Here is a 72,089-nt window from a genome sequence, read left to right as displayed (position 1 = left end):
GAGAGGAGAGTGAGCCTCTTTGCAAGCACCAGGCTCCCAGCCATGATTTAAAATGTGTCCTTAAACTCTAACGCTTTTTTCTATCTAAAAGTAGCATTGGGTTGTCCTTTCCCGTGTGGCACTTTTAACAAACATCATTAGGCCGGTCATCGTGTGACTTTTCAGACTAGGGTGAGAAAGACAACACCCAACATTTGCCAGAGAGCCTTCTCTCTCTGTCTTAGTCATGCGTGTTGGAGGCATGGGGAAAATGGCAGGAATTCAGCTACTCCAAAGCCATCCGTACAGGAAAGATCTTAGGGAAGGCGAATCGACAACGAGAAGAAGGCTTGGGGATTTGCTCTCGGTGCACGCAGCTGTTGGAGCCTCTGGTCCACCCACAAGCAGGTGATGGTGGGGCCTTGAGACGGTTCCAGACTTTAGTTACTTCAGTCCTATGCATTTTCAGGACAAGTGGGGCCCTAAACGGCTGCCCTGCCGAGGAGTTCTGCCCCATTTAGACTCCCGAGAAAAGAAAGCATTGCTGTTATTAAGCCATTCACTTTGGGGTGGTTTGTTAGGTAGTCCCTAGCAAGTGGTTGGATTCCTCCCTCTTGCTTAGCTGAGAAAATGAGGAAGAAGCAGGTGAAGGGAGAAAGCAGAATCACAGTGTTTTAAAAGAAAGGATGTAGAACTATAGAAACAGAATTACTTTCACAGATATTATTTGCAGTATGTGTGTGAACAGAACCTCATAAGTTTTCAATTAGGATCTTGGATACCATCACACAAACATCATTTTTTTTAAATTAAAAAAAAAAAAAAGAATTCAAAGAGTTAACTCTTGGGCAAGACTCCAGAAGCAGTACGCAGCTCAAGTGTCTAAAAGTCATTAACTATAGTATTTCTTTTCTTGAGGTATGTACAAGAAAACTCATTAATTTGCCAATTTTTCAAAAAGCAGCAGCAGCAGTAAATGCTACCTAACCTACTTGGCGATTTCTTAAAGCAGCATCCTTGCGATGCCTGGTTCTGCTTCCTGTCTGCTTTCTTCAGCTCCTTGATAGTAAAGGAACAGGAAAACAGGGAAGTTGCTCTCTAGTTCTCTCGGCAGGGTGAGCTCAGACAGCTTTACCTGTGTTCAAGCTGACTGCAGTCCACCTGTGGAGGGCAGTTCCCTGCAGTCAAATCTGTTGGCACCTGTCTGTAATCTGAGCCGCTTAGCAAGATTGCAAGAGTGCGTTCAAGGCTAGCATGGATCCATTAGGGAGACTGAGCCCCAAAATAATAAGAAGTAATTTTTTAAAAGAAAGACTAGGGACATAGCTCTGTGGGGGAACAGCCACCTAACATGTGTGAGGCCTTAGATTCAAACCCTAGTATTTTAAAAGTTCGATGAGTTTTGACAGAAGTTTAGACCTTTAAGAGCACTATTATAATCACCATGTTTTAATCCCTTCCTCCTAGAGAAAAGTTTCTTTGTGTTTTGTTAATAAACCCCTTTCTCCTTGTGGCCAAGCAACATCCAACAGCTTTTTAATCAACTGTAGGTAGGTTTTGTTGTTGTTGTTTGTTTGTTTTTGTTTTACAGTTTCATAGAAATAGAACCACCCACTATGGTTTAAATTGGTTTTGTTTGTTTGTTTGTTTGTTTTGGTTTTTTTTTTGGGGGGGTGGCTTTTTAAAAAAAAAATGTCTGACTTACTTTTGTTTTGTTTCAGAGTATTTCAGATCTGTCCTAATATGTTCAAGTAGTATGTTGAGAAATATTTCCTTGGATAGATTTATGACAATTTGCTTTCTCATTCTCTAAGTGATGATCCAATTTGGGGGTCGTCAGGAGCTACCCACCCTGCTATGAGTGTTCTTGGATAAGTCTTTGTGTTGGCAGATGTGTTATTTCCCAGGCTGGCATCTGGGGTCAGAAACCGCCCAGATGTTTTCCAACATGGCTGTGACCATTTGCATTCACACTAGTGACACGTGAGAAGTCGAGTTACTCCAGATCTGCCAGTCTAAGGAGTGTGCTTTCTATCTCACAGTGTTAATTTGTATTTTTTTCTGATGAACTACTGGTATCAAAACAAATTTTTGTGTATTTATTTGCTTGGCTCATACTTTCATGGTTGAGCTGCTTTTCAAATGCATTCTTCATTTTAAAACAGAATTATTTACCCCTTTATTACTGAGTGAGATGTTCTTTATATATCCTGGGTCCAAGTGTTTTGTTAGATGTATATTTGGTAAACTACATCAACTGCCTTATAAAATTCTGTCACTTGTCTTTTTTGTTGTTGTTGTTGGTTGGTTGGTTGGTTGGTTTTCAAGACAGGCTCTCTCTGTGTAGCCTTGGCTGTCCTGGACTCATTTTGTAGACCAAGCTGGCCTCGAACTCACAGTGATCGGCCTTCCTCTGCCTCCTGAGTGCCGGGATTGAAGGCGTGTGCCACCACGCCCAGCTGTCTTTTTACTTTCTTAGCACCAGTTTTCAAAAGGCCAGAGGTGTTTATTTTTATCTTTCTATAAAAAGACCTAATTGAGGTTTTTTTTTTTTTTAAGTGGATTGTGCTCTCTATTTTATTTTAGTTTCAAGTTTTAAAACTGAACTGTAGACAGTGAAAACAAACTGAAAAGAGAATCCCGGGCATTAGTAAGAGTGTCTGACTTGAATTCTGGGCGTGCATCAGAATCACCAGGTGAAGCTGGACGCTCTACTTGTTGGGCACGTCAACAGATCTCTGAGCGTGTCTGTGAGGAAACTGTCTAAGACTGAGTTGCTTAAGGTAGGAAGACCCACTTTGAAGGAGGATCCTACTGTTTCGTGGGCTGAGGTCTCAGGCTGCATAAAGGGAAGAAAGTGATCTGAGCACAGGCACTCATCGCTTTCTGCATCCTGATTTTGGATGAAATCCAACCACTGACCTTCCCTACCATTGTGGGGTGGACTGTATCTGCTGCAACTGTGAGCCTAAGAGACCCTGCTTCCTTAAGTTGCTCTTGTTAGATATTTTTGTTACAGGATTGAGCCGTCTAATACACAGGGATAGGAGCCAGCTACAGAAACTCTTATATGGACCACGTAGGGTAGACTCTAACTGCTGGTAGCTCTTAGAAGATACCTTAGTGTTTCTGAAATGCACGCAAGTGTGAGAAATTTTTTTAAAAAAGATCTTTATTTGATAGATTTGCAGTTTAAACAAAATCAGGTATTGAAGTTATAACTGCAATGGCACCTGGTAGTTGTTATATTCATAGCGTTTGGGGACAACAAAGGTGGTCGAATGACTGCATTCTGGACCCCATGGCACTACAGTGTATTTTATGTGACCATAGAAATGCAAGGAAAAGCCCTGTGAAGGGGAGCTGGGCACGCAGCTCAGTGCGCAGTGCTTGTCCCATAGCATGTGAGAGGCCCTGGATCTAACCCACAAATATAAGAAGAAAAAAAAAAAAGGAATCTCTGGAAGAGACACAGAACTTGCTAGCCAGCATGCTTTCATGATCGCCTTAGGAGGCCTCACTGATCATTAGAGTCAAGAAGGAATGAGAAGGCAAAGCAGACACAAATCTTTTCATCAGGGAGCGTATAGAAACCATCGCAGGGAGTACTAAACAGGGCAAATAAACAGAAAGTGCTAATGCATGCTAAGCCATTGACTTAAAAGGCTTATCTGCAGGCGGTGCTCTGTGTTATAGCAGAGGACAGAGTTTAGCAAACTTTCTTCCCTTAAAAAGTCTTGCAAAAAAAAAAAATTTGGGGGAAAATCTGTTAAAAATAATCACTACAGGGCTCCAAAAATCAACCAGAATCAAACAAGTTGAGAAATGTTTACTCATAAAAAAAAAATGACTGGAACATTGGGTAAAAAATAGCAGGACCTCTTCTTGCCTGGGAATGACTCTTCCCAACCTCTGGGAGCACAGTGCCCATATACTGACTTTACTAAGGCAGGGCAGACCTTTAACAGTGGCTGTGGGAGCGACAGCTCGGCGGGGAAGTGTTCTTGCTGGTCTTCCAGAAGGTCCTAATTTTTGTTTCCCACACTCACGTCAAAGCAGCTCACAACCACCTCTAACTCCAGTTCCAAGGGTTCCAGCACTCTTTTCTGAGGCACTAGTGAACACACACACACACACACACACACACACACACACACACACACACACACACACACACACATCAGCAGCAGCCTCACAGTTAGAGGGAGCTGACCGGCTTTTGACCGGATAATCAAAACCCAATCATGGAAACATTATCAGTGAAAACATCAGCATAGGTATGATGAGTGGGGATTCCTATCAAGTAAAGCCCTGTGGGTTCTGGAGTAAAATTTACAGGCTGTACCCATGCAACCTCATCCTCTCCTCTGGCTTTGCTAGCTTGGAACTTTAGTACCGGTTTTAGCGACTGTCCGAGCAGTCAAAAACCCAGGAAGAATTTCCTGGAGTGCTGGAGAGGCTACGTCTGAAGGAAACTAGGATGACAACTGAGCTCCTGAAATGTCATCTGCCTGGAAAGTGAAGTGTGAAAGGACGTCGAATGGTTTCTTCCTAAATGCCTTGTCCTGAAGATTAAATGGAGGTGTCTAGAGGCAGGAAGAGAGTGGTTTTTTGTTTCTTTTTTAACCCTGAACCCTGGCATCAGCAGTGTTGCAGGTCCTCAAAGGTTCCTCAGAAAGCAGATAGAGACTGAGCGCCCAAAATAGCCAGCTGCCACCAAGAATAAATGACAGCAAATCTCAGCTTTCTGGAGCTGGATTAACTCTGTCCCCGGAACAGACTGCATGAACTTTTTATGGAATTTAACTGGTTCCAGGGCACTGCAAGGACTTTAAATGCTGTGAATAAAGTGCTTGTCTGTACTGGATAGTGGTGCCAGGGTTTTTCCACTTGGGTCTTCATTTGGGTTTTACATTCTTGGAGACAAAGGCCCGTGAGGAACTGTAGCTGACACCACGTTCTGGTTTAATGTAGGCCTCCTGTCTCTGCTTTCATTGTGCAGGATAACCAGCAATAAACGCCTCCAAATAGCTCTTCTCTCCTGCCACCAGGCCCCTGATTTCCTTTGAAAACAGAGATGCTTTCTAAGGGTTTTTGTTCCTGAAATAGACACCTAGCAGGAGGCCGAGCAAGGGCTATCTCTGGGTTTTCTCCCCTGGTTCCATGGCTCTTTCTTTCCTCTGCCCTACTTGATATTCTTAGCTGTGCCCTAGGCTACACTACTTTGCATTTCTATGGCTTATCTGTACTGACAAGATTCAGTTTCTCCTGCCCCCCTCCCCATCACTTCTGATACCTTTTTCTCCTTTCCTGGACTATCTTTGCTTTGACACAGCTGACCTACAAAGGTCCCTCAGGTTATTCTAGGGATGAGCCAAAAGGCAGAGGAAGTTGAGTTGCTGTCTGGGGTAAAAAGACAGGCTATGGGACAGCACACGAGGAAGCTTTTTGTAGGTCGAACCCAGCTTCAGAGTGGACACAGGGGTGAAGGACTGTTGATGTAATGCCCCACCTATGTGTCTACCAACATACTGTTGGTTGCTCCTTTTCTTCTTCTTCTTCTTCTTCTTCTTCTTCTTCTTCTTCTTCTTCTTCTTCTTCTTCTTCTTCTTTTCTCTCTCTCTCTCTCTCTCTCTCTCTCTCTCTCTCTCTCTCTCTCTCTCTCTCTCTCTCATCTTCTTGGACACTCTTGAAAATCCATTGGGTCCTGAAGGGAGAAAGAAGAGGATTCCTTAACAAGAGATCAGCAAAGCAGATGGTCATTAGTAAACAGGTGGGTCATGAGTCACGTGGGTTAGAGAGCATGAAGATGAGAGTCCTGCAAAGCATGTATGAGTAGGGAAAGGTCTCAGGTGTCAAAGGCACACGGGTACAAGTGACACATGGACAATCCAGAGCCAGAGCTCAGAAGCCACACAGAATGCACTTTGAGCATCAGGCTAAGGTGAAAGGCTGGAAGAGCCCTTTCATCTGGTATCAAATATGTACAATAGCAAGGACATTGTGGCTTAGGGGCCTGAATACACAGTCCCTCTCTCCAGTCCCCACAAAGGGGCCCATCATGCTCAGGTGCTGGAAGAAGGGCAGATAACCATGGTCTGAAGATGCTAGGCCAGCCCATGAGGGGGTCAGCCCCACTGTTGGTAAGGCCCATTTGACCTCCAATAGGGAACTGGATTTGAGGTATTGAAATGAGTGAGAAGATGGAAGATGCTCGGCCATTGTGTTATGGTTGATGGAATTCTATAGCTTTTATTGTTTAAAGTGTTGTCTTATACTTTATTTCAAAGCTTTTATTTTCAGTCAGGCTCTTAGGCAGTCAAAGATGATCTTGAACTTCTGAGTTTCCTGTCCCCACCTCTTTTGATCTCAGGATCAGAATATTGTGCTGCCATATCTGGCTAGTGGGGGTGCCGGGGACCCAACCTAAGGCTTTGTGGGTGTTAGTTAAACACTCTATCACATGAGCTGCATCTTCAGCTTCCAACCACATCTTTTTTTTTTATAGACTTTACAGCTGGGAGAGATGGCTGGTTGCTTTTCTTCCATGCCAGTTCCCATAGTCTCTTCATGAACTGGGAAATCTAGGCCTCACAGAGGCTGCTTCCACCTCAGTTCCAGTTTGATTCCTTTGATTCCTGTATTCAAAATCTGTGGCATCTTTGGCAATAGAGTCTTCCCTTCACATACCAGGTCAACAACCAAAGTTTCTTGGGATTCCCTGACCAAGAATTCAGAGGGAGGCTTCCGATGCCTCCATCTGATAGCCGATGCCCCCTTCAATAATCTACAGCTTTTAGGGGGAGTGTTATCAACCCAAGTAGTAAATAGATAGATAGATAGGTAGATAGATAAATAGATAGATAGATAGATAGATGTGTGAACACATGTACATTATAGTGCATTTTAAGTAAACATAAAATAGCATGCTTCCACACAGCTTTTTCAAGTGTCCCCAGTGTTACTTGCTCCTCTTCCCTCCCCAGTTGAAGTCTCCCCACTATTTTCCCTGTATGCCCCTTGATAACATTCTATCCTACTGTCCCCATCAGTAGAGCTTCTTTCCTCTGTCCCCACAATGCTCCTTTTTTACTGTCCCACCTTCTGCCATTTCTCCAGTCATCCCTGTACTCATATCTGAGGACCCGAAGTTCATAATATCAAAAATTAAGAGACAACACACAGTATTTGGGTCTCTGGGTCTGGGTAACTTCACTCAGTATAATATTTTCTAGTCCCATCCGCTTATCTCCAACTTGCTTTTTTACAGCTGAGTAGAAAGAATTCCATATAGTACCACATTTTTCATTACCCACCTATCAGTTGGAAGATATTTAGGTTGTTTCCACTTCCCAGCTATTGTGAATAGAGCAGCAGTGAACATGGCTGAGCAAGTGTCTGTGGAGTAGAATGCCAAGCCCTCTACGTGTCAGCCAAAGTGCAGTATGGCTGGGCCACAGGGTAGATTTACTTTTAGCTTCTTGAAAACTTTCCACAGTGATATCCCAAGTGGCTGGACCGATCTGCTATCCCCAATACAGTAAATGAGAGTTCCATCTCCCCCACACCACTGTCAGCATTTGCTGTTGGTTGTTTCCTTGAACTGAGCCTTTCTGACTGTGGTAAGATGAATCTCAAAGTAATTTCAATTTGCATTTTCCTGATGCCTAAAGGTGGTTTCCAGTATCACGACTAACAACTAACCACAGTAGTTTTCAGACTTCCCAGAAACTGACCAATCAGGGTACACTAACACTAAAACTGTCAATAACAATAATGTAACAGTATAGTTTTATTTAAATAAAACAACATTGAAGAAATGGTAAGCAATAGAAAAGGCAAGGTAAAGGAAATGGGTTTAAAAAGAGACAATGGAGAGCAATTACAGGAAGGAAAAAAGATTATGGTGTGGGATTTTTAAAACAATGAACAGTGATTTTTAAAAAAGATTTAATTTTTATTTTTTAAAGTTTTTATTTCTAATTGCTTGTATGTGAGTATGTGCATGTGAGTGCAAGTGCCCACAGAGGCCAGGAGAGGGCGTCAGATACCCTGGAGTTAAAGTTACAGTTGGTTGCAGAGCTGCCAGATGTGGTACTGGAAACCACACTTGGGTCCTCTGTAAGAGCAATATATGCTTTTAGCTACCGTGGCATCTTTGCAGTCTCTAACTCAGTTCTTGACACACATCAGCAGCAGAGAACATAAAACAGAGCTGTGATCTGAGGGGACAAAAATTGTCCATGTACACGTCAGCAGTCTAAAATGCACACAGGGCATTACTTGAATGCTATAGCTGGTATGTTTGTACTGCTACTAAGGCTCTCCAAAGGCATTAGACTATGGGGGGGGCAGGACCCAAATGCAGTGCTGAATACAAATTCTGGGAAGCTGTTATTTCAGTGTAGATTCCTGTCCTATACCTACCCCAGCAAACCAGGCTCAAAATCAAAACGGAGTCACTTATGCTAAATTTCCATGTAAGTAATCTGGAACTAACTATTGATTTGACTTTCATAAAAATTAGAGAGAAGACAGGCCCAATTCTCAAACAGGCTGGTTTTAATTGAAATCATATGACGTCTTTCTTAGTCCTCTCTTTCAAAGGTAGCTTTAAAACCAAGAACCTGATTAACAAATCAGTTCTTTTCCTATTGTTCTAGCTCCCTGCTAGTCAACTTTACTTGTTGTTTTTGGCATCTGAGTTCTTCAATCATCTTCTCCTTTAGAAACCCAAACTTTTGTGCTTGGCTCAGCAGAAGGCTTTATTTTATTTTATGGAATGAAGCATTTCGCAATTCTAGAATTAAAAATAAAGTCAATTAAGATGTTGAAATTAAATTGTGATAGTTTTGTCCTCTGACAACAATTTTCCTTGCCAAAGAAAGTCATCAAAAACACTCCATGCACCAGGCACGTGCGTGATTAGCAGGAAGCCGTCGAACCATCCGGAGAGATCTGAATGGGCAGGTTTGTCTTGGCAAAGTGTGCATGCACAAAAATCACATGCTTGGGTTCTGGTTTGCCTGCTGTCCTCGCTCTCAAACCCCATCCTAAGATTCTGGAGGAGTTCTGGCTGGTGGAATCATCCAGATGGGTGATCAAAGAAAACATAAGCAGGAGGAAGCCAGGCTAAGTCCACCACATCTGTTCCCGTTACCCCTACCACACACCTCCTCTCTGCCCTCTGGTCTCCCGAACAGCAAATGTTGCCTGTACTCCCTGCCGCATAAGTCCACAGAGTTGAAATAACAACTGAATAAGTTTTACAAGTGTCACCCTCTGTAGCAGAGGAGATAGCTCAGTCAATAAATTGCTTGCTGTGCAAGCAGAGGACCCAAATTTGGTTCCCAGAACCCATGTAAAGTATCCGAGCATGGCTCAGATATGCTGTAACCCTGTGCTGTGATGACTGAGAAAGTTGGATCTTTGGGGCTCACTGATGAGGAAGCCAGCCTAGCTGACTCAGTGAGCCCAGGTCAGTGCAAGAACCTGTCTCCAACAGATGTACTGCAGAGCGCTTGAAGAATAATACCAAAGGTCAACTTAACACATATGCATACACACATGCACACACACACACACACACACACACACACACACACACACTTGCACATGCTCACTCACATGCATGCATGTGTGTATGGTGTGGGGAGAAGTTTGGTACACACATTTTGAGGAATTGTACTCATTTATAAATAGGGTTAGTAGATAGCCCCATCTAGGCCCTGGGGATAATCAATGGAAAGGTTGAATTAAAGGGTGAAGAAGTATCAAAGGACATGTCTCCCTGATGTCCCATGACTTATGGAGAACCTGAGGCCAATCAAGAATCTTAGCTGGTCTTCTGTTTGTCCCAGCACAGTGGCAATTAACAGCCCCCCTCCCCCCCCCCCATACTCCGGGACCACCTGACTCTTCAGGAACAAGCTCACTAAAGAGCCCTGACAGAATTTCTATTTTCTTTCCTCTGAGCTCTTTCCTCTCCAGGGCAACAGCTCACACAATGTCATTTTGCAATTTATTTTCACTTTACAGAGAAGACCCTACCCTCTTCTCTCTGGCTTGGCTCCCATGCCCTGGCTGTATTAGTCTTGGATGGCTACGGGCTGTTTCGGCATCAGCCCTGGCATGGCCTTGTTATGCCAGCTGGGGAAGGACAACACACCTGTGGGTGTGCTAGGCCGGGCCTGGGAGGTGGCTGGGCAAGGGTCCTAATTACTGGAGAGTGACACAAAACTTGCCAGCATGACTTCATCCGTTTCCCTTTTCCGGGCTTTCTGAGCTCTGGGAATAGCTTGGGGGTGTTTGCGCAGCTGCCCCAGCCTCCATGGGGAGGACCACTCTTACCTGAGGACCACCACCTCCAGCCGGACATCTGTGCTCCTCTAGCTCAGGCCACTCTTGGTTATCAGATTTGAAGGATATTCACATTGTTTTCTTTTCTTCTTGATGTTTGTAAAAAGATGCTATTTTTTTTTTAAATTAGAAACCTCAAAACCAAAACGCACGCACACAAAAAAAAAAACCAAAACCAAAACCAAAAACCACATGGAGTGTGATTTGCAGGCGTCACATCTCCAAGACCATGATAGGAACCAGGAGTCAGTCCATGTGAGTCTTCAGGACACGATTTGCCATTTTTTTTAAATTGGCGAGGCTGCACTAAAGATGGAAGTACAGAAGCTGCCAAGTGGGGGACAGCCGCAGCTTCCTGCTAGAAGCGTGCCTCCCTGCTCCTGCTATTGTCCCCACAGCGGAGGTTTGGAGATGCAAGCTGACTAAGCCTCATGTGCTGTCTGTCCTGAGAGGATGCTGACCCGCTGTCTGGAATATGTCCTTGGTTGTTTTTCTAGGGGTGCTAAGTCAGCAGGCTTTTTTTTTTTTGCTCAGCACCCTAGAAGGGAGTGCAGGCCCTTTGGAATTCTGGGGGAGATTCCAGCCATCTGGGGCATAAAAGCACATTCTTCCCTGAGAAAAGTGGCCTTTCCAGGGCCTGGATCCATGTCTCAAACCCTTTCGCTTCCCTTGGAGAAGGATGAAGTGTTCCCCAACAGGCTCATCAGGTAAAAGTGATGTAAAGCAACATGCTGACCACCAGCAGCAGGACAGAACCCCCCAAAACTCTGCTTCTTTGTCATGCCCAAACATGAGACTGGGTAGAAAGTTAAGTCTTGTGATCACAAGAAAAAATATTTGTAGAAAACATAATGAATATTAGTCATAGGCATTTCCATCATAAAAAAAAAACTTTTCAAAGTAGTGGGATTGCCAAGGGCTGGGACTGTCTGGAATTGCTCTCTCTCTGAAGCACTCTCTCCTTACAGCTGCATGAAGCATGCAGGAAAGTGAATTCTGGAGTAAAGGGGGTTCCCATGATGGTGTTCCCCCAAAGTGTGCTCCATGAATACTAGTGCCTTGGAAGTTATTTTTATATAGAAAGACTCAATTATCAAGTAAGGTTAGGAACCCTGCATTTTCTGATTGCAGAGTCACACTGGACATTAGAATCTGAGAATGTATGTCCAAGAAAGCATTCACCTCAGGTTACTCCTGTGTTCCCAATCTGCTCAGCTTTGCATTGCTATAACAAAACACCTGAGGCAGCCAATGCACATAGACAAAATTTGGTGTGTTTAGTTACTAGTTTTGGAAGTTCACACATGATGCCTGCATGGGCTCGGCTCTTAACTGTGTCACATCCACAAAGGCAGGTGCAAACAATAACAGCTCAAGTTAGGAATGAAGATAAAGAGAGGATGGGTGGACCTAGGCTTGCTCCTTCTACAATTCTCTCGGGAGAACTGTGGAATGGGTCATCCCTCATACTTTTCTCATGGGTCTTCCTTCCTCCCTTGTCAGCGGCACCACCTTGGCGAACAACTCTTCAAGCCATAAAAGATCATATTGATGCCATTGGCTTCCCAAACTTATTTGAAAATGGAACATGCGAACTGCATAGGAAACCAGTTTTGGGAAAGGCACTTTAATAGAAGGCATTGTTTGCACTATGTTTTCAGCTTACGGTGTCCTCCTCAGGCCCAGGCTGGGAGGTGATAGCTTCTCTGGGATGACCATCTTGGTTCAGTTAAATGGCTGCCTGGCTCATGCACTCACGGCTGTGGTTGCAGCCTTCTTCTGTAGAACTTTAATATTACAGAAGCCTTGAGAAGGATGAAGGGGGAGTAAATATCCATAAAAATTAACTCTCATGTTGACGGTAAAAACTTCAAAAAGAATTAAGGCTTTACTTTTATGTATGAGTGCCTATATACAGGTGCTCAGAGAGACCAGGAGAGGACATTGCCCAAGACAAATACTCATGCTCTGAGATCATCGTGGGCAATGGAGCATAGGCTGGAGACTCGATTCGCGTTGTTGCCTGCAGCAGCCTGGGGAGTTTCCTCGGAAACCTCCACTCAAGCAAAGAAATCTCTCTCTCTCTCTCTCTCTCTCTCTCTCTCTCTCTCTCTCTCTCTCTCTCTCTCTCTCTCTCCCTCCCTCCCTCCCTCCCTCCCTCTCTCTTTGATTTTTAAGTGTGCATATGTCTGCGTGTGCACATGCCCTCAGAGACAAAGGTGTTGAAGCTCCCTGGAGCTAGTGTTCCAGCAGGCAGATGTGAGCCACTCTGGCTGGATGCTGGGAACAGAACTCAGGGCTTGGAGAGACAAATACATCTTCTTAACCAAGGAGTCATTCATTGCTCCCACTTGAAGTGAGGACTACTGATTCAGGCACAGGAGAGAAACTTAGGATGAGCTGGGATATGAAGCAGGCTGGATGTATTAAGAAGAGAGTGTACCATTGGATTATGAAGTTATGGGGGGGGGGGAAGAACACTATGGGAAAGGGTAAGGTACACTCAAGGGTGGGGGTGGCCTTCTCAAAGATTTCCATTGAAGTTGTTAACAGTAGGCAGGAATACAGCTGCTGATTATTGTGGCTCTGAAGTTCCATCTCAAAGGGTTGCTAGGGAACTTTTTTCTTCATCCTTTTTTTTTTGATGAATGAGATTATAAGGTGGCGCCTGAGATAGGATGAAACAAAACCTTGGATCGCAAAGGGCTGCACAGGGAGATGAAGATGCATCCTTTACTGAGCTTTCTCATGAGAGTCCTAGAAAACGTCAAGGTACAGCTGTGGCAGGAGAATGCCTGGCACTCAAGCACAATTCACTGCTGTTTTAACATTCTTCTTTGAGATACCTCTATAGAACAGGAGTATTGTCTCTGTGTACGCAACCGTCTCAGCAAGGGCTGTTAACTGCGCTGGGATTCCCGACTCTTCGCTGGTGAGAAGCTACAGCCAGCGTGCCTTACCATTTTGTTTCTGCATCTTGTTTTAGGATTAGAGTGTCAATTCTCTCCTGCAATTTTCCACCAGAATCTGGATGGAGAAAGGGTTTTAACCATTTGGATGTGAAGTCTTTCTCCCTATTGGTCCTGCAGGGACCCAGGCTTGTGCATATACATCAGGCACTTGATTCTGGGCTTGCTGAATACCATCCATCAGGCTTAGTTTTATATATATGGTCTGGGTCTTTGAACAGAGTGAATATGTAGTGTTTAGTCTGTATCGTTTGGACTTATTTTTCATGTTCTGTGTTATTTACGCACAAAAATTATGACCTGAGGTTTGCGAACGGTATCAGAAACCCAGGCCTCTGTGGACTTTGTCTGGGCAGCTCAGGCCTGGACTAAAATTCTCTCCCCTGCTCTTCTCATGTGGTCTTGTGGACACTGATGTTGACGACATCTGCCTCACTCTTCTTGCCCCACCTAGTTGCCTTTTGACCCCCTGTCCTGTGAGAACTTTCAACTCTATTGCTCTGTGCTTTCTCTCTTGGCCAGATTTTGCTGGGGCCATATTCGCTTACATCCCAAGCAGAGATCCAAACCCCAATTTAAATTCTCATCAGATATTTTGTCCCCTGAGATGTACAATTGAGAAGTCTCCCAGTTAGTGTTACTGTTGGCTGAGGAACCCTTATCGTAACCTGTATGAGGTGTAACTAACCCATCCTTTCCCGTCTCCAATCTACTCTCCCTCTGTCATATCTGGTATTGATTTAATTTTAAAGAGAAGCCAGTGAAAGCAAAACTCAGAAGGCCACATTCGGGTCTATGGTTGTTTCAGGCTCTACGGTCTGGATACATTTACCAAGTAGGAAAACATCTCTCCACCCCCAGGCCACCTCTGCTGACCCTCCCGTGCCACCTCTGGGATTTGACAGAAAATCAATGATACCCAAGGTCAAAAAAGTTCTAGTTTCAAAGGGAACAAGTTCATAGTCGGTATAGGCACTGAGGGGTGTCACCTCTCTTGTTACTTTGCTTGATTCTTATACACAAGGAGACAGAAGGGGCCTAGTTCCCCAAGTCACCCCCAACACACGCTTGTAATTACAGCGCAATCATTTGCTGTCTGTGAGGCCGGCTTGTGCATGGTTGCAGCTGCTTCTTTAAAACCTCTTCCTTGAAGGCAGGTGCAGGGTTACAAGGCTTGGAGTAACTCAATAAAAGCCATTTTGTAGTGTCTACAGTAGATCTTTTTCTTCCGGAAGTCTCTAGCTGATCTGTGCAGTGGAAGTCCAAAATGAATGTACAGGAATTGGTCAGTGTATGAAAACGGCCCCTGTACTTGACCTCTTAAATGAAAAATTTATAATATGCCATTCATCCAGCATAGAAGTATCTCTAAACATTACTTTTCAAGGGCTGATCTGGGATGGGCTGAGGTAGTACTTAAAAGCAACTACCCCAAAGGAACTGTGCAGAAACCACAAAATGATTTGCAAGGCACACAGAGAAACAGTTGTTTCCACATGCATACTCGCCACTTAACACACGTACACTCAGCTTGGGGAGTTTTGCATCTTCTGTGATGAACTCCATATGTCTGTGGCTTTCTAGTTTGCATGGACCACTTTGTTCCCGGGACCCATCCTCTCTTCCTTTGTCTGCTGTTTTCATCTGCAGGTCACACATGTGCCTGGATTCTCTGCACGGCACCCGGAGAAACAAACAGAAACCCTGCCCAGAAATAACAGGGCAATGGTGAAACCAGGGGAAGTGAGTGGCAAAGCAGTGCCAGGGGGAGCCTGGGAGGCATTTCTCAAGTTCTGAAAGCCCAGCTTGCAAATTTAGAAACAAACAGGAAATGTTACCCTGGGTTTCACACCTTCTTGTTAAAATTTTCTTTTCTTTCACCTGACACTTCCAACTTCAACATTGCTCTGGGCAACAAGAGCGTGAACAGGATTTGAAAAATAATTGTGTAATCGACCACCTGGCTTTTATAACAATATCTGGCCCTGGACTTTGAGTAGGACCTCCGGCAACTCTTTTAACCTGGGAGGTATCTACTTGATACCTCCCAATTAGAATAAGGTGTTAGCTAAGCCATTGCGAATGGATTCTGACTCCGTTTTTTCGGGTGGCAGTCCTGGGAGGCCAGTATCTTGCAACACTGTATCATTGGACCTGAAGGTCCATATGGAATTTGATGCTGTAGGAATGGTTCCGGATGTAGGTAGACTGTAGGAATAACAGCTTTAAAAAAAAAGGTCCTTGTTATAGGATAACAGAATTATGATAAAGGATAGTGTCAGCAAAGGTCCTAACTTCCTGCAAGGAACTGGTGATGAACGGAAAGGCATATGGTGTCCTAGGTTGTGCTGCTAGGAAGATGGGGAGCTGCAACTGACCCAAAACGCCCTCCCTTAAACTCTCTACTGACTGAATGCAGCATAGGTCAAAGTAGGAGTCGACCATCTGAGGTTCTCTCCTCTGAGCTGGGATGGAGAATAAGGCACAGGGTCAGGCACTTACTGGCTTGGGTCCTGGTTCAGTCTGCTAAGGCGGAGGCTGGGTGAATGTGCGGTCTTAGAAGGTTAGGCCAACCTCGTAGTGCTGTTGTGGTTAAGTAAGTAATGTTTACACTAAAATAAGAGCTTCTACATGGATGATTTCCTCGTCTATAAAACCAGAAACTGGAAAATTTCAAAGCATTTCGCAGTGCTCCGTGCTTCCCGTTTCTTCTCCCTTCACCGTCCCCAAATCACTGCAACTCCAGGTGTGCAGCGTCAGCCTTGCATGTTACAAAGGAGCCAATTTACTGGCTTCCGATGCGTTCCTCAATAAGACTATGACTTTTTAAAATATGAAAGCAGTTATTTTTACACCTCTGAGTGTTTGTGAAGGTAACTCTAAGAATTTAAGAGGGAGATGGTTATTATAATAATAATTTTCTCTTAACATTTAGTACATGCTAAACGTTTGACATGCGTTTTTTTACTTACTCTAGAACAACTCTACGGATATCATTTTACACACTTCAAAGATTCGCATTGCCACCCACTTTCTCTAAGAAGTCGGTCTCTGTTTTCCCTTGGTCACAGATTACTCCTTGAATTGGTCAAGGCTCTCTGGAGGAACAGAACTGATAGATAGAAAGATTATATAAATGGAGCATATTAGAGTCACTTGTAGGCTGTGGTCTACCTATTCCAACAATGGCTGCCTCCCAGTGGAAAGTCCAAGAACCCAGGAGCTGGTCAGTCCATGAGGCGGGATATTTCGGCAGGTTTTCAGTATACACTGGCCTCCTGAAGAGGCAAGCTCGAATGCCAGCAATAGCAGGGACAAGCAGGCAAAGAGCAAGTATCCTTTCTATAGGCTGCTAGCAGAAGGTGTAGTCCAGATTTAGGGTGCAGCTTCCCACTGCAAAAGGCATGGATTTAGGGTAGATCTTCCTACTTCAAATAATTCAGTGAGGAGAAATCCTTCACGGGTGTACCCATCCACTTGGGTGTTAGCAATTCCTGATGCAATCAGGTTGACAAGCCAGAGTAGCCGTCACACTGGGTCTATACCGCAAGTCAGTGGACGCCACGGCCCCTTCCCCTTCTCTTTTGGAAAGCACGGTGTATTTTCTGGCAAGCCCTTCCCAAGTCCAGTATCTGCTGACCACGGGACGCCTCCTTACTTATCACCATGTGGTAGCACTCTCTAAATCTGTGTCCTTACACTCCCTTGACTCTCTGTTCTTCAAGAGAGAAAAAAAAAAAAAGTCCTGGCTGTCCTTCCCTCCGCACTTCCTGCCGGCTGGGACTGTCTGATCATGACCTCTCACACTCAAGAGGCCTGTTCCGAAACAGGGGGCCGGAAGAGCCACAATGCTGTGGCACATGTTTTCGGAAAGCCACTTTTACTCCGTAGTTAGGTTAGCAAAAGTGAAAATAATTTCAGCTAGTCGTTTAACGCTTAAGGAAGTTATAGCAAAACACAGGCTAGAGGGCAATGTTTATATCTATATCTATATATCTATATATCTATATATATCTTTTTGTTTGGTTTTCAGTGTGCGACATAGAACTAGAGCTTGTTATAAACTAGCCAAAAATACTTTACCACTGCAACAATCCACACATCTTCTAAATGCAATTCCGCCTTGGAGGAGAATGCGTTTCAAGACCCCACCAAACACATATGATCACATGTCTCAAGTAGCTCCTTTTATGGCAAATGCCGAGCTGCCTGATGCAGGGTAAAGAAAAAAGAGAATCTCTGAGCCTTACGTGAGGAGACCTGCCGGAGACTACGTGGTTAAGGTGAAAAACCAGAATGGGGTGATGCGGTGGCCATCCAGATTGGGTACACCAGAGCAAAATGCCACAAAGTGACCTCAACAACAGTATTTATACTCCCTGGGTCCTGAGGCCTGAAAATTAGCAGGTTCTGTCTTTCCTAGGCTTATTTCTCTTGCTTCCAGAATGTTGCTGTTCCCCCAGGTCGGCACGTGGCCTTGCTTTTCTCTAGTCAGGTTTGCTTCCATGCTGTTCTCCTGTAATACTTTTCCATTTATAATGAGATTGGATTAGGGTCCACCCAACAGGCCTCATTTTTAACTTGATTGCTCTGAAAGGCTTTTTTTTTTTTTTAACTGCAGCTACACTCTGGGCTACTGAGGTTAGGCCTCAGCATGTGAATTTGGGGGATTCAGTGGAGAGCCTAGCAGGAGGAGTGTGGACCAGGTGGAGAGGAGCCATTCCACACAGCAGAAACAATAACAAGCACGGGGCACTAGACAGCACTGCATGTCGGGAGAAGCCAGTGACTCTGGGTCCTGGTGGAGGGAATGGAAGAGAGCCGAGGGTGAGCCTGGAGTCGAGACAGGACCAAAGCAGGTGGGGAGGGTCACACGCCATGCTAGGAGCTGAGAATGTGTCATGCTAGGAGTGAAATAGTGGGAGAAGCCTGAGGGACCAGCAGCACAGGCAGACCCGCAGCTTAGAGAGATCCTGGAGATTTGGGGATGTGCACTGGGGAGAGCAAAGCCAGAGAGAAGGAGAGCTGTTAGAGAATGACAAGGAAGCGGGGGAGTGGTGGCGCACGCCTTTAATCCCAGCACTGGAGGCAGAGGCAGGTGGATCGCTGTGAGTTCAAGGCCAGCCTGGTCTACAAAGCAAGTCCAGGACAGCCAAGGCTACACAGAGAAACCCCGTCTCAAAAAACAAAAAATAAAAAAAAGAATGACAGCAGGTTTAACTGGAGAGCTCACCCTTACATCTGCCCTAGTTTTTTTTGCCATGGTAGATGATGTCACCTTTTTCACTCAGCAAAGAACTCTGGCTAATATTTCTGAAAACACAGTTGGTATCAAGCAACGGTCTAAAGACTTTCCTTGTAGAACCTCACTTCCTGCCCCACTTCCAGGCCAGGAAATGGAGGCACACTGGAATTCTGCGATTTCGGTAAGGCTGTAGCACTAATGAGGCTAGAGTGCAATCAAGAGCCTATGCTTTCAACCACTACCTTACTTAGTGTTGTACAATGACAAAGGCTTGTGACAACCTTTTCTTCTCCATCTCTCATGGGATGCAGTCTCTTCCAGAGGGATCCTGAGGTTTTGTAATAAATGTCATTGATTTGACCTGCCAATCCTACTGCTCTTGCAATATGTTCATTGCAAACTGTGTATACTAATGCTCTCGGTGTGCTGAGGTGAGGTGGGAGGGTCTGTCTGAAGATGCTGATAAGCTAGGTTGTCACCTGTGTAGAAAGAGACCAGGGACCACTGTAGCCGTGTCGAGACGCTGTTCTTGAGCCCTCCGCATCAGAAAGCTGCATCGATATGGTGCTGGGGTGACGTCGTAGTGACGTAGAACTTGCCTGGAAAGCCGTGTTCAGAGGAATGGGGCTGGGTGAGGTTACTTTAGGAAAGTCTTTTCTATGGGAATTTCCATCACATGCTCCCAGAGACAGTACCTAAGTGGATCAGGTAGAGGTGAGGGGCAGTCCTCGTGGAATTTCCTCTTGGGAAATATGGTGGCCACGGGAAGAAGAGGAATATGCAAACGTGTAAGAAATCCATCACGTCATTGGATGGATAGGGCTTAAGTAACTCATTCGTTGGTGGTTTCCTAAGCTGATCATGCTTTGGCAGTTCATTCCTCCCACACTACTTGTTCTACGGAGGAAACAACTCTTGTCGATCAGTGTCAGGTGACCCATCATCTGCTTCTAGTGCTTAGTTCCCGCTTATAAGAAAGAAACCTTTAAAAAGACCAGGATTTCGCTTTTTATCTCCAGTCAGCCAATGAGCCCACTTAGAACTAAATTCAATATTAGCTCCTGGAATAGGGCTAGTTCTGCTATGGTACCTTATTACTCACATTTAAACAATGCGGAGACAAAGTGCATAAAAGCAATGAAAAAGCATGCTTTGTACAATGCATTGCTCTTATGGACCCTAAGAGTTCGCTGCTAGAGTGCTTTATTTAGAATCTCCCACCATTGACATCCTCGCCGAAGGCACTGCCAGATGACTTATTTTCTGGGAATCTTATACTCACTGTTGACAAGAGATTGTCTCCTTCCTCTTTGTGTTTGCAAGGTAAAGGAGGAAACCACGGGGAGATGGAGGCCAAAAGGAAATGGAGACAACCAATGAGCAAACACTGGATAAACACAAGTAGATAAGGATAAACATTGGCTTTGTATACAAGCCAAGAGAGTAGTGCTGCTGTCACATCTTACAGAATGGAACATTGTTCCCATAGACAGAAAGCCATGGATTGCCACGGCCTCCTGGATCCTGTAGAGAATAGAGCTCCCTGAGGAAGTTAAGAGGTGATATGGGATGCGTCGTGCAACAAAGGTTAGCAGGCATGGAGCCCATCCGGACCTTTGTTGAAAAGCTGTGGAAAAAAAAATGGGCAGGTAAGTGGGGAGGCATCAGGGAGGACTGTCGGTGTCTCTTCCACTTGGAAAACTGTTTCCTTTTGAGGTGGGGGCCTAGAGCAGTTTTGTATGAATCCCTTTAGGTCCCAGCTTCCCTGAATTAGTGCTTTAGATTCACCTTTTGCAGTGGTGACCGAGGTCATCGACCTTTCTTTCCCCACTACGCTGCCTTGGAGGAAGGCATGACTAGGAATAGCTGATTCACACATCCCCAGAGAGAATAGCTCGCCTCTGCCAAATATTCAGATGGCCACAAAGCAAAACATGCAGATATTTGGAAATATCTAAATAATCAGTGGACTTGTTCCAGTTTTAATTCTCATGCCACAAGTGTCTTTTGTGCAGAACACATTAGGGTTGTATTTAGGGTCAAAGATACTTGGCTAGAGACAAGTGTGTGTGTGTGTGTGTGTGTGTGTGTGTGTGTGTTACACTCATAAGAGTCCAAGATTTTGTGAATGCACACATCAATGTGTGTGTGAGCGTATGTGTGTACATGAGGCAGCTAACGGCTGAATGATTGTGTACATGTAAATTTGCATGTCGAAGTGTGAATATGTGTTTATATGGTGTATCAGGTTACGTGTTAAGCTTTCGCATGAGAGTAGGTCGGCAAGTCTGTGTGAATGTATGCGAGGGCTCTTGGAAAACAGCATCTTGGGATCCATCTGGTGACATGGGCAGCATCTTTTGAAACTGTTTCTGACTCCCCAGCCAATTAAAAACAAAGCAAAGCAGTTCAGTTCTGCCAAGACTTGGGGTTGCTGACCTGCTTACTTTACATAAGAGAAACTGCTGAAGAGGAGGTTTATTCCAAGGTCTCTTGAAGAGAAGAGATGTGAAGCCTCTGTCCTGACTTGATGTGACCTTTTGCTTCCCCTGCTCCTGGGCTGCATCAGGCTGTGTTTGTCAGCTGCAGTCGTAACTAATTTTGCTCAGAGTTCCGGGTTATGGAGCCATCTGCTTGACCTCACTGTGGTTTTCATGCCATGGCATGAACTTCTAATGGAAACCACACCGGGCGGGAAGTCAGAAGTATTCCTGTGATGTTGGAGAGGTCTGTGGAACAGTCAAAGCCTCGGCCCAATCCCTGGTCAACCTGGGATCAGCACCATTAGCCTTCCTGCCTTGCAGACTGGTGGAGAAAGACGAGACGAGGGTAGGAGGGAATTGGAAGAAAGAAGGGACTAGTCCTGCTATTTGGTGTCACTCTTTGATCCTAAGCAAAGAAGCCAAGGGACTTTAAACGTCAGCACCTGTGGGCTCTGCTGTCAAGTCCAAATCGCTTAATATTTATATTATTCCTTCTACTGAAGTCAAGAGAGAGAGAGAGAGAGAAAAAAAAAGGGATACTTTTATTGACTGTGCCCATTGATAAATTTAATATAAACTTTTGTGCTCAAAGACCCTAAGCCAAATCTGATTTTACAAATCTTAGAACTCCCCTCCTAGCCCGTTGACTCTTCCCCCAGCTTCCTGCCCTTCCTATGGGGACTATATTGTGACCAGCAGCCCACGCTGGAGAGTAAAGTCTGCATCCCAGTCCATTCTGGGCAGATAGGGACTCTACAGGAAAAGCCAACTTAGATTTCCTTCCTCCAAAAAGTGCATCTGTGGGCACAGAAAATCTCTTTGGAAAGTTTAGATCAAAGAAATAAAGGCCAACGATAAGAGCTGTTCCCGCATGTCCGTGAGAGCCAGCAGAATCCCATGACAACTTGCTCCGTCCTTTCTGTCTCAGCTATGTCCCCTTGCCCTCGTGGGTTTCAGTGCAACAGGAAGAGAAGACAAGCTACTCATAATAGCAAAACACATCGTGTTACAAAAGGATGTGCAGGTGGCTTTGGCTAAGGAACACAGGAACTCAGCATTTCTGGTGGTTTAGGTTTTGGTCACCGGGATAAACACCCGTGAGAAGAACCTAAAGGAGGAATTATCTCGGCCCGTGTTCCCAGACCCTGTTGGCTGTCTCTGTTGTTTTGGGGTTTGTGGTGAGAGGAAGCATCATGAGGGAAGGGTGGAGTAGAGCTGCTCTCAGCACAGCATCCAGAAAAAAAGAAAAAGAAAAAGAAACAAGAGTTCTAGGAAGGGACCAGGGTCGGGTATACCTGGCACACCTTACAGTAACCCAGTTCCTCCAACCACATCCCCTTCCATGATTCTACCACCGCCCAATAGTCAATTGAAAATTTGAATCCATCAGTGGACTAAATTATGAATTGGGTCACAGCCCTCGTGACCAAACAGACACATCATCACACACATATCTGGATGGGTGCTCTACTCATCCTCTACACACACACATAGCTAGATGGGTTCTTTACTTTTCCTCTTGTGACCCAGTCAAGGTGACAATAAAGATGAAACATTTGATCTGGACTCAGAAAAAGCATCCTTGGTGAGATGGCTTTACACTGAGGGGTGTGTGTGTGTGTGTGTGTATGTGTGTGTGTGTGAGAGAGAGACAGAGAGAGAGAGAGACAGAGAGAGAGAGAGAGAGAGAGAGAGAGAGGATAAGTTCCCTGAGGACCATCCTAGAAAAGCATCTGGAATAGAAATTGAGCCTTAAGTATTTGTTTAAGGACTAAGAGAAGGCTCAATAAAAGGGAGGGGAGTGGTCCTGTGGAGATTATCCCAAGTCAAGAGAGTTTCATGTCTGATGGGCATGTGACCTAGTCAGTTCAGCACGAAAAGTCTTCATGACTGCATTCAAAAGGCTGGAGTAACAACCCCAGTAGATGAAGCCAGGGAGGGAAGCACAGAGGAGATGGCGTGGCCCTGAAATCTTGCTAAGGAGTTTGGACTTGTTCTGGGATCAAGAGGAGTCAGTGAAGGTTGTACTACAACACTCGAGTGTGCCCTGTGGCCTCTTGCACATCTTGCTAAGAAGGCAGATCCTGACTCAGTGTGTGGAGCCTGAGCCTAGGCACCAGCAATGCTGCTGGCTCTAGAAATTATTCTTTGAACAATAAAGGCACAAAATGTGTAGGAAGCACTTCCTGGCCCCATAATGGCACATATGACTTTATGACGGTTCACCTATCAAGTTTTCTTTATTCTAATAAATAACAATTAATTCTCAGAACAGCAATGGATCTTGAACCTGAGGTAAGTAATCTAAGGAACCCATACCTCTGGCAGTGTCAGTTGCCTGCCCATGGTATCCCAAGTTAGTAGCTGTGTAGGTCTAGTTACCAGCTTTCCCTGGCTGTCAGCTCACAACTCATCCATTGTACTAACCCATCTTTTTTACATGGCCTTTCCCCTACTGTGTCCCATCAGGATATGAGTGGACGCCAGCTGTGCCTAAAAACAGGCATTTGGCCCATACCAGAGAGGATTCTGGACTTGGTCCTGGAGGCTTAACTGAAATGCTCTGTCAGTTTGGAGCCAGGCCAGCGCAGAAAGTTTCCCAAGCTCAGATTAGCCCACAGCCTGTGATGTGCTCAGGGTAACAAAACTACGACCTTTCTCTCTTCTGGACTTTTGTTAAGTCCTTTCAATTTGCCTCTCTGGCTAGGTCCCCTTTATATACCCACATGTATGCATGTGCCCATTCAGCGGTTCTCAACCGGTGGGTCTCAGCCCCTTTGGGGTTCACATATCAGATGCTTACATTATGACTCATAACAACAGCAAAATTATAGTTATAAAGTAGCAGTGAAATACTTTCATGGTTGGGAAGGTCACTATAACATTAGGAACTGTGTTAAGGCATCAGAGCATCAGGAAGGCTGAGAACCACTGGTCTATATGCTGTGTCAGGTTAGTCACCCATAACAACTGCTTCTAACCACCAGGGCTCATCCTAGGAAGACTTGTAGTAGCTGGCGCCCGCCTGTGTGCAACCATTGGCGGGGATCTAGAAAATCCCACAACTAAAACTTTAACTACAAATGGCCCCTATTTGCCCATCATTGTTGCTCACAATCCCGTGACTCATTCTTCGTTCTTTGGGTTGTAACCACAAACTCTAAATAAAATCAGCAGAGGTAGGCTAATAGGTTGGCAATATTCACTACCCTTTCCTTAGGCCAGGGAAGGTGTCTTGCCTAAAGAAGACCCTCAAAATGATAAGGAGGCATAGGGAAAAAGAAAACAGAGGCAGGACGAACCACACAAAATCCCCTCACTCTACCGTCACCCAAGGCTAACTGTAGTCTTGACCTCCAGATGCTTCCTGTTTTCCATGGCCCCTAATCAAAACTGGTGATGATGTCAGGCATTGGAGTAACACCAGGCTTGCGCATTCAGGGTGGAGGTTACCGTAAAGATATGAGTAATACCTGAGGCTCACATGTGCTTCTCCATCCCATAGACAGCATGAACCCCCCAAAACCTTTTGGCATTCTGAAGGGTTGAGAGAAGTGAGCTTAAGGTCAAGTACAAAAGATATGGAGTTTCTGCACATGGGCAGTGCACTTTGGTGGAATAATAATACAGCCCTTTCAAAGCACAGTCTTGTGATGTCTCCACTTTATGTGAATCATCTGTTAGGACAAAAGGCAGACATTTAATTGGGGCCATAAGGAGCACTGAGGGACATGTTTAGAAGCCCTTATTTTGGAGCCCCACACTAGAGACTCCTGTGGTGGATTCTGGGTGTAGTCTGGAATCTGCATTTTTAAAATTATAAAGAAATGGGTGGGCCAATATTTGAGAATATAGATTCTTTCCTAATGGAGTTAATGAGATACGCAAGATTGCTGGAGTCTGAGGTCTGAGCGTGGGAACCAAGTCTCATTCATAAAAGCGTTCTCTGAAATGCCTAGGACAGAGTTTTGCACATTATGATCTTGACAAATGGTAGCAAATGTTGTCTGGTCGTGGAGGTTATTTATAGAAGTGGTATCTGAACAGAGAGATTAACAGGGGACAAGATAATCCAAAGAAACACCCTCAAAAGCCAGGTGAAGGACTTCGGGGCTCTCTGTTTACTGTAAAGACACCTACTGCTTGATTAGAGCATAAAGTGGTTTGGGGAGGTTTTGGGAAAAAATAATTACAAAGATAGGCTCTTATGGTGGAGGATGATGAGGTTTAAAAATTTGAACAGGGCAGAAACAGAGAAAAAGCACTGATCTTCTCTACCTATATGCCAGCAAACGGGACAGGCTAGTGCAGTGTCAAATGTCATTTATTTCCATACTGCATAAGGCATCTTCTTTGTGCCAGCACAAGGCAATTTGGAAGGGGGTGGGGCAAACTCAAAACAGCAGCTAAAAGTTGTCATTTTTCAGTCTCCTCTTGGTGAACTCTCTAAGGCCACTTCCGTCACCACCTAAAGGGTACCAGGTCCGAAATCTCCCCAGCCCATCCTCTTTGGAGTTCTGGTTCTGAGTATCATCCATCCTGCTGCACAGACAACGAGTTCTATCAGTCTACTGTAGCAGTGCAGACCAGATCCTGCCCCACCCTCTGTGTGCTTTCCAACCCCGGGGTCTAATGGTTTTCTACTGTCCAGAATCAGAGACCAGAGGCCATTTCCACTCGCCATTATCCCTGAGCATCTGAGCAAAGCTTCGAGCACCCCATTTGTCTCACAGTTTCCTCTGTTTCATCCTTGGGAAGTTTGCAACTAAAGGGATTTTTTTTTCTTTTTTCTTTTGTTTTTTCGTTTCTAACACATAATTTCTCCAAAATTTGCATCTTAAGTGATAATTGTGGGGATTCTTTTAAAAATATTTTAACAGGAGAATGAGAAAAGGGCATTCGAATTTTATAATTTGACTACTACTTAAAAGTTTCACAGTTACATTATTTGAGTGTGTGTGTGTGTGTGTGTGTGTGTGTGTGTGTGTGTGTGTGTGTAACTTTCTATCTTGTGGGTCCTGAGGGCAGAACTCAGGTAAGTCAGCCCAGGCAGCAAGTGCCTTTGCTGAGTCATCTCACTGATGCGTTTTCTGGGTTCTTAATGAGATTAGTCTTGGCAGGAGGATTTAATTGAGAGCATTTTCCCCCAGATTCCTTAGTGTACCGAGATCATAACAAGAGCCAAGCCTTTTCTAGCTTAAATATTGACTTTCCCCCACTATTTTTTTTTTTTTTTTGATAATTGAGACACAAGACTTGTGAGGCACACTACTTGCTGTTTGGAAGTACGCATACACTCAGTAATGAACACAAGAATCTAGCTAATTAGCATATCCACTATTACACAGCTGCTTTTTTTTTTTTTTAAAACCCTGATGTTACTTCCTGACTTTTGAAGTGGAATCCAAGTTCCTCTGACAGGCACAGATAGCTCTTCTGCCCTGGACCTTAGGGTTTTTTTTTTTCCTGTTTCAACTCCCCAGCTCTGACACTCACCAAGCTCCTTCTTATCCCCTGCACCTTCCCTCCGTACTTGTTCGTTTATTGATTGATTGATATTGAAGTGCTGGGGACAGAATGCAGGGCTTTGTGAGTGCCAGGTAGGCACCCAGTCTCTGATACGCATCCTCAGCCATGTGCACACCGGGTAAGCGTCCCATTCTGTGATGTGTCATCCTCAGCCATTCCGTTAGTCTTTGAATTTTCTTTGTCTTGCTCTTCCTGAGGAAAACTTGTTTGTTTAGAGCCGGAACCTCTGTGGACTTTGTTCTCCTAGACCGCTGTGGCATTAACTTGGTTGTACAATGATTGTCATCCTGTCCTCAGTGGCTCCTTGGGTAGGACTGCTGCGCTGGTCTTTGTGTCACTGATCCTTAGCAGCTCCTGGCTGATAGAGTTAGAAGAAGGTGGGATTATAAACAACCGGCCGAAACAGGCTTCCTTCAGTGTGGCTCCAGGAGCACACTGTGTCAAGCTAGGACGTGCCAGGTGAGGGGAAATTTGGTCTTAGGGAGGTAGTCACATCTGCTAAGTGTCACTTCCGCATATGCCTGAAGAAAGAAACCCACCTCCTGGGCCTGGAGCCTGAGCATGGGCAAATCATACAGAAGCTGCAGCTGGGTGGAACACAGACCCCAGGCTAAGAGATAAGGCAGTCAGAAGTGATGCTGCAAAGTGTCTAGAGACCAAAGATATGAGTGCTACCCGGTGCTCACACAGCGACACCAGCTGGAGTGACCAGTGGGTCCCACTGGTGGATCTGCTGCTACTGCTACACCCAGAAACCAGAGCTTGTGGGGGCTCTCTCTCTCTCTCTGCCATCCTGCAACATGCTGCTCTGCCCATGGTGCCTCGCTCTTCTTGAAATAAGTGAGGGAAAAGCTCCACATCCTAGACATGGATCACATGGACAGGTGGGAAGTGGACCGCACCGCCCACGGTGAGAGTCTTTCAACACACTCAGGGGATCTATCTAGGCCATCGGTAGTAGAAGGCTAAATTCCCATTGCCAGGGGGAAAAATGATTCTTGCAATACTTTGAAGTGTGCTAACAATTTTCTTAGGTTTCCACCACAGAATATGGCTGTGTTCACTTGGCCAGTCCTTTACAGTTTGCTAATGTTCTCACAGATAGTCACATCGGAGTGTTTGCAGCTTACAAGGCTTTCTCGGTGCATTCTTCCAATCACTTTGTGAGTCCAAATCACAGATGAGAAATGTACGGGAAAGCGGGGTAAAAGTGACTCGCCTAAGTCCCCAGAGCTTTTAAGCGGAGGCCTCAAGATCCAAACTAGAGACTCTGTCACTTCTCCTGCAAAGCCACCAAACTCTTAGTAATGACCTTTAGCCTGTTTCATCTTTTATTCTTATCCCAACCCAATGAAGACAGTTGCCCTCCTTCGCTAACTTTTCTGGATAGTTTTTCTCAACCCCTTGATAATTGCCCTAGGCAGACTCAAGGACACCCAAAAAAAAAATCTGCAACCAGTTAGTTTATAGATTCAAGAAGAGTTGCAATTGTATCCTAGGACTCTAAGGTAACACAGGGTATGAAGTTCAAGTCTGATGTGGACAAAACCAAGGGTGGCTCCACAGAAGAGTGGTGAGTTGATTGTCAAAGACTTCAAAATATGAAGTACAGTGACAAGGCAGAGGTTGAGAAGGTTGGGAGGAGGTTGAAAAGTGTGGTCCTGTAATACACTGTTGCTTTTTCTTTTTATTCTTTGAAGAAAATAATAATAATAATAATAATAATAATAATAATAATAATAATAATAACAATAACAATAATAGTGTGTGAGTGTGTGCATTCCACAGCATATATGCTGCAGTTTATGTGTAGTGGTCGGAGGAGGATGACTTTTTGGCTCTCTCTTTCCACTTTGGTATACAGGGATCAAACTCAGATCATCAAGCTTGTATGGCAAATACTTTTACCCACCTAGCCATCTCGCCAGCTTCTCAGTGCAGTGTGAAGCAGTGTTTTACTTATTTTTAAATTATTTTTTTTAAGGCTATAATCCAAGATGATAGCCTGGGTCTCCTTGCTGTATCTCCAAGAAGTGTTTATACAAAGGCACCTGGAAAAGGGTGCAGATCTGCAAAGTGTCAGGGAGGAGTAGCTGCCCTGGATGCAAATAACTGGCCTCAGCACATTCCAAGGGCGAAAGTGGGAAAAGTGTGATGCTATGTCAAAAGAGGGCCTGGGTCCAGTAAGCTCTCCCCTGCTGCTTAATACAGGAAACATCCCCCAAACATCCCCACTAATCCCCCACCAATACAATGAGAAATGAGTGCCTCTGGCAGCCAAGCAGTTATTAAGCCAGGACCAAACATGTTCCCGCCCATAGCAACGGGAGCCAACGATAACAGCAGGGACCAGCCAAGCTACAGAGAAATAGCAGATACAGAACATTCAACCCTGGGAGTCCCCCACCTCCCAGCCCTAGCCCCCCCCCCCCCCCCCCCGCCATGCAACTCAAGTGTGAGAAAAAGAAAGGGGCTTGTTCAGCAACGCTTTGTGAACCTCAGGATGCAGGGTAGAGCTGGATCAGCCCCACCCCCGTCCCCCGCCGGCCCCGCAACGCCCCCCCCTCCCGCAACAACTTTAGGTTATGGAAGTGGCAGGCAAGACTGAGCCAAGGCAGCATCATGAGGACCCCTGATCCAATGCTGGCCTGTTGAGGAAGGGTACATGGGAGACAGTGGGAACCTGGACTCTGCGCTTGGCCGACTTCACGTGTTCAGATGCGGACTTGTTTCTCACACATACTTCTCCAACATGACCCCTCTCTAGTGCCCACCCACTCAGGGTTTGCCTAAGGTTTCTTTGTGCTAGGAGAGAGCTCTTCCCAGGCAGACAGGCTCTCACCAGCACCCTGTAACTGTTGATGCTCTGCATTCAAGAGGGACCACTCACCCTTCAGTGAGGATGGTAGATTCCTACTTTGAGCTTTTGTAGGAAGCAACAGCCAGTAAGTAGAGCTGGAAGCCGTGCTCCAGGGCAAAGATTAACTCCAGTGCTTTCTCTATAACTTTGTGCTCCTTGTTTTATATATTCTTTGCGATAAACTTGTTAGAGTCATGGAATGTTGCCACTAACAAGACTTCAGAGATAACCCAGCAGGTTATTTTACAGAGAAGAAAATGAAGCTGAAAGTATTTGAGAACGGCCTCCCCCTGTGCTCCTGTCTTTTGGTCAGGGAGCTCTTCTTTCATTATGTCATCTTACCCAGGGCCCAACTTGAGCTGGGGGATCTGTAAGCCAGACTGCTTTTAGTTCAGAAAGAAAAAACATTGTACTCCCCATTTTGGCAAATGGCCCCACTTTGATAGCTTCATTTGTCTATAGCAAAATTGTTCAGGCCCCTTCAGTTCACCCATGCAAGATTTACATTTTTTTATTAGTTTTGGTTAATAAAGATAAAGCCACCGTAATTCCAGATGAAGTGGCCAACTAGCCACATGATTTGAAACCCACCCACCTCTGTTCCCATGCGAACGTGTTTCCATCCCACCATTCTTTTCTTCGTGTTCCTCAGAAAGGAACTATCCACATGATGGCAAAGCCACAAAGCGTTATCAAGCGATGATGAGCTGACATACTCTCAAGACTTCCCTAAATCAACCTGACTGTACTCCCTATGCTTAAATGAAACAGAGCTTACTGACTCTGGCACCATGGGACATGTTGACAAATGAAGGTTCTGGGATCAGATGGCTTTCAATCACGAGCTACTTAGGGAGTCTCTCTGGCACTCAGGGTTTTTTTTTTATGTGTAAAACAGCACCTAAAAGATGCTAAAAAGCTAAGTGAAGAATTAATGAGATAATTTATTTAAATAGTTTTAGAAGACTGACACATAATATTTTTTTCTTTCACTGTTTATTGAACCTGGACTGGTGTGTGTGTGTGTGTGTGTGTGTGTGTGTGTGTGTGTGTGTGTAACAGCAATTAAAGAAAAAGGAGACATAAGTTTAAAAGAGAATAGGAGGAAAAGAAATGGGAGAATAGGATGCAATTATATTATAATCTCAAAAAATTCGTAATTAAACCATTCCCCTCAAATGGAGATATGTCACTTCTGCCTCTTTAACAATGTTGGTTTGGATTGGCAAGACAGCACAGGACCTAAGGATTCCTGCCTCTAAGCTTGAAGACCTGAGTTCAATTCTTGCCACCCACAAAGCAGAAGTACTGAAAGTTGCCATTCGACTTCCAAACATGCTGTGGCATGTGCCCCACCCACACCTATCCACAAAAACCAATAAATAAATGCATGTGGAAAAAAAAAAAGAGAAAGCAGGCTGTCTTCTCTCTGGATTCCAAATTGCTTGTAACACATTTACAAACTTTTAATCACTTGCTTTCCCCCAAATGCAGACATGTATTCTGGGACTATTCCTCTTTCACACCCAAGAGCTGTGAATGCCCGGTTTCTCCTCCGATCCCTATCAATGTGCAGAGAAACTCAGGGCCTTTAGCACTCAGTTTAGCCATGGTCTCCATCAATCTCTCAAAAAGAAGCCATGAGCACAGAGATGATGGAGCAAAACCAGTTCCATTTTCTCATCAGTCACCCGTCACTGGTTGCCACAGCTTAGAAAGTACCAGGCTTTTCAACTTTTATCCTTGATAAAACCTGTAAAATGACAATCAAAGGCTTCTACCCACGACAGGTCTGGTTTGGCCCAGCCACTTAAGTTGTGTAAGAATTCCACCCAGAAGGCAACTTCTCCTCAGCCCTTTCTTCTGCTGAGACCTGGCTTTCATCATCAACACACCCCCACCCCAACCCCACCCTCCACACCCCCCACTATCCACCTGGACCACCACATCCACACTTTTGACTCCCAGACCTGTGTGACACCCTCTGGCAAGGCTTTGGAAGAACCTCTCTTTTTACCTCTTTTCTGCAGTTTCTTTGCCTTTCCTATCTTCTCTGCCTGTTTCGTTTCTGCACGGATATTGTTGGCTGTAGCATATACACCAGCCGGAAGTGAACTCTGTTTCTATCCTTTCATGTGGCTCCTATCTTCCTCTGTCAGGCTAACACGGCAGCTGGGGTTGGCCTCTAAGACAGCCACATCTCTCTCTAAGGTGCCCTGCCTTACATCATCTCTTTTGAAACCTTGAGTTTCCTTCAGGCCTATCTTATAGGTTCTTCTTTCCTGTGATCTAATTTGTTGAGAGCCAACTTGCTGCAAGCCGGTTTGCTGAGAAGAAATGATTGGCAGATTTTTCATTTAATCATTGATCAAGTCTCTGTTTCAGTACACGCACACACACACACACACACACACACACACACACACACACACACACACACACACCAGCTCAACCCTTTTCATCAAATACTCTTTGTTGACTCGTTTCTCTGGAGACCATAAGGACCATCTATTATTCTGACATCAGTTTTACAACCAAACGTATTATGCATATGCTGTTTTCCGCATACAGATGAAAATGTGCACCATCTAAATATGGATCAATAGGTATCAGCTAAGGAACAATGTTCACTGTGGCTTGGGAAGCACTTGGTGAAAAAGAATGGAGTTATTTACTCCTTCTGTGGTTTCTGAGGTAACGGGTAGGAAGTCGTGTCTCAGGCAATCCCTTTCACGCATTGGCTGTAACTATAGCATATAGAAAGTCATAACTATATAATGGCCACCAGAGAGGCACATGTATTAACCCCCGGGGGCTCTGCCAGACCCAACACAATCATGTCTGAGATATTTACATTCTGAGCTGTCTTTGCTTCACAGGCCTGGCTCAGGCCCAGGGCTGGGAAAGCATTGCCCAAGGTTCTGGAGGAAGTTCTTAATGCATAATCTGTGTTACCGCCCTACATGTCTTCTAGTCAATCTCATTTTCCAGGCTGGAAGAAGACTCCGCAGTGTCTCGTGCTTTCTAGGTACTCTCCGGCACTTCATTCTTTTCCATCTAATTCTAGAAAATGCAATCAGCTGTCCATTTCAAGGGTTCTTCTCATTCCAACCTTGTGGAGAAACCTGGCATGTTCTTCTGTTGGTTTCTTGTGCATAGACAACAACCTAATGCCAGCAGCGCTCTTGTCTCTGGAGCTACACTACATCTCATACAGCCTGTTGTGCTTAGGCCAAACCTGCTCCCTTTCGCATGGACATTGCCATCAAGCCAGCGGAGAAGATAGTTGTGTTGCCTTGCCATTGGCAGACATGGAAAGCACTCGACAGCTTTCTGTCATAGGCAACATGGATCTTGGGACATAGGATAGGCTTACCCAAAATCATCCAGATCCTCAAATAGCATTGAAGTCATGTGTTTTCCATCTACAGACACCCCCAAGCTGACTTGCAGCCCATCTCATAGGTGTCGGGATAAAGAAGAGGAGAAAGTGGGCCTCTCTGGAAGTGGATCATTCACAAGGCTCCATGAGAGTTTGATGTGTGTGTGTGTGTGTGTGTGTGTGTGTGTGTGTGTGTGTGTGTGTGTATTTGTGTGTGTGTACATGCATGTGCACATGTGTCTTTTTTTTAAGGATTAAAACCAAACTTTTAATTTCTTAGCTGTTGGCAATATTTGTTGAGAGGCTGCAATTAATATTCATTGAAGCCTATGCTAAAAGTATTGTGTTGCTACCTTTGACATCACTTTCCAAGTCTGCTCAGAATCCAGTGCATCTCTCCATGATGTTTTGGGAATACCAATGACTATCTCCTATGTCAAACCTTTCTCAGAGTCTAGGAAAGGCCTCTTGCTATGTGTGCTCTGGATGCTGTGGCCTGTCTTATAACACATCATTAGACTCCCCTGAGAATCTCAGATGATTACGTTTCAAATGAGAGAAGTCTAATGCCTTCCAGGAAAACGTAACTGTTTTTCTTAGACACACTCAGCAAATTCTAGGCACTCTCCTGAATGATCTGCATCAAGGTTGGGGTGGTGCACTTCCTCTAAGGGCAGCCTGCCACATTCTTTACCTATGAGCAGAGCTTTCTAGGTAGCAGAGAGAGGTAATGTGAAGCCTTCAGCCTCTGAGGCCAAGTTTTCTCCTGTTGATCCTTTGCTCACAGCTGCTTGGAGCTTGTGGAATGGGCACCCTACTGCCACCAAGGCAGAACTTGTTCTGATGCTCAGAACCTGCATCCAGAAGCCACCGATGTGGGACCACTTTGACAATGTTGCAGAACTAGCTTCCCGATGTCTAAAGAAGTGTGAAAAATATAGAGCAGCAAATAAAAATAACACCCTCCCTCAAATGCACCCACCCATATTACCATAAGTAGGGGCAGATCCCTTTGCTAAGCTCTGTATTGAATGATGTCATAGTGGAGTGCTCTACCAGAGGCTATTAAAAGCATTTAGAATGTCAGAGGATCGGCAGACAGACACAGTATGTAGTCTTATGAGACAGGCTTCCTTCATTCACTGTAATTGAGATTCATTTGAGTTGGTGAGTGTATTAGTGTGTGTTCCTTATTTCTGAGTAATGGTCAAATACATGGTATGGATGTATCACTGTTTTTCCACTCACACACTGAAGAGCATTAAGGATAACTGCAGTTTTTGACAACTCTAAACAGAGTTGCCCTAAACATTATTGCACAGTTTCCATGCAGTGTAGGTTTTCATTTCTTTGGAGAATGGCTTTTAGCCTTAGCAGTGTGGCTACTGTGGTTGAGTAATTCTTTGATAAAGAGAAGGGGTTTCCTGTGCCTTGGTGGGTAATTGGTGGCATCACTGGCCTCTGCCCACTAGACTCTAGTAGCATTCCCTCTCCCCTTTGTGATAAAGAAGAATGTTTCCAGAAATAGTCTTGTGAAGAAAAAATCACTTCCAACTGAGATGCACCCCTCTGTGGGAAACACCCAAGAGTGGAATTATGGATTCATAAAGGTATGTGCTTAATTTCATTAAAAAATTAGCAATCTATCCAAATGCCTGCCACTTTGCATCATATCAGAAATGAGATTTCCAGTGTCAACCTCTCCATCAGTTGACAGTGCTTCATAGAGATTCCTCTGGACCCTCAGCATGGAGGGAGAGGGTTATTTACTCTTTGGCAATCCGCATCAGTTAACATATTAAAGAAACCTTCAGTGTTTTAGTTAGGTTTCCATGCTGTAATAAGACACCATGACCAAAAGCAACTTGGGGAGAGAAGGGTTTATTACAGTTTAAAATTCTTAGGTCAGCCCCATCATTGAGGGAGGTCAGGGCAAGAACTCAAGGCAGGAATCTAGAGATAGAAACTGAAGAAGAGACCATGGGGGGCATTCTGCTGACTGATGTGCTTGCCATGGCTTGCTCATCCAGCTTTCTTTTATACCGCAGGACCACCTGCCCGTTACCAACAATGACCACGGCCCTCCCATACCAATCATTATTCAAGAAAATAGCCTTCTTATTTACCTATATAGGACAATCTTAAGGATGCATTTTCTCAATTAAGATGCCCTCTTTCAGATGTGTCTAGGTTTATATCAAGTTGAAAAACAAAACAAAACAAAACAACAGCCAGCATACATAGACATCCCTAAAATGTGCCGATGTCACATCAAGGAATGAAAACAGAACACATCTTAAATTAAATTGACCAAGAGTTACCCCAAATTTGAATTCTCTACTTCTTCTGCATCTTCTGCCATCTGTAGTTTGTGGTTGCTGGCCTTTACACAGTTTGTCTGTTGTATCTGTTTTCCTGATGTCTAACTGTCCCTCGCACAGAGATTTGCTCTCTGTTTACTGAACAGCACAGACAACGTGGAATGAGAAGAGGATACAGTATTTTTCCCCCCGGAAATCCTTATGGAGTTTTGCAAGGGAAGACGTTCACTTTCCTGACCTCAAATTACTACAAACTGACATTATCAAGCTCTGCCCACAGGCTTCTAAGTTAAAAGATTGGCCACAAAGCTGCAGCAATCAAGTGAAAACACTGGCAAATGTTGAAATACTGGCAAAAAGATGGAAAATTGTGTTAATAGGACAGGTATGAGAGTTCTAATTTCAGATCCATACATTGCAAATAGCCAAAGTAATTCTGCAATGAAAATTTCATCTTCCCAACAAATGGTTCTGTGAGAAAATGGTCATCTCTGGTAGGCTACCTGACGTAGACAAGGACGGAGGGAGGGCCAGCCACAGACATGCTAAGAACCTCAGGCGCCAGGAGGTTCCTGTGGTAAAGGGTTCTATGGTCCATGGATCCATCTCTTCGGTGAAGAGTAGGACAAATTTGGGGAGTGATAGACCCCAAAGGGGTGAGAGGGTGTCTCGAACCCTCGAGTCACTTCTCGATTGTGTGGTTTTTCTGAGGGCGACAAGTAGAGTAAGTGGAGATTGACAGCACAGAGTCAGAGGTCAGCAGATCTCCTGACCTCGGCAGCGGCGTCGCTGCCATGAGGTTTCCAATCTGCAGGACTGAAAATGCTCAGCTTGGTTCCATCGGATTCTATCTTCAGCCTCCTCTTCCTCCTTCAGCAGGGTGCTGAATAGTGAGAGGGCTAGGAGGCACTGCACTGAGATGGCCAGAGTGGTCAGTGTTCCAGCAGCCTCCTCCCCGCATGTCGGCGCCGCATCGTCCAGCGGAAATAAGACACCAACAAACAGACTTCTTCTCGAGATCTTTATTCAGGATTAAGCTCAGTGGGAATGGCCCTGAAGAAAGGAAGGGCCAAGCTTAAGTACAACTCAAGGGCCAATCAGCTCATGCCAGGTGCCACCTCCTCATAAGTCCTCATCAGAGCAGGACTGCGAGTCATCAGATCACCAGTTACCCTTGCATAGCCTTTTGCCATATAAGGACTTGTATATCTCAGAGACCACTCGCTGTCGGGATGGCGGAAGGCGGAAGCCTGCGCCATGTTAAGGCGCGGCACCTCGCAGCTCTCCACAGTTCCCCCTGTTTTATTTTGTAAGAGCAGGACAAAACGGGTGAGAGTAGAGGTCTGATCTCCAGAAGGCACTGATGTATGACTGCCCATAACCTAGGTTATCCACCTTGATCATGTACGGAACGCGCCCTGAAGTTTGGCCACTGATGTACAACAGAACTCAGCTAGGGGCTCGGCCCCAGCCTAGCTCTGGACCCGACCGACACCTTTTTCTGGAGGTGGGATTTTGGGTGTCAGCCCACATGCAATCAGACGTGCTCTCCAGGAAACCATTAACTGCAAATAATGTACCTCCTGTGCAGTGCTTTGCCTTGCACCCCGAACGTGACAAGGATCAGGACTTAAAGGCTGCCAGCCAAGCCTGAGGGGACTGTCCAGCCTCAATAGCATAGAAGGCTTGTGCAATTAGGGCTCTGTTTCGGGATATGACCAAGCGCCAAAGGAACACAAGGCAGAGGAAGCTGATAATCAGAAGGGCCATAGCTAAAGCCCCAATACCCGCCCACTCCTTAAGATGATGCATCGCTTGTTGAATCCAAGAGGTGAGGCCTTCAGTGGTGGTAATGTCCACTCGAGTGGAATTCACAGTGACGATAGCAGTACGCAGCTCTGTCATTAAGGAGTCAAAGTTTTTGGACCAATTTCCTGTAAGATAACTTGACATTTGTAAGCAGGACTGATTGGTACAGGATAATGAGGAGAGCCTATTGAGAAAGTCATTAAACACAAGCCAAATAAAGGGTGGCCACACACATACAGGTGTGGAGGAGAAACCAATATTCCTGCCTCCAGCAGAGAGCCTTGTGGAATTTTCAAATACTTCTATATTGCTCCAAGTAAAGGAGGCATTGCCTTGCTGCCTGGAAGAAAGATTTCTAATCTAAATATTGTCCCATGGACAGGCAAGCCTTGACAGTGCTGAACCAGTCCAATGGTGTCATAGCCTTATTTGCTAGTCTCTCTAACTGAGCCTGTGTAAAGGATGCCTGGAGGCCATATGCTCGAACCGATTCTGCCAGGCTTTTAAGCTCCTTAAAATCCAAGGGCTCATGGTATCTTTGATTATTGGCATCCTCAAACACTGGGAAGATGGCACGAGCCTGCTTCCAAACCTCTGGGCACAGAGAATGAGAATTCCCCTGTGGTGCTGATAAAGGGGAAGTGTCCACATAAGGTGGCGGTGCCAGTTCCGAGGCGCGCCAAGATGGCAGATTATCTTGTTTGGGCGCGGCCTCTTCCGCCTTCTTCTTCCTCCTACCCTCCTTGTGCTGTTTCTGTGCAAGCGACTCCATTTTTAGCAGGAGTCTCTCAAGCCTTTTTTCCATTTACTCCATATTTTCACCATCCTCTGAGCTAGTCTCCCTATCAGAATCCCCGTCTGTCAATAAATCATTTAAGTCAGGATACAGACGTCCCTCTTTCTTTTCTCCTCTCTCACTGGAGGCCTTTTCGGACCTGCTCTCTTTTAATTGCTTTCCAAGCCTTTAGTTTTCAGCAGCCCTTCCAGAGCCGCCTTGATCGGACATGACGAAGAATTTCCCATTTTTAAAGGGTCTCCGAATGTCCCCCGCTTTACCGCGGACTGAAAAACTTGTCTCAACCTGAGAACCTTCCCCCGCTTTACTGCGGACTGAAAAACTTGTCTCAACCTGAGAACCTTTACACTCGGGTCCTAATTTACTGGACACTTACCGATTGATCGCCCTGTAGATCAGGAGTTCTGAAGTCTGACGTACCGAGGACTTTAAGCTCCCCGTACAGGCCACCATTTGTCGGCGCCGCACCGTGCAGCGGAAATAAGACACCAACAACCAGACTTCTTCTCGAGATCTTTACTCAGGATTAAGCTCAGTGGGAATGGCCCCGAAGAAAGGAAGGGCCAAGCTTAAGTACAATTCAAGGGCCAATCAGCTCATGCCAGGTGCCACCTCCTCATAGGTCCGTGTCAGAGCAGGACTGCAAGTCAACAGATCACCAGTTACCCTTGCATAGCCTTTTGCCATATAAGGACCTGTTTATCTTAGAGAGTGCTCACCGTCAGGATGGCGGATGGCGGAAGGCGAAAGCCTGCGCCATGTTAAGGGGCAGCACCTCGCAGCTCTCCACACCCGCAGGTAGAGATTAGCCACTCCGAGAACAGGTGAAGAGTCTGTAGAGTAAGAGAGAGCCTGTCTGGCCTCCAGGCTGCAAAAGTAAAGATGGTGGCAAGTGGTTCCAGGTGCACAGCATGGGTCCCCCTGGAGTCACTGCAGCACAGGAGAGCAACCGATTCTGAGACAAAGCAATGGATCCTTGCTGCCACTCAGCTTCCACTCTCCATTTGTATAGTGCAGGATCCAAGTCAGGGAATGGTACCATCCACCATAGCTGGCTCTTCCCGCCATCATCAGCGTAGTCAAGCCAACCCTTCAGGAGCAAGCACAAAAGCCCAGTGGCAAGACATTCTACATTCTGTCAAGTTGGTAATTAACGTAACTACGATACTGTAGTCTTACCATTATCTTAATCAAATTTCAAAAGAAACCAATCAGATTTTATTCATCTTTTTGTGGTTATATAATTTTTACACTTTTTTTTATCGTATAGATATATATATATACATCAGGTGTCTTACTTAATCATTCTCTGCATTAGTATTTTGAGCTTCTCACTAACCTTGACACTAACCAATTTGCTAGGATTGCTTGACTAGCAAACTCCAGACACCCACCTACACCCCTGCTCTATGATGGAGTTACAGATGTGCACAACCATGCCTGGATTCCTTCCCCCCCTTTTATGAGTGATAGGGATTCAAACTTAGCTCTTCATCCTTCATATGAGGCACTTTACTGTGAGTGTATCTCTATGATCTACTTGAATATAAGTATTACTATATCTACTTTTACCTTTTAAAAACTTTGTAAACCTTCACTGTGTTTTTACCCCAGTGGTAATCAGATGCATAGTAGCTGGCATTAGTACATTTAAAGTTCATTTCTATATCTGATTTGGTTTGGTGTTGTTGCTGTGGTAGTAATGGTTTATTCTGCCCCCCCCCCCCCGCCAGCTGGTTCTGGGGACTAAGCCCTCAATGAAGGCTGCTCAATAAGAAGATTTGAAAATAACATTAAAAAAGATACCCATCCCAAAAGATGTACAAATCGCACCACAGAAAACACAAGGAATGTGGAAAGCCAAAGCAATTACGAGATCCAAAGATACTAAGCTGAGAAAAATGATAGGTGAAGATTTCAAACATTTACATGTAAAAATGTTCAATTAAGTCCTGATCCTCTGGCTTTTACAATCTTTCCAGCCCCTCTTCTAAGATGCTCCCTGTGCCTTAGGTATAGGGATGTACATTGAGCTAGCTGGGCACCTCAATAATATTATTGCCCAAACATGACTTACCTTTTAAAGGCAAATTGCATTTAAAAATAAATACAGCAAAGGATCTGAGTTTCCAACAATGTTCTACGTTCTGCATTCAGAATTACTCATATTAAATATCTACATTTCAAAAGGCTCAATTAAGAAAAACATCAGTGACTTCCAAGGGACACAGATCAATAATGTAAGGTGATTAATTCAGGACCTAGAGAAGAATGTCAACAACGTGGATAAGAATGTTATTAGCATGGATTCAGCAAGAAAATAGAAAATTTGGAAAACTGGAACTTTTAGAAAAGAAAATCTGTTAGTCAAATAAAAGCCATAGAAGAAAACATCACCAATAACTTAGACCAAACAGACTAAAGAACATTAGAGATACATGATATTTGAATATCAATAAAGATGAATATGACCCACCCATACCTTCCAAGAATTTTAAGATAAGAATGAGAGACTAAGACTAATAGTCCACAAGCAGCAGATGGAGTTGAAAATCTATTTGATGAAAGTACAGCTGGAATTTTCATCAATGTAGGAAATGAAATAGTATAAGCACAGGCAAAACTGAGAGCCATATATATCCAGAGAAGACCTCTCTGTGGCAGATTATAATCAACATACAAAAGTATAAAACAAAAAAGTAATTTTAAAACTATAAATAAAAAACATCAACTACACACATGCAAACACACCAGAACTCAACAAAGATACTAAGGGCAGGGAAGCATTGAAGGATGTATTCCAAAGGCAATTAACTGCCAACCAAGATTGCTGCACCCAGCAAGTTATCTCTTTAAACTGATGGACAATAAGAGACATATTAAGGCATGCATGCACAGGCAGGGGTAGTTTATGAATGCCAATTTAGAATTTCTAGTGCTACCTAGAAGGAATTCTAAACACCAGCAAAAAAAAAATGAAGACCCTGGTAATCATGCGAGCACAATAAAGAGTAAATTTCCTGAGATCAATGAGCAAAGGAGAACTAGGAAAAGCTCAAGCATATCCAACTCACTAAACCAGCATCCTCCTAATGTGAGCAGAGGAGAAGAACAACTGATACACATTAACAACAAAAAAAAAAAACCCCAGAAATTAGCATAGTAATAATACTAAATATAAACAGTGTTAACTATCCACCTAAAAGATGCAAAATATCTGTCTAGATTAAAATACTAGGCTCAGCTGATTTCTCTAAGAAACACAACTCATTGGCAAAGACAAAACCTGAACAAAAAAAAGGCTAGAAGTTAATATACTAAACAAACGAAACCCAAAAAAGCTGGCATGGCTATCGTGATGCATGATAGGTTGGCCTGCAGACAGAATTAGCCAGAAGAGATGAAGAAAATAACTACACATTGACAAATGGAACAGAGCGTTCAATAAGTATAAAAATTATATATATAAGTATATATAAATATAAAGGCTCAATAAACATGAGAATAAAATACAAAGTGACAGGATACAACATGAACATACAAAATCAGTAAATTTTTGTTTGTTTTGTTTTGTTTTTCGAGACAGGATTTCTCTGTGTAGCCTTGGGCTGTCCTAGACTCACTTTGTAGACCAGGCTGGCCTCAAACTCACAGCGATCTGCCTGCCTCTGCCTCCCAAGTGTCGGGACTGAAGGCATGCGCCACCACACCCGGCACCCAAATCAATAACTTTTGTATATACCAATAAGGAGCTTGCCGAAAAAGAAAGCAGTGTGTATTTTCAATAGCCCCTTTCTTCAAAGGGCTAAAAAAATGTCCAGTTTGTCTTCCAACTTATGCTTGCAAGCCTTCAGTTGTGCTCATCTTCATGGCTACTGTGTAACTTTGTGTGTCTGGTTCTATTATACAGTTCTCTAATGTTTATAGATGCTGATCTAGTCAATAATTATTGAACTCTGATATATATCTTACATAAATTGCCTATTTATGTTTGGAGTGCTTTTCTTCTTGGTCCTCTGGATTTTTTTCTTTCTTACTAAAAGCATTTGGACAAATGAAAAGAATAAGTAATCAAGATATATAGCCATGATCCTTGGGAAGCTAGAGAGATGGCTTAGCAGTTTAGAGCATGTGTTGCTCTTGAAGAGGCCCGAGTTTCATTACCAGCACCTTCATGGTTGCTCACAACCATCTGTAACTTGGTCCTAGGGGTTAAGACACTGAAGAAAGAAACTGAAGACAGTAGATGGAGGAAAGACCTCCTATACTTACTGATTAGCAGAGATAGCATTGTGAAAATGCTTATATTACTAAAAACTGATTATAGTTAGATTCAGTTTAATGACATAAAAATTCCAATGACATTCTTCAAAAAAAATTCAAGAGAAAATCTTAAAATTCACAAAGAAACACAGAGTCCCCCCCAAAGAATCAAAGCAATCCGTAATGTTCAGTTTTAATTGCCAACTTGACACAATCTAGAATCCCCTAGGAAAAAAAGACTCAGGGAAGGACTATCTGCACTAGGTTGAGCTGTAAGCATATTTGTGGGGAGCAGTCATCTTAGTTCAGCTGATTGGTGTGGGATGATCCAGCCCACTGTATATGGCATTTTTTTCTAGAGTAGGGGCCCAGAATCAAATGAGAGGCAAGAAACTCAACTGTGTATAAGAAAGCAAGCGAGTGCATATCTATCTACTTCTCTCTGTTCTTGGCTATGGATGTAACTAGCTTTCTTGACTATTGTGCTAACATAGAATATAACCTAAAATTGTTAGCCAAATAAACCTTTTGTCTCCTACAGTTTTTGTTAGCATGAGTGCTGTATTTTCTTTAAAGGTTTGGTAGAATTTAACAATAAGTCTTTTCAGTCCTGATGTTTGTACCCATTTATTAGTACTTCAGTCTTATTATATATCTGTGTAAGTAAGTGGCTTATGTGTTCTTGACCTAATTTTGGTAGATCATATATGTCAAGATATTTTACCATAGCAACAGAAATGAAAATAGGACACAATCTTAGGCAGGAAGAACAAAGATGGAAGTATAATATCTGACCTCAAATTATACTGCAGAACCATAGTAAAAAATCTAGACCAATGACATATACTAGCAGACCCAGAAATAAACACACGCAGCTTTAGTTATCTAATTTTTGAGCAAATTGTCAAAAAATGAATTCATTTGAAAAAAGAAACTCTCTGATCTCAAGTCTCTAGCCAGAGATTTGAGTCTGATTTCAAATGACTTCTTATATAGGATTTAATATAAGGAGAGAGCAAAGTGTGGGGGAGGTCAGGGACATAAATGAAGGGGAGAGAATCAGAGCTTCTCACCTCATGGTCATGAGCAACCTTTCATCTTGCACATCTATAGGTTTGTCACGAGTGGCCACCCATCAGTCAGATAAGACAGGAACCACAAAAAACTGATTAAGATAAAAGAAAGATGAAAGAATTGGTCTAAGAAAAGGATGAAAAGTGAGGAGAAGAAGGACCCATTTCTATTTTCATGGACTGTAAGTGGTGGGTTAAACAGAAGAATACATAGCTCTGGGTAAACTGAGGCAGACAGAGCAGCTCAAGCCCTGGATGGATTGAGGCTGCTAAGAAACACTTTCAGTACAGAAATGTACTTACAATTTGTAGTAGTCAAAATTGCTGTGATTGGGATAGTTCTATTTCACCTTTCTATGACCAGCTTCCTTGTGGGTCTCTGGAATTACCCACTGTGGATAAGCAGGGTAACCCGGGTGATGACTACGTTACAACCACAGAGCCCAAAGGTTGTTTCCAAGGCATCATTCAGTATTTCCAGGGACGTTCCAAGGAATATGACCTGGCTTCCCTTATATTATTCTGTTCTACCATCACCTCTAGTGTGAGAAGCTGTTCCTGACTCAGTGTGGAATTTAAGCAAAATTTCCCAACTGTCCTTTACACATGGAAACTACAAAACACTAACTACTAAGTAAGAGGCTTATAAGCATGAGATTCAGCCACCTAAGCATTTTTTATCAGTCCCACGACAACAAAAGTATCTGATGTTTTCACACATAAGGTCTTACCATCACATTCTGATGTGCAGCTTTTATTTGTAAACAGATTTAGGAAGCATATGAAATAATAGGTTTTTGTATGTACTCATAATTTGTAGCAGTCAAAACTGCTGTGATTTGGATATTTCTATTTCTTTTCTCTATGACCAGTGTCCCTCTGGGTCTCTGGAATTACCCATTGTGGATAAGCAGTGGTAATTAGAGTGATGACTGTTACAACCACAGAGTCCAAAGGTTTTTTTCCAAGTATCACTCAGTATTCCCAAGGAAGTTCCAAGGAACACGAACTGGTTTCCTAAAAGTAACTAACACTTTAGATGCTTGGAAAAGCCATATGAAAACCTACTAGCCTATCGGCTTCCTAAATATGTATATACATAACAGTTTAATTAGAGTTAACATACACAGGGGATAATCCATAGGTTTCCAACTTAAAAGTTCCAGATATGGAATACCTAACTAATGTCAGGTCAGAGGTGTCCCAGAGAGCTCCCAAACAATACACACCAAGGCCGTTGCTCTCAGTTTTCCATCAGAATTTAAGGGTAAGGTCTTATTTGTGAAGACACCAGACATTTTGCTGAAGAGACTTGGAGAAACCAAGCTGGTACTGATGAGGACGCTTTCTCCCTCCAGCTATCTTTCACAGTACAGCAAGGTGCTGGGTAGGTTGCCTAGGGAAAGCCCAGCAGTTTTACCTAGCTGAGAACACTGCAAACCACAATAACAATTTGTTTGGCAATGTATGCTTATTTATGCAATAGTGGCATGAATCTTATGGGGTTAAGCAATGCTTTCTCATTGAATTTAAGGTCATCTCCACAGGACAGAACTCATGCCTGATTGTGTAACACTAGCCAAGAACCAATGCCTGGGGAGCTCACAGGCCACTGGGTTTAATCTATTACTATAATGTTGCTAAATGCACACAGTATCAAACTGCCTCTAAATTTGTATTCGTATGTGTATAGATTAGTGCATCTCTCAGGCCTCATTTGGAAAGCTTCATTTTCAGTGGTCAGCTGTTAACACAGAGACTCACAACTGGTAAAACTGTAGAGAATAAATGCCTGGGGAGTGCTCAGCCATAAATGGGACATCCATAGCACATTCTCTGCAAGGCTCAGGGACTATTATGGAAGATGGTGGGGCAGAAAGATTATAAAATCTAGAGGTCACAGAGGATCAAGACAAAAGAATGTATTCTGGGCATGTCAGGATGGCTGCACTCTCAGCAGCTGAGGTTGCCCATACAAAACCGGAATAAGAGCAAGCCAATCAGCATTCAAACATGGAACGGAGGAGGGACTCATGAGCTCCCAACCCTGAGAAGCAATTGACAGTTGATGGTTTCTGGGAGAAAGAAAGAGAGAGAGAGAGAGAGAGAGAGAGAGAGAGAGAGAGAGAGAGAGAGAGAGAGAGAGAAAGTAAATTTTCTTTAAAGGTGTGCTCCTCGGTAGGTGGACCAATACTCAGGTGGATGGTCCTGTGTATATGGGCAGCACTAATTGAATACAGTTTTAGTGGCTTATTATTAAAAAGAGAGGGAGGAGGCACGGGAGATGGATAAGCAGTTTAGAGCACATCTTGAATTTCCAAAAGATCAGAATTCAGTTCTCAGCACCCATATCAGGTGACTTACAGATTCCTGAAACTCCAGTTCCAGAGCATTCAATGCCCTCTTCTGGCCTTTGTGGATACCTGCCCTCATGCACACACACACACACACACACACACACACACACCCCACAATTGGAGTTCTCAAAGAATTAATTAAAACATTGTATTTTTGCAAGAATTTTTTCACTTTTATAAAGATAAACATGATTGGGTTCTTTTTGGAAAAGAGCAAAGTATGCGCTATGTCATTGAGTTAAGGCAGAAAGTTATGACTTGGATGTTTTTGTTTTCACAAAACTCATAATTAAGGTCTTAACCTGCAATGAGATAGGGCCTTTGGGAAACTGGACCATGAGGTGGAGCCTCATTAGTACCCTCGTCAGATGACACACCAGATGGCTTGCTTATTCTCTTCACGATGTGAGCGCACGGTGAGATACCCTCTCCAAGAGCAGAGTTACTTTTGAACTATGGGAATAAATGTCTAAGCCACTCAGTCTGTGGCACTTTATAATGACAATATGAGCAGATGAAACACAGGACTACTGCAAATAGTTCTGGACAGACTATAGAGTTACCCTCAAATGTGACATCCCAATGAAGCAGCGAAGGCAGTAAATTCAAGACTAAGACAATGTGACCTCAGGTGAAGTTTCTTTTTCTGGTCTTTGTGTTCCTCAGCTGAAAAATGCAGGATTCAACTAGGCTATCAAGACTCACCTTCCTTTTATTGTTGGTTGTGATTGTATGAACTCCATGGCTACCCAGTCAGCACAGGGGACAAGGACTGACGTTATCGTTTGCTATCTCTGGAGACTTCTGCAAGGCTTGTGATCTGATGTCAAAAATGGGTTTTCCTAAACTTGGAGCTGACTGGAGGACATTCTCAAGGCTTTGAGACAAAGATGAGTGGGTCACAGCCTAAGCCCCTCAGGGCACGTTTTGGTGCACATGGCTAGTTTCCAGTGGTTGAGGAGCCTACACACTAGGGCTAGTTTGGTGATGCCAGCCACCTCTCCTAGGATTTGGAGATGTTCATGGCAAGCTGGTACCAGAAACACATTTAGGCCTCAGCTGTCCTTAGAGATACATGGGAAGGATTAATTAAACAGTTCAAGCCCATTTGTATGGTATGTGCGTGTGTGCGTGCATGCGTGTGTGTGTGTGTGTGTGTGTGTGTCCATGTAGTGTTTGGCCAGCCTGCAGGGAGGAGCAATGGACACTGAGGGTCTGGCTGTCTGGGTGGGTACAGGAAGAAGCGGGTGTTTCGTTGAATTTCATAGTCCTGTTGGCAAGTGTAACAGAGCCGTTAGGCTGACCTCATCTATTCTGATGTTATTTTTCTCAGCAAGCAATAACCTCAGATTTCCTTGGCTGGTGGTTTCTGAAGCTGGGAATGAATTCCCTCACTAGGAGTGACAGTGTCCAATTGGAAGCAGGAAGAAAAGACTTTAGTCCATAAAGGCATTTTGTCATCAGGGAGGGGCCAATATTTGGAAGAGTAGCAAGGATAAAAAAGTCCCTTTGGACAGCAACGTGAGTCCGAGGAGCCATGAGTCAGGCAATCACGCATTCCTATAACCAACAGTTATTAAGCATCTGCTGTCTACCAGCCCTGTGCTGAGTGTTTCAAATATTGAAGATGAACGGCCATTTTGTTTATTTTCAAAGAATCCATGTATTAGCTGGAGAGATGAATAAAAAAAGTGTGAGACTTAGTCACATGACATTGCAGAAAATCAGCCACTCTGGCTTGTAAAAAAATGAAAGGACAACAATCAATATAAATGTCAGATAGTCGAACGACATGTTTTACTGAGGAAACAACTTTTAACTCTGGCCTAAAAGGGAGATTTTTTTTTTAAAGTTGAGATGGAAATGAATATAATTGTATTTGTTTTACAAATGTTTACTGAGAACGTAGGGTACTCAGGGTGGTGCAGTATCCCTGCGATGCAACACTCAGCTTGTACTGCTGGCGTTTTCTGTCTGGGATGTTCCATGCCAAAGAAGAGTAATAGATTCTTAAGTATAAATAGGTGCTCATTAGTCACCTAATTAACATACTGAGGGATTCTCCAGAGAATAATATCTAGAGTGTGTAACTAGGAGCAGGACTTGGTCTAAGGAGCCAGGACAAGCTTGAGTTGAATCTTCTAGGATAAGAGGGACTTAGCAGTTGCAGAGAGCATTCAAGACAGGGAATTGGGCGTGGTCACAGAACCTAAAGGAGGCCACAAGAGTGACATTTTGCCTGTCTTCAATTTGGAGTCCCAAGAATGTGTTCTCTCTGATAGGATCCCATTTCTAATCTGTCTAACGTCACTCTCCTATGAAGGGTTGGCCTCTAAGATTTGGCTAAATCTCTAATTCGGCAATGGTTGAAGATACGTAACCAGAGCTGTCTGGGTTTCTTTTCTGTTGCTGTGATAAAGGACTCTGACACATGCAGGCCATTGTGAAGAAGACAAGGCATCAGGAGCTTGACTCAGGAAACAGAGCCATCAACAACGCAAGTTCGCCTGGCTTTCTCCATTTGACACTGTTCAGAAATAATGCTGCCCACAGGCAAGATGGTCTTCCCACCTTAGTTAACCAACCAAGATGATTTCCAAGTAGCTTGCTTTAAAAAAAAAATGAAAACACAAAAGGAGTGGGTATTTAACAACATTGTTTTCTTCTCTTATTAAAAATATTTATTTTTATTTTTATGTGTATGTATGTTTTGCCAGTATGTGTGTCTATGCACCTTTTGTGTGCCCAGTGCTCACAAGGCCAGACATGGTTATGGAATCTGCTGCAAACAGAGCTATAGATGGTTGTGAGCCCCCATGTGAGTGCCAGGGAAGGAAACTGAGCCTTCTGTAGGAGCAGCAGGAGCTCTTAACCTATTGAGCCATCTCTTCAGCCTCACTCATGTCTTTCGTTTGGGTTTCTATCCCATCTTTGTTTACATAACCTTAAGTCTACAGCGTTTCTTTGGCTTTAAAGTCTTTTACTGATCGTTCTTTCATATATCTCTACAGCAAAGTACGTCAATTAAATTTTGCTTTTGAAGTTTTCTGATTCTGTGAGATGCATTTTTTCAAAATCTTGAGCCATTGTTTCAGCTAATCGTACCAGTACAATTGATCCAAACAGCCTAAATCTACTAAAGCAAACTGTTAATTGGAATAAGCTTTATAATGTTATCGTCCTCTGTAACTGTATGACAATGTTGATTACACACGTTTTGGAACTATCCCTGTGTGCTGTGTTTGAGGGGTTTCCTGTTGGAAATGGGTACCTCAATGGGACTGAGAGTAAGGTATTAGGCAAACAAGTTCTGTTTATTGTTTTTGGTTTTGTTTTTTTTTTAAGACAGAAGAAAGTTGAGGAGAAAAGAATTAGAGAGTATGAATCACAGAAATATGTACGTGCTTACAAATAATGTGTATCCAAGTTACAATCTGAGGAATTCTCTCTCCTAAAACTCTCTCTCCTAAAATTTTCCTTGGGGAAAATGTTCATGTACTTTTACTTTAGAAAAAAAATATTGATTTGAAATAACTTTTGCTTGTAAGCTGAGTCAGTGAGCCCAGGATGATTTGTTCTGTGGTTTGTGGAACTCCTTCATCTGTGCAGCTTGTGGACCTCATTTCTCTTTTCAGAAGAGTTCGTTCACATAGCCCAAAGCACAGCCTGTGGGAAGATGCCAGAGTGTATGGCTGCACCCCATCTCCCACACAGCTTCCCTCACCTGAGCTGGAACAGGAGAACTTGACCTCAGGTCCAGTCCTTTGGGGGATGTCAGTAACGAGTAATGGAGCTTCAGGCTGTCTCCTTGACAACAAAATAAATGTATCGTACAGCACTGTGGTTTGCTACAGCTGAAAGAATTTCAACCTTTCCACCACTTGTTTTATAGATGTGGAAACCGAAGCCAGAAAGATGGGTGATTGACATTCCAAAATTTCACAGCTTGTAAGTGGCAGCGAGTCAAGGCTCACAATTCCCAAAGCAAGGCTACACACCTGTGTGCATGAGACATTAGTTTGTATTGCATGAACATAAGAACTGGGTTGGCTAGCCAGGGTTTTTCACCCTTCATCCAGCTGCCCTGGTGCCTTTCAAGCACGGTCATAATCTCTGCATCTGGAAAAACCAGATGGCCCGATATCATTCAAGTGTTTTTCAAGGAACCATAGTTAGCCATAACTGGAAGTTTTATTTTACCATGGCTTTCCTAAAAGTACATTTTTTTTCAGAATCTTGATCACCTCTTATACAGTCTCAGACTTCCTGAGACTTCTACACGTGGGAGAACAGGGTTTCTAATTGTTCCAAGCACAGGTGTTTCAAAGCCAAAACCTTGAGAAAGTCAACTTCATCTCTGGGGCTTTTCCATTGAATTCAGACCTGGCTGCTTGCTCCCCATGTCATACCATCTGGAAATTCCAGAGGAACAGAGCTGACCATCCATGACCAGGTCCCAATTACACCCAAGTCAGCTTCAGTTGACTTAGATATGAAAACCTTCCTTGATTCCAGGATAGACCAATAGAAATTCCTTTTGCTTCAGTCCATTTGGGATGCTGTGACAAAAATGCAGCAAACTGGATATATATATATGGTATAAAATTACAATTGCTCATGGTTATTGAAGCAGTGGCAAGCTTAGTAGTGTCCAGTGAGGGCCCTGTTTCTCCTTCTTCCAAAATGGTAAGGGGGAGGGTGCTCCCTCTAGCCCAGATGCAAATTTGTTAATCTTGTGCATGAATGATCTTACCTCATCACTTAATCATTTCCTGAGGGCTCCCACCTCTTTTTCCACTCCTGGTCTTTTTGGGACATGGTCTCACAATGGCTGGCCTCAAACTCAAAGAGATCTGCCTGACTCTGCCTCCCAAGTGCTGGGATTAAAGGTGTTTGCCACCATGACACCCCTAGGTCTTTACTTCTTAATATGATGGCTTGGGGTTTATATGCCATCATGAGTTTCCGAGCAGAAACAAACATCCAAAGGGTAACATCCTTGCTGAGTGAGGACCACAGAGATGGGAGAACCAAGGCTCATTTAGAGTTCTTCTATTGAGCACAATCGTGAGCTGAGTCTACAGAAGTTAGTCTAATGCTACATCTGAAGCTGAGCCTGCATTAGGTGTGCAGATGAATCCACCAACAGAGCTGGAGGGAGGCATAGCACAAGAACTGTCAAGGGGAAGATGAGTAGAGACCATGACTGCTTATATGTTAATAGACTTGATTTTCTCAGCAGGCCAACATCTATGATGTCATCAAAAGGGAGGTCTTAATTATGCTATGTTCGGAAAAACTACATGAAAATAGATACTTTATTTTTGAAAATAAAAAGACTAAAAATAAAATATCAGCAGTTTAATCAGAAAGACCTTCAATGCCCAAATGAGCAGCCCCATTTCCTGAATAATCAGGTGATTGTCTCCTCTTCATAGAGATGCCTCTAAATAAATGTCTCTAGGAAGCAAACTCATAACTTGCCAGAAAAAGAATAATCTAGATGAATGTGAAACTTGATTTGCTGGGTTCTAAAATTATGAGGAAGAATTTTTAGAAGTCATTGGTGAAATAGAAAGTGTGTTTATCAGTTGGAATTCTGGAGATGAAAAATACTAGGACTATAACACACCTCTCCAGCCAGAGCCTAGCACACATGAAATCATCAAACGGGACTTATTATCTTTTAAAACAGAGATTTAATTTTATTTTAGCTGCATGCATGCATGTATATACACCATGTGCGTGAAGTAACCAAAGAGTCCAGAAGAGGGTGTCTAGTCCTCTGGGACTTGAGTTAGAGGTGGCTGTGAGCCAACATGTGGATGCTGAGACCAGAACCTGACTCCTTAGCAGGAACAGCATGTGCTGAGCCATCCATCCCAGCCCTATCATATTGTAAAAAAGGACCTGAGGCTCAGGAAGACTGATGAATTTATAGTTAGAACTGCCGTGAAAACCTGGGCCTGGTGGCACGTGCGTGTCTATAATCTCATCACTTGGCTGTGGCATGGTTGGGTCCCTCCCGACAGTCAGAGTTTCCAGAGAGGTCTCTGCTCTGGTTCAGTACAGCAGAGACTTCTCCTTGGTGCATATTTATTCTGGACTCCCAATCTCTGAAGCCTGTTTCATATCAAAATTAATAGACTCTGACTGGGCGGATGATGACGATTGGCAAAGCGTGGAGACCACTGGCTGGTGTATCCTTCTGCAAGGACTCCTTAGCCAAGAAAGGCATAGATAGACCCTCGATATATGCACCCATACTTGCATAGTAACTTATTAGTCCCGTGATTTTTCTTTTCCTTGAAGAAAGTCATTGGCTAAACTTGTTGATTCTAAATAAGATTAGAATATTTTGTACGTGAAACTTCCAGAGTTTTGTTAAGTGCTGGTTGCCTCTGTCACTATGCAACACTCCCGCCCCTCCCCCTCCCTCTCCCCATCCCCCCTCCTGCCCCCCCCCCCCAGTTCACTGTACTTGGCTGTCTCCATAGCTTCTTGCTCATTCCATTCTAATTTATAGTCAACTTCTATTTGTTAAATTCCTTTACTCCTTTCTGTTATTTCTTTGTTTCTTTTTCCTCCCCCATCTACATGTCTGCCCTGGTTACTGAAGAACGTGCTTGGGGGTGGGGTGCACAGGGGAGGCTGAGCATGTCTTCTCTCAATTATACTTATCAAGCTGCATGCACTGACTCCTCACAGCCTCCCACTCCCTCTTCTGATGCGAGTGTGTGTATAGAGGGTGAGGTGTCCTAATGAATGAATGATGCACACTTCAAATTTTCCGTCTGCAATTTTGTTTTCTAGATGTCAACGGAGGTCTTTCCATCTCTCCTGAGATAAGGTGAAACGAGCTGAAGCATCTCGTGTCCATTGTCAATGGCTTTCCAAAGTGCCTCCCAATATTTCTCAGAATTTCCAGAAAAGAAACAGAGTAGAGCTTGCATTCTTAAGGCCTCTTTCCCCTGGGCTTCTCTCCTGCATGTTGTTGTGGCTTCATTCACAACCCCATGCAACCTTGTCCACTCTGAGTTAAACTGACCAAGACAAAATCAGCAACAAAACACAAAAGTGCAACAGTTCCATCTATTTAAAAACAGGGAAGGATGAGAAGATTCTGTTCATTGACTATACCACTGCAAAGTTAATATATTGACAACTTGATCTCAAAGTCCTGTTAATATATTTGAGGTAGGGCCTTTGGGAGGTAGTTAGGATTAGATGTATTGGTGGTAAGGGTGGGACCATTATAAGAAAAGGAAGAGACTCAAGCTAGCATGCCTGCTCTGTCTTGCTACATGATGCCCTCTGACATGTAATGACATAGGAGACAGCCCTCTTTAGGCATGGACAGGTGTCATTGTCATGCTCTTGGACTTCCTAGGCTTCAGAACTGTGATCTAAATGGATCTCTATGCTTTATAAATTACCTGGCCTCGAGTCTTTTGTTGTAGCAACAGAAAATGCTTTCATAGTTCTGCGGAGGAAGGAGACGGGATACCAACATGGGTGTGTGGTGCAGAATGAACACAGTCAAAAGGAAAAGTCACTTTCTGTGTTCTTAAAAATGGGCATTGGCAACACCATCCCCAGGAAATCTCACTGGACCTTGCCTTAGTTCAAACCTTTTACCATCTTCTCATCTCCTTACTTTGTTTTGTGTTCTTCTTAAGGATGAGAACATTATCTTGTTCCATGAAGGGCATCTTTGCACCTTTCCCTTGTCTCTGGACTGTTAGCATCAACCCAGGGATTTTTATAAATGTCTTTATCCATTTAAATAAATAAAATTCTCTATCAAAAGGGATTCTGGTGCTGGCCTGAGAAACCAGCTTTAGCACATTGAATGTTGGTTTTATATTTATCTCGTAATCACATATGGGCTCCCTACTATATGTAGCAATACATGGTATATGCACAGGACAATAGGTGTCCTTTGGACTCAAGACACTTCCGCTGGATAGCTAGTAGGTGACACTGAAAGACTGCTTGTCCTCTGTCTGACTCTGTAGAATGTGGCACTGCTTGGGTGGAGATGCTGGACAGGTGGGAAGCAGCAGGATTCAGGCCCATAGAACTAGAAGGAGGCCTTTTCTGTATATAATCAATAATGGAAAGAGCCCAAAGGTGGGCCTGAGATAACAGCTCTTGCAGAATACCAAGGATTGGACTGGAAAAAAAAAATCAAGGCTTGTTGAAAAAATCCAAAGATTAAAAATGGAGATATGCACATATATATATATATATATATATATATATATATATATATATATACATACATACATATATATGCATCTTGGGGTGGATTGGTGTCAGTGTGAAGTTTGAGAGGTGGTGGAGACGATAGATATAGGATGGAAGGATGAACGAGCATCCACACTTGCCTTTCTGGAGACTTATAAGACACCCACAATGGCTGAGTGCATGAAGGTACAATCAGGCTTAGGCTAGCAAGAAAGTCATATCCACTGCGTGAGTCAGCTGTTCACGCACTATGTTATGGAGTGCCTTCAGTAGCGCAGTGGAGAACAGGAACCAGAATTCGTTCCATTTACTAGTTCACAGTGCCTCCCTGGTTAATTCTACATGGCAATGTTGAGAATACTTACTAGAAAGATCTGACCGACTTGGGGAATAATAATGTTCCCCATATAAAATTATATTTTAGGAGAGAGGTGAAGGTGAAAGGTATTTGGGAGGAGTGTACTGTTAGGAACTACCTACATGCCTCACCAGCTACCAAATGAGACATATTTCCAGTGTCGTCTTGAGACCCTTAATAATCTCTCATACCCACTCTGACGCAGCCTTCTTTTGTGGCATGTCTTGGCCCTCTGATTTCTGCAAAAAATCTAGCATTGGTGTTGTTGACTTGGACAGGATACCCTGGTGCCTGCGCTCCACACTGTGAGTGTCCAAGCTGACTGAGACCCTATTCCTTATCTCCAGTCCACCCACAACAGACCCACCTTTTGCCCCACCAATCCCACGGCTCTCCACCCATTACTGGTAAGTGATCCCTCTGGACATGTGAAAAGCCCCCCCCCCCATGCCAGGATGCAAAACGGAATACATACAAAATATCACATTTGAAGCACAGTACTTCAAGAACATTAATTACAACTGAATGCAGCCTAGAGTTGATTGGAATATGGAGATAAGTGGGTGACATAATCTCACCTGGAGTGTTTATGATATTTATGATGCTGACTTCTAGAACAGGAATAGGCTATGGATGAGTATAAAGTAAGGAGAGTGAAAAATTAGGTTGGTTCTAGGTGAGTAGCAGTTACGACTTGGATGGGAGAAGCGAGAAATAGAGAGAAGTTGGTGAATCCAAGATGCTTTGTGGACGTAATATTGCTAGAAGCTGGTGGTGGACTGATATGAAGGCTTTGTGGGGGAGAAGGAAAGGCGAAACTTACTCCTTTGTTCTGTTTTTGAGAATTGTGGACAAGCCCCAGGTTTTTGGCTTGGATAGTAATCAGTGTCTGTCATTAGGATAAGAAAAGCTTGGACTATGGAGTGTTGGCGTTGGCGTGAGGAGTCAGCTTGGACACGGGAAGTTTGGGATAACTAGAAAGCACGGAGTATTATCATAATATTTCTAACGAAACTCACACACCTGCTTGAACTTTCTGTGTTCACATATATGTACCTAAGAAAGTCGTTTTAAAGGAGAAATGTTCCAACATTTTTTTTTCTAACATGAAACAACCAGTCATTAGAAAGATGGCTGGCTTCATGTCAGAGGCTGTGATTGCTCCCACATGAACTCTGGAACAAGAAAGCAGAGATGGGCCAGGCAAAGCCACAGGTGGAGATGGCAACTCTGATGATGCTCAATGATAAATGAGTCAGGATGTCGGTTTAAGAAGGGACATGGCCTCTGCCCCTCTTCAGCTGCAGCGCTCCGGAGCGTGAGTCCTGAACCTCGGTCAGGAAGCACAAAGCTGTGCCTGGTTGCATGGGCATGGGAGAGGCCCTGAGAGCAGGAGAACTGGCTCAGACCTTACCTTGGCAACGTGGGGGAGCTGGCTCTGGTGGTACTGGCACAGGAGAGATAGGGGTATGACCAACACAGTTTCCATCCAGGCCCAAATTCAGGGATCTGAGTTGGCCCGCCCCAGTGTCCACCCCATCTATGAACTGTTGGAGTGCATGAAGGGGTCAGTCCTACAGATCCAAAGCTACAGAATCTCCAAGACACATGGCACAGAGCAACAATAGGATATGGGGTGAGGATCCTGTATCGATGGTGCAGCAGAAGCCACAGGCCTCGAACCAGAACAATGACTCATTGCAATGGTCATTTGCAAGGAAAGCTGTTTAGGCCAAAGGGTATACTGTGTGACACACTGCAGCTCCCATGGTGAGATCTTTTCTTTTCTTTTCTTTTCTTTTCTTGGGGGTGGAGGTGGGTAGGGACATTGCAAGAGCAGAAGGCAGATGTGAAAGGATGGGAAGATGAGTGGGGTTGGGGTGCATTATGTGAAATCCACAAAGGATCAATTAAAAGTTTTCTTTTAAATGAAAGAAAATAAATATACAAAAGTAAAGGGCCTTTCCTACTTGAAGAAAAAGGAGGAGGAGGTGGGGGGGGGGGTAAGGGGAGGAGGAAAAGGCTGGAAAAGTAGCCTGAGACGTACTTGGGTTCAGGTTAGATGACTGCAATTGTACTGTATTGACAGGACAGAGGGCTGAAGACCCTTTCAGGGCAATTGTGATTTATGAATTCTAATGTGGCGCTGGAATGTCAACACAGACATTTTTCATCTGATAACTCACAGAGTGCAGTGATAGAGGAGATCAGCAGAGGCCAAAGCTGCTTCAGGATTGATGTTAGGGAGAGGGGCTTCCTCCTAGCAAACCATACTCTCCTGACCTCTACACCAACCTGCTTTCTTAATTTTTCTTTCTACCTCATTGTCTATTGCTTCCTTCTCAGATAAAAATCTAAGGCTTCATGAATGTATAAACTGAGGTTTTCAGCATCAGATGTATACATTGATAACGTGACTGCTGAATGGTATGGTTGAGGGGAAGGTCTTTATTATAGATATGATGGGGGGGGGAACTAGCCAGAGATATCTGGAAGTGTCTAGAACAGAGAGAGAAAGCCATAGACTGCACATGGCCAACAGACTGGACTAGGCCACGAGAACAGATGGGGTGGGGGTAGGGGGGTGGGAGTGAGAGAGGAAGACAAAGAAAGTTTGGGCAAAGAAAGTTCAGGGGGGAAAAAGATCAAGAGAGAGGGGCGAAGGAGGGAGGACCAAGAGAGTGACTAGAGGAGAGGACCAAGAGCAGTGTTAGTAAAGGTTAGAATTGGGGAAGGCATGAGAAGAGCTAGGTACTTATAGCACTGAAGGAACCTGGAGGCCCACATGCACTTTGATACGCTTATAGACACCATAGGCAGCTATTTGTCCCTTCTGCCCATGATCAGGGAAGATGGCTTCTTCGGTATAAGGATCTTGGCTTCACAGCTTCCCCGGGAATGCTGGCTTCTAAGTGCCAGAGTTTAGGAAAATGGAGTTGCCTTTGGATCTGAACAGAGAAGCCATTGGCTGCTGCTGTAGCATTGGGAATTTCCAAAAATCTGACTTCCTGGGTCTAATAATTCTCAGCCAAGATAGGACAAGAGATGGTGACACATCATAGAAGAAGAAAGCAGGGGTGAGGTTATCACATTTCTTCTCTCTAGAGTCTGTGATTTGGAGAATGGTTATTAAAACATATAATGCCCAGTGAGCCAGCTGTTTGAAATTACCTCAGCACTTGAAAATGTAAGAAATACCAATTTGGGGGTGGTGGAGAGATGGCTTAGGGATGAAGAATACATGTCCCTCTTGCAGAGGATCTGTTCCCAGCACCATGATGGGTGGTCCTCCACTACTTATAACTCCAGCTCTGCTGGCTTTTGTGGGGACCTGAGCTCACATGTACATACCCATACATGGACACACATACAAGGGAAAATAAAATACACCTCCAAAAAATGAACAAAAGATTAGTGAAAGAGTGTAGGGTGAAGGGCAGTGAGGTGGCTCAGTGGGTGAAGATATTTGCTGCCGAGTCTGACGACCTATGTTCAATCCCTGGAATGCACATGTGGAAAGAGAGAATAAATATTTATATTGTTCTCTGACCTCTACCTTCATGCTGTGGCACGTGCATGCCCCCCACTAAATAAAATAAAATTAAAAGTATGTGTACATTTTTTAAAAAAGAGAATATTGTGTTGGGAGGAATAGAAATTAAGGTTTGTATCCTCATATTTATTATCACATTTCTCACACTCCAAGCCCTGAGAGTTAAACATCACAATGAGCTTCTCAACTGTTGATGTATTTAGTTAGTTATTTTATTAAGATAGGACCTGGCTATGTAGCCTAGCTTGGTTGGAATTCACCATGTAACAAATGCTGGCCTGGAACGTGAGATCTTTGTGCATCCTCTGCTGTATCCTGGGATTTCTGCTTGTTCCCTCACACCAGGCCATCAGCCATTTGTTTCTGAACAGAGATTAGCATCAAAGCAGATTTGGGAGAGGGGTTCTTCCTTACAGAGGCTTAAAACGACTCTTACTCCTTTGTGGATTGAGACTAAGGGGCTTTTTCTGAGTCTGTTCTTGACTTCATTGTTGTAAGATGTCTTAGGCTGGGACACACACACACACACACACACACACACACACACACACACACACAGACACACACACACACACACACACACACACACACACACACACACAAAAGATGTGTGATTCTCAAAGGTCTGGAATGTGGGCGTCCAGCACCCAGACAATGGCAGACTTTGGGTATGGTGACAACTCTTCTCTGCTTCTAAAATGGTACTTTGGGGCCACATTCTGATTTGGAAGGTTAGGGCAAAAAAGGATAAAGGGCTTCCTCAAACTCCTTCGGAAGTGGGAGGAGGTGGGCACTAATGCTTCACCTGATGATTCAGCGCACCTGGCCCATCATCTACAGAGGCTCCAGCGCTGCAGTCACGTAGATGAAATAATTGTTGGGAGGGCATGGGTTATGACAGAATGTAAAACACCAGGACATTGTAGGTCAGAGTCTGGCTCAAATCTCAAACAGTGTGAATGTCCCATCCACAAGCCCAGTGGTGCCATCAGAAAGAGCAAAGAAATCAGGTATTCAACTCTCTAGGGCAAGAGGCAGCAGCTCTCTCAGGATCAAAGGTTGCTTCCAAAATCTTCCTGCCATGTGAGTTGAAGTTAAAGTGTGATTTTGCCAGGTCCACTTTTGGGCCTTCCTTTATTTATCCATGTCAGCAGGGTGCCAAAAACACAAAAAGAAAAGAGAGAAACCCGAGGGCTATAGATACGTAGTGAGATGAAGGCTTCCATAAGACCTTGCCTTTAAACAAATGAACAAAACAAACAAACAAACAAAACCAAAAACAAAACAAAACAAAAAAACAAAAAACTAACCAACCAAACAACAAATTTAAGGGAAAAAAAAAAAAAAAAGAAAGAAAGAAAGAAAGAAAGAAAGGAAGAGCGAAGAAAAGTAACTGCCTTGCTTTGCACCAGTTTTGGAGAAGTGAGCACAGAGCCCTTTCCTGATGTCTGTTCATCTGTGTCCTCTCCCGGGAGTCGGTCAGGCAGTAAGCATTGGAACTCTCAGTGGAGTCCATTAAGAACGCCTTGGGTTGGGCGCCAGCATTAGGAATACTGGTATGTAAACGTACACATCGTATATGGTAGATCATTGAGAAAGCATATTGCACCCTTGGTATTTGAAATGATGTGAATTTAATGCAACGAACAGCTCTAGGGGCTAGATGAATGGAGGAGCCAACTTTGTGGTCATTGTGGTAACAGAAATTAACAGCAGCTGGAAAGCTCTGAGGCTGGAGGCATAAAAAAAAGGGGGGTGGCATTCCTCCATTACAGGGCACATCCCCTCATCAAAACTGGAATTCCACAGTCCCAAAGCCAGAGAGCAATCTCGGCTTCTGCCAGGGACTCTGCCTCAGGCAGCGTGGGCAAAGGACCTCACCTCTCTGCTCCATCATCTCTCTTGACAATGTCTCTAGGCCAGGGCCAGCTAGAATACTGCTGCCAAGGGATCTGGAGAACTGCAGCCTCCAGGGATCAGTCTGGTGAACTGGTAAAGATCTGGGGGACCAAGGGGAATGGAGGGGCCAGGAACTAGGTCCAGAACTGGCCCCAAACACATAGCACTATGACTGTTCTGGTTTGGCCCACATAACTACTTTGAATTTCAGCAGATTGTTGCCACCTTCCATTTCTGCCATCTTGGTGCGGGTCCCTTTATGGCTGTCTTTTCCTTCTAGCTCCACCTACTTCAAGATTTCTTGGGTAACAACACCATGGTCTTGTGATGTGTCTAGAGATGTGCTGGGAGATAAGCCTCTTGAGAGCCGGTGCTCCTCCTATGGCAAGGGATGACATCAACCTAGAGACGCAGACTCAGGTGAAGGACATTAGTACAGGACTCTACTTTCTGGCTTCTTGGAGTGTAGCTCAGGTCTCTACAGATCTGAACATCTAGATTGAGGAGGATTTCTACACTGAATAAGAGGATGCAGCGCCTTCATAAGACTTACTGGATGTGGCTAACATGGAGAGAGGGCAGAACCCATGAGTATCGAGCCACCCAGTGAGCAGAGTTTGTTCTGCAAAAACAGAGCAGGCTTGGGAGCCAGGGAAGGCAGAGGGGAGAGATGTAAAGGCAAGTGAGTGATAAGGTTATGTAAAGAAAAATAGAAGGGAAAAACATTGCCTAATCCAAAAAGAACACACTTGCATCTTGATTCCACATAATACGCTCCCTGATCCCTGAGGAGAATTTCCTACCTTCTCATGCTATGTGATCGCAGGCAAGGCAAATCCCAAAGCCCTGCTTGGAACAGCTCAGAAAATCCCCTGTATGGATTTGCTGCTTTCCTTAACTGAAGGGCCAGCTCAGTGCCCCTGGGGCTTTGCGCAGCTAAGTTGCTGACAGGCTATTCAAGGAAATGCAGGAAGAAGGTTCTCCTTCTGTTACAGTTGGGCTCTACTTTCCAACCCCAAGCTTCAGAATAGCTGCCTGAGGGTAACAGCAGTTCAGGTTAAGCGTGGGGGGCTTGAGTGGCAAAAAAAACCCTTAAACTGGATGCTGCCCTGGAGAGGGAGAGAGAGCCCATGAGATGCCAAAGAACCACCCCTCTCTTGGCTAACCTCACAGGAAAGTGGTCCAGATGGTGCTTTCTGTAGAAAGTGGCTATGGGAGGAGGGGAAGGCTGTTCTCTGGGGCAACATCTGGGTCAGGAAACACATTCTACTCAACAGGAACATAAGCACACTACGGCAAGCCGATCACATTCAGTGCTGGGATTTACCCAGGGTTCATCTCGCCCTCTTCCTCCCGAGTCTTCACCTCATTTCCAACGAGGTCGGTCTTAGAGGGTTGTGCAGATCCTCAGAGCTTGTCTCCTGCTGCCCCCAGCCCCCAATTCTTTCTATGTTCAGAGGCAGTGTAGGCACTAGCTCTTTGTAATTGAAAATCCAGCTCCGTGATTCGTTTTCAGTTTCCATTGGGAAGTGGTAGCCAGATACTGTGGCTTCTCGGCACCTAACGTAGTCCATGTACATATGCTTAGCTTGTTAGTGTGACCAAGTCAGTTTCCAAGACACCATGTTACTTAGATGGCTTTTTTTTTCATTAAATATTTTTTAAAAGATTTAAATTTATTTATCATGTATACAGTGCTCTGTCTGCATGTATGTCTACATGCCAGAAGAGGGCATTAGATCGCATTGTAGATGGTTGTGAGCCACCATGTGGTTGCTAGGACTTGAAATCTGAACCTCTGGAAGAGCAGTCAGTGCTCTTAACCTCTGAGCCATCTCTCCAGCCCCACTCAGATGTCTTAAATATTGTCTTAGATGTAACAGCTATGGAGAGCAAGTGCAGCAACTCCACGGGACCTTTCAAACCATGCTTTCCAATTTGTAGAACCTTTGAGAGAATCATAGCTTAACAACATGGGCCTTGAGCCACTGCGTGCTTGGCCCAGCCGGCTCCCTCTCTAGTGAGAGGCCAAGCAAGGTTCTCATCTTAGCTTGACATCATTTTCTCCCATGGATGTGAACAAGTGGGTTTGACACTCTAAGGACCTAGATGTTTGTCATCTTGACCTGAGTTTGCCTTGGTATGACTTAGCCACACATACTTTGGAAAAAAATGAGGAAGCCAACATTGAACATTGGAGGGAAAACTTGTCTAGTGTGGTCTGTTGCTGGCTCCCATGCCAGTAGGTCCTGGAGTTCTTCTTATCTCATGCTTCCACCTCTTATTTTCAACAGAGTGGAAAACAAACAAAAACATTGGCCATATTTATATCGCATACACATTTTGAGGAATAAGTCTAGACCCTATGATCGGAAAGCTAGTGATGGAGCAGAAATGCCAAATAGGCCAGGAAAGGGTTACAAATATGATTGGAGATGGGCCCCAAAAGGTCACTTTGTATACTTTCTTGCCATTACCTGATCTGGGGTTGGGGAGAGAGGAAGGAAAGGAGAGAAAGAGAGGGAGGGAAGGAGGGAGAGAAAGAGGGAGGGAGGGAGAGAAGGAGAGAGACAGAGAGAGAAAGAGAGAGAAAGAGAGAGAGAGAGAGAGAGAGACAGACAGACAGACAGACAGACAGACAGACAGACAGAGAGACAGAGACAGAGACACATAGAGAGATACTATAATGCTTTAAATGATATCTTTTGAAATGGAGACTCTAATTTTCTGGAAGTCTTATTAGACTTTAAAGGAAGGATTTATGCTTGCATGAATTGTGCAGAAAGGAATTTTAATAACAGAGAGGCAGTGTGAGACAATGTCGACCGAGGTCATAACTCAGGGATGGAAGGCTTTCCAGGAGGGATTAGCATAGGCTGCAAACTCTGCCAGTCACAGAAAGCTCTTCCCTGCCCCTGAGCTCTCTGGTGAATACACATATAGGCATTTCCTCCCACAGTTAATAAATAAGTCAGAGCTCACCTCCCATTGATGGAAGCAGAACTGGGGGATGCCATGGAGCACACTGTGCTGGGATTCAAGTGCAGTTGTGTGGTGTGGAGATGCCCACCTTCATCCTCAATACCCCGAACATTTTGAGCTGGACCACTCATTGCTGGGGTAGGTGAAGGGAGGTCTTCCAGAGCACTGGTGAGTAGGATCTCCAGCCTCTACTTCTAAGATAACACTGGCACCCCCCACTCAAGTACCCTCAGGGACAATCCTTTCTGCCTTCTGTGTTGAGAACCCTTGCTGTAGAGGAATGATACTTTCTTCCCTTGGCATTGTCTAAAAGTGCATCAAGCAAGCCTTTTGAGGAGATACACCAAGTGCCAATGTCATCCTCTACAATGCTTAAGAAGAGGAGGCTAATGGGAAAACCAAACTGCTGACCATGCTCCTGCCCTGAATTTGTGATTCAAGTCTAGGCAGGGCGGGAAGGCCTGTAGCAGTAGCTAGTCCCACTCCTGTCCAAGCACCTGGATTTCCCATGAACATCCCTTGAGCAAGTGTTGAGTGGGCCAGATCCCACTGAGGCTGGGAAAAGATGAGTTTTGGATTCAAAACATTGAAACAACTTTCTGGCAACCTACAGTGATGGAGCAGAGATGGATGATGACACTGCCTCCTCCCCAGAAGAACCCCTCTTGTTTTCGAAGGGAAGAAATCTGTGTGGGGAGGTGAAGGCATGGGAAGAGCCGTAGTCTACAAAATATTCTCCAAATATATGACGCTTCTCCTAAGAGCTCTAAACAGAAGCATAGAACATCAAAACAAACCATCCCTCTATCGACATAGCTGATGTTCTACATTTAAAAAAAAAAGGGAGGGGGGGCCTCTGTGGTCATTAACATCTGAATGCTGTTGTATGAGGTAACCCTGTGGTTGCCACGGAGACATGTTTTTTTAGTAGTGCCTGTACCATGAGACTGCATGGAACTGCTTCTCATCTGCAGCTGAATGCCCAGATATGGAGGGAAGAGAGTCATGCACAGACCAGGGAACACCCCTGAGGGGAACACAGCTATTACACCAAAGAGGCTCCCAAGCCTTGTGCACCACCAGCCTTAGAGGTCTGTTTATGCCTAAGGATAATATGGTGGGGATGTCATAGTTTCTCAGTGAGTAGCAAAGGAGCTACAGAGACAGGGCACAGTGGAAAAATGCTTGAAAACAGGCTTGAGATTCTCCCCCATTGCTGCTCAGACCTAAAGAGGCGGGTGTCTGCTTTGAGCACTTCCTTTGAAGTGGAATCTGGTCCCCAAGCTCTGCCATACATTCTGGGATCAGAAAAGCAGAGACATTTCTGTGGCCACAAATAGATTAGAAAATATTTTTGTGGGTAATATTTGGCCGCATTCATAGAATCTGAATTCTTCTGCAGTAAGTTTGAAAAGAGCCAGACCATGGTACAAAACTCATAAACATTATGCAAAACATCATAGGATGTAGCATGGGGGTTTCTCCTTGGAGCAACGTGTCGGGTGGCCCCAGATATTTGCCTATACATGACAAGGTGGAGCTGGGCTTCTGCTCCTTGGTTAAGAACAAACTTGTGTCCAGGAGAGGCTGGGGGCAGATGCTGAGAAGCAACTCCTCATGATTGATATGTCTGTTTCCAATAAGCTGAGTTTATAGTTTGTTTGTGGGTTGACTGCAAAGTTATAAAAGCTGGTCTCATAAAAGAGAAACTTGAGTGCTTGACACATCACATTGTATCTGTGTCACCCTGTGCACTGGCAGCTGGACTGGTCTTCGTTTATAGCAAAGGAGGTAACATAAAATAATAATGGGGCTTTAATTATAATGGAGATTCTTTCACCACATGGGGTTTGGGAAGGATGGGACAGTTGTGCGATTTCTGGCTTGCAGGGAAATCATTTTCCTATCCCACAGTGGATGCACATGTGGCAAATGGCTCCAAAAATGGTGCAGAGTAAATGGCATTGGCTGCTTTTATTACCACTGTGGCAACTGACAAAAATCATTGGAAGAAATGACAACTGAAGAAAACAAATAGACTTCAAACTAACATTCCTCATGTGCTTGTGACACAGGTTAAGCCATAGGATTTCTTTGAAAATATGATGGGGCCAGTTTTTTACCTTATGATGTCTGATTGCTAGGTCAAAGGAAGAAAGAACAACGTGTCATAGCAACCTGGTGCACGAATTGCTACTCCATTTTACTGCCTGAAAAGCATATACTTCCACCTTTGGTCATGGCTTCTCTTTCCATCCAGTGATTTTTGTCATGGATGCAAGGGAATTTCCCATCACCCAGTGGAGCGACAGAGCCACTCCCAACCCAGTGCAGGAACAGAAACATCAGAACCTTAAGTGAAAAAGAATTCCTTTAACTGTGAAGTGGGAAGGCGATCAGATCTCAGGCTGCTCCAAGGACCTGCCTTTCCTGTTTCTCTCCTCTTAGCTGTTTCTTCTTCCCTCTCTACTAGGTGGTGTCCCCACCCTCAGCTCCCACATGACCCTTCTGAACATTGCTTTGCATACCCCATCACCATGCCTGAGCCTCGGTGTGCTGCTCAGCTTTACCTCTGTTACCAAAGCTCTTGATGCTCTAGTGTAGTGGTTCCCAACTTGTGAGTCACAACCTCTTTGGCCAACCTCTGTCTCCAAAAGTATTTATATTACGACTCTTAATAGTAGCAAAATTACAGTTATGAAGTAGCACTGAAAATAATTTTCTAGTTGGGGGTTACCACAACATGAGGACCCGTATTCAAGGGTTGCAGCATCAGGAAGGTTGAGAACCACTGACCTAGAGCCTGCTCACCACTCTCCCAGCTCATCTTCTCAGGGGTGGCCACAGGAGGGGGCAACTAGTGCAGCTAGTGGCTTGGCTAGTAATTACTCTGTTGAGTCAGTTCAGTTCTGTCACAGTAGAGGAGCTGCTCTCAGAATGGCTGTGCCCATGTAAGCCCAAGTCAACCTCTCAGCCGACCACAGGATACTGAAGACAGCCCTCCATGCTTTTGACAACCCAATTCCAACATATGACTTGAAGATATTAAAGTCATGGTCTCTAGTTAGGTGCTATTAGGAAGTGGTCGACCTTTAGCAGATCTGTCATAGTGGGAGGCAGTGACATCCCTGCAAGAAGGGCATGCTCTTGAAGGAGCTGTTGGGACCTCTGGCTCTTCCTTCTCTCCCTGCTTCCTGCAGCCTTAAGGTTTGTAGCTTTGCTCTACCACACACATTGGCCATGATGGTCTGCCATGCTACAGGCCTCAAAACAACAAAGCCAACAGACCATGGACCAAAGCCCCATGAGCCAAAAGAAACCCTTTCTCATATTAGGTTGGTTGTCAGATATGTTGTCACACTGTCGACTAACACTTCTCTGGGCTTCCTGTAGCTAAAAGGACAGTGAAGCTGGTCCTTTGGGGCCACTGCCTGTCTTTCTCTCTGTATGTTGGTACGTACTGTCTCTAATCTACTGCAGGTTAAGGCTGCATCCAGGGTCCTCTTTGTTCTCATCTTCCTCTGAGCACCATTTTGTTTCTTATCCTCCAATTAAGAACCTAATTAGCAATCAAACACTCTACTAACCCCACATAAGGATAGGTGGTTGGACTCCCAGGCTCCTCACTCCATGGGGCAGAGAAATTTAAAGGCGGTTTAGGGGATAATGAATGACCTTTGGAGTCACTGGAACCAAGCTAAAGGTGTGGGTGCCTCCTCTGTTGATTACTGCTCCAGAATTTCTGAGACAATTATCATGGCTTCCCAGGTCTCATTTCTTCACCTGTCAGACAGAGGAGACAGCATCCATGTCTCAGAACTGGAGTGCTACATAAACATGCATGGCCAATAAAGACTAGCTCAGATGAGGCTCCTTGCTTCTCCCTATTACGGCATTAATTTCCACTTCCGTTATGATGGCCCTCACTATGGGGGCTTACCTGAAGGCTACACGAATGCCAGGCATATTTGCTAAAAGCCCACTATAAATTCAGCTAAATTTAGGACTACTTGGAAATACCTTCATCCCCTGGGAGCTTGGTTTTGCAATGGCTTTTGAGTTCCATGTCTATATATGGTGGCCCTCTGTACAGCTGTAAATCATGATTACAACTCACCACCATATTTTTGCCCTGGCCTTGTTATAAGCTGTGGACCAGCGCTGGATTGCACTGATCATCAAGGGGAGTAGAAAAAGAATGAGTCCGGAGAACACAGCTAGGGCACAGTCTTGGTTTCACTGGCTAAATAGCTTTCCAGTCTGCCCCTGGTCATAGTCCCTTTCCTTGTCAACATTTTATCATTTATTCTAGACAACTGCTTTGCCTCCATCTCCATTTGTAACACATATGGAAGGCAGAGCTGTACAACTTCTGTACTTCTTATTGAGGGAGAAAGACTCCTAGGAATCTATGGAGTCACATGAATAAATGGACTGTGACCAGCACAGGCATAGCATCTTTGGTTGAGATGAGAAATAGGTAGGGTGACCCAGTTTTAGGAAATGAGGTACACAGAAGAGAAGCAGATGAAGAGGGCAGCACTGGGCAAAACCTAGGCAGGGTCTTCTGGACCACAGTAGGATTGAAATCTTGATCTGAGGACTGATCTGGGTCCTGACAGTATATGTCAGGACGGGCAGAATAAAATAAAGGGCAATGCAGGGTAGACAAATGAGATGGCCCCTTTGAACCTTCGGTCATTGAACTTACCCAGGACCTTCTGACACACATGTAGAAGACTTCTTATTGGCACAAACTGTTCTTGGTCCATTGGCTTCCACTGGCTGAGGATTGCTCCTGGAGGCATGACTCCCATCTCCCACTGAAGTCCAAGATTCTTCCTGTATGGGGCCAGCAGAGGCGCCCTTCATTGTGGTTAGAGGCCAGGTAGCATACATTCAGGATCATAGCTATGGTACGAGCATGGATGAGGCCAATATGGAAGGGCCTACATAGCTACACCTGGACTCAAAGATGAGACCAAACAGTGTGGGCCTAGCATTGTACTCCCTCAGTCAGCTCGCCACTGATGCCACCTCCTCCCCCCATCACCAGCATATTGTTCTTCTCTCTACAGAGCTCGGAAATTGTTCCTTGATTAGTTATGCACTTGACACTGTCAAGATTCAAACCAGTCCTCAGATAAAGATCTCAAGCTCATTGTAGTCCAGAAGACCCTGCCTAGCTTTTGCCCAGTGCTGTCCTCCTCGTCTGCCTCTCCTTTGCTGTGTACCTCATTTACTAAATGTGGGTCACCCCCTACCTGTCTCTCATCTCAACCGAAGATGCTATGCCTGTGCTGGTCACAGCACGTTTACTCATGTGACTCCCTATTGCATCTGTGACTCCCTGCTTGTCCTTCACCTCTCAGATCAGCATCTTCTGCAGATGAGCATTTAGTCTTGTTTGCAGAAGAGGTTAGGATCTCCCAGGCCATATTAGGGTGGTGAAATGATTTTGGTCATTTAAAAAGCTTTATTTAAAGTTTTTTCAAACAATATGTTTCGATCATATTCTTTACCCTCTTCCAACTCCTCTAAAAGTCTCCCTGCCTTCCTATTCACCCAACTTCATGTTATTTCTGTCTGTCAAAAAAGAAAACCATTCCTGAAATTTGTGGACAAATGGATTGACCTAGAAATTATCATAATGAGTGAGTTCACCCAGAGGCAAAAAGAGACAAACGGTATATACTCACTTATATCAAAACACTAGTCCAAGGGATACGTCCCCATGGAAAACTTTACTTACCAAGAAAGTGGGTCAGAGGAGAGGACATCCTATTGAGATTTTAGGCAAGAATAGCATGGGAGAATGGGGAAATAGTAGGACCCACAGGGTCCTGGAAACCTACAAGAAGAACTTTATGACAGGCAGATCTGGGTCCTGGGGTCCTCCTCAAACTAAGGCACCAGCCAAGGAGAAATAGGCAGTAAACTTCGAACCCCTACCAAGACCTAGCCGACGAACATGATATTCTCCACTGTTGAGTGGAGAGTGAGATCTGACTCTCACATGAACTCTGGTGCCCCTTTTCTGACCACGTCCCCTGGATGGGGAGGCCTGGCGGCACTCAGAGGAAGGATAGCAAGTTACCAAGAAGAGACTTGATATTCTTAGAGCATATATAGGGGGAGGAGGTCTCCCTCAATCACAGACATAGGGGAAGGGAGAAGAGGGGAAGTGGGAGGGAGGGAAGAATGGGAGTAAACAGGGGAAGGGCTAACAATCAAGATGTAATATGAACAAATTAATAAAAATATTTTAAAAAAAGAAAAAGAAAACCAGAAAAACAAAACAAAAAACCCACAAAAATCAAAACAGTTAAACTAAAAAGAAAGAAAATCAGTAAGACAAAAATAAACAAAAACAAAAACAAAAAACAAACCCTATCACTGGCTGGAGAAATGGCTCAGAGATTAAGAACACTGACTTCTCTTCCAAAGGTCCTGAGTTCAATTCCCAGCAACCACATACATGGTGGTTCACAACCATCTATAATGTGATCTGATGCCCCCTTCTGACATGTAGGCAGACATGACGGCAGAATACTGTATAAACAATAAATAAATAAATCATAAAAAAATATACCAAAACAAAAAAAACCCTCCCCAGACACAGAGAGAGAGAGAGAGACAGAGGAGAGAGAGAGAGAGAGAGAGAGAGAGAGAGAGAGAGAGAGAGAGAGAGAGAGAGAGAGAACACTGGAGTCTGTTTTGTGTTGTCTAACTACTCCTGGGTATGGGGCCTGCTCTAAAGTATTGTTGCTATAGTGACACTCCATTTGAGAAAATAATTTTCCTCTTTGCCAGCAGGTATCAATTGCAAATGGTTTATTGGTTGGGAGTAGGACTTTGTGTCCATTTCATCTTCTTGGTGCTGGAATTTTTTCTGGTTTGAACTTGTACGTAGCTCTTGTACACACAGTCACTTTATCTATGGGTCCATCTGTAGATCGTTACTATTGTGTCTGGACATTGTTTCCTCAGAGTCGTGGTTCTTACAACAGAACTGTGATCTTTATCCAGAATAGAAACACCTTTTAGAGAGCAGTGCCCTCTGCCTTTAGACACAAGACATGGGTAAGGAGAGGCAGGCAACAACTACAGGCTGCCTGTGTGATTCTGAGCCAAGTTAAAATATCAGACCGCCACTGATAAATCAAATGAACAGGACAAATGCAAAAATCTTAAATAATTAGCTGAGCTTTCTGGACACAGTATATAGAAAAATCCCTCTGCCAAGTCCCCTTCTCAGATTTTTCCCCCTTCTTCTTTCTCTTTCCCTTCCTCTTCTCTTCCTCCTCTTCACCTTCCTCCTCCTCTTCTCCCTCTTTCTTCTTTTTTCTTTCTCCTCTCTGTTCTCTTCTCTCCTAAGCTGGCTGCCCAGTCTCTATACAACACATCTTCTTCACCCCTGGATGACCCCCTTCTTCACAAGGGGGAGCATGCCCCCTTGCCTCCCTGCACGTGTGCTCTCTCATTCACTTGACCCCCATCACTCACACTCTTGATCCCCATCACCACTTCTTGAGGGTCTGAGGGAGGTAAGAGCCCACAGTACCTGGTGGGCAGCCATATAGGGCCCCCCCTTACTGGAGGCTCTAAGGGAAGCAGAGGCAGGCATTCCCTTCCTCCTACTCTCGGCTTTTTATCTTTGTTCTCCATGCTTCTCCAGCCCTTTACAAAGTTCTTCCCTGACTCATCTCTCCGAGAATCACACACCTTCTTGCATAAATATGTTAGCTTTCCAATACTATGATAAAAAAATACCCAAGACAATCAATTTAAAAAATAAGAAAGAGGCTGGAGAGATGACTCCGTGGATAACAGCACTTGTTATTCTTGCAGAGGAACCATGTTGATTCCCAGGACACACACGGGACTTACAATCATCTATAACTCCAATTCCAAGGGGTCCAATACCCTCTTCTGACTCCCATTAGTGCACACAATATATATACACATATATATGATGCACATATATGACACACATATGTACACACAGACAAAACATCTATACAGATAAAATAAATAAATCTTAATACATAAATCTGATTTCAGGGGCTCCCTGGTCACTTGGCCCTATCACTTTGAGCCTATGGTGGTATAAACACTTCATGGTTGAAGCACACAGCCGAGGAGACTTGTTCATATTACAACAAGCAGCCAGCAAAGAGGAAGGGGAAGAGGGCTGGGGTTCCAGTATGCCCTCTAACTGTATGCATCAATCATCTGTTTTCCTCTTCCTAGGCCAAACTTCTCCAAGGTTGCCACCAGGCTGACATCCCAGTTTTTAACATATGGGCCTTTGAGAACATTCCAGATCTGAACTATAATAATGAATTTCCTATTTCTTTAGGTTCCTCCCACCCACAAGCCCTTGCGGCCACTGGAAAAACTTGAAAGAGCAGAGGAGAGCTCAGCTGTGGCCAAACATTCCTTCCCCTCCCTGGTCAGTCAGTCCCTTTCTTGCGGGCCTTTGGAGTCCTTCAGGCCCAGCTGCCACATTTTCATTCTTAATTGGAGGGATTGGCAGTGCAGCTTTCTCTGGGGCCCTGGGAGGAAGGCAGCCTCCACCTCCCTGACCACCTGACGCTCTTCAGCTGCACACCTGAGGCTAGAGCCCAATGCTTATCCTCCTGCTGCGCCCAGGAGGAATGCAGCCTTTCCCCCTTTCCCGTGTCGTCCCTGAGCCTCAAAAGCTGCTGCCCACCAAGAGCATGTGCCTGGCGGAGCCTCTCTCGGGGAAATCAGACTCAGCTGGAGCCTCAGGGAGAAAAGTCATTCGTGGCTGTAGTTTAAACATCTTTGGCAGCAAGGGAGCACAAAGGTCTTTTAAAGGAAGTCATCCCCTATCTGTCAGGAGAGTAGAGCCAGAGGTTAATATTTTATTATCATTTCTCTCCGTGGTGGGGATAGAGAAAGGGAGTTGTTTCCCATGTGTGAGATAGACTCAGTTCCGAGGCTGGCAGGGTTTAGAGAACACCACGTGCCAGAGTTCCTTTTCCTTCTTACTCTAGAGGGGAAAAAGAAAAAAAATTTAAACTGCCCACTTACGGATCAAATCCCTGTTCCACTGTACAGCAACACATGGCCCTGGGGCAGGAAGCTGCTGAGTCGGGCCCTCATTAGTACAGATCGCGGTGGGGAACGACCAGGGCAGGCAGCCTCAGTCCTGCTCGACTCTCCTTCACTCCTCCGTGGCACAGATTTCTGTCTGTGTAGCTGGGACAACCCAGAGCACTCGTTGGGTTCCTCCCCCAAATCAGCTGGTGCCCCCAACGTGAAACCTCTGGCGCTGTTTCTTCTTAAATCAGCTTTCTTTAAAACTGGGTGTCCCAAAGTCACAGCCAGGGCAAAGTACAGCTGAAGCCGGTGGATTGCGATCTTCAGCAAGATGGGGGAAGGAGGGCGAGGAGAAGGGGAGGAGCCCCAGCAGGGATGGCAAGTGCTAGAGTAAGGAGGGGTAGACAGGACACTGTATACAGCCCTGGGTAGAACTTCAAGGTGGGGCCCAGTGTGCTGGGTTTGGGTGAGCTCAGCGATGTGAATCAGAGAGGTAATACATTTGAAATGCCTTATAATCTGTAGACATGCCCATTTCTGAACTCACCCCAAC

The 72,089-nt window shown here is 44.4% G+C and overlaps 2 long non-coding RNA genes across 3 annotated transcripts; one reads left to right on the top strand and one right to left on the bottom strand.

Annotated features, from left to right (window-relative positions):
* Positions 1-33,904: 33,904 nt before the first annotated feature.
* Positions 33,905-35,609, top strand: LOC311597307. Its single transcript, XR_014779182.1, has 2 exons — positions 33,905-34,416; positions 34,855-35,609. It is a non-coding gene; the product is annotated as an uncharacterized lncRNA (long non-coding RNA).
* A 2,860-nt stretch (positions 35,610-38,469) lies between these two features.
* On the bottom strand, positions 38,470-71,720 carry LOC311597305. Of its 2 annotated transcripts, none has more exons than XR_014779179.1 (3): positions 71,528-71,720; positions 67,179-67,309; positions 38,470-38,822 (listed from the first exon to the last, which is right to left on the bottom strand). It is a non-coding gene; the product is annotated as an uncharacterized lncRNA (long non-coding RNA). The 2 variants fall into 2 exon arrangements; XR_014779180.1 differs by lacking the exon at positions 38,470-38,822 and adding an exon at positions 64,425-66,250.
* Between the last annotated feature and the right edge of the window lie 369 nt (positions 71,721-72,089).

This window comes from Acomys minous (assembly GCF_964271855.1).
Source record: "Acomys minous genome assembly, chromosome: 5".
NCBI lineage: Eukaryota > Metazoa > Chordata > Mammalia > Rodentia > Muridae > Acomys > Acomys minous.
This window is presented reverse-complemented; position numbering and strand designations above follow the sequence as displayed.